The 62374-nt window shown below is 44.5% G+C and overlaps 1 protein-coding gene across 1 annotated transcript; it reads left to right on the top strand.

Moving 5' to 3' along the window:
- The first annotated feature begins 25459 nt into the window (after positions 1-25459).
- Positions 25460-49713, top strand: LOC115119114 (leucine-rich repeats and immunoglobulin-like domains protein 3). Its single transcript, XM_029647857.2, has 19 exons — positions 25460-25919; positions 29546-29617; positions 29737-29811; positions 37497-37631; positions 37814-37957; positions 38309-38452; positions 38728-38871; positions 41824-41967; positions 43533-43613; positions 43782-43853; positions 44462-44533; positions 44752-44915; positions 45410-45748; positions 46644-46925; positions 47113-47571; positions 47867-48028; positions 48217-48357; positions 48503-48775; positions 48960-49713. Exons 1-19 carry the CDS (start codon positions 25717-25719, stop codon positions 49223-49225), a joined length of 3372 nt encoding a protein of 1123 aa, XP_029503717.2. The 5' UTR covers positions 25460-25716; the 3' UTR covers positions 49226-49713.
- Positions 49714-62374: the final 12661 nt, after the last annotated feature.

The raw sequence follows: 62374 nt of genomic DNA, 5'->3' as shown, positions 1-62374 counted from the left end.
AGGGTTGCCGAAGACGGCTGAGCCACCGCTTCCCAAGCCTATGCAACTAGGTAGAGCTGGGCTTTCACCAGCGGAATGGCAATACAGGATCTACACAAAGAATTGTCTGTATTGCGGGACGCTTGGTCATTTTGTGTCCTCTTGTCCTTTAAAGAGATCAGGCTCACTGGTAGGAGTGAGTCCTCTGATGGGCCATATGGAGAACTTTCCTGCTTCCCTTGCTCGCACCCTTTTAATGCCATTCTGCTCTGGGGAGGCCAGTCTAAATCTCTCCGGGTCCTCATTGACTCTGGGGCCCAATGAGAGTTTTTCTGACGCTTCCCTGGCTTCCGAGCTGAACAGCCCCACTCAGCCCCTCTCCACTCCTAAGGATTTTAGAGCGCTGGACGGGCGCTGTATAGGCCAGGTCACTCATATTACCACTCCCATCAACCTACTGGTGTCAGGGAATCACAGCGAGACTATTCAATTCCTGCTCATCAAGTCTACTCAGATTCCCGTGGTATTGAGATTCTCCTGGCTCCAGTGACACAATCCCCTCATCAACTGGTCTACTGGTTCCATCATGGGCTGGAGTCCGTACCGCCACACCCAGTGTCTGAAGCCAATGCAACCTGCCCCGGATGTCTTCCTGGGTGCTTGGAAGGTGCCCAGGACCTCTCCGCCATTCCTGTGAAGTACCAGGACTTTCAAGATGTGTTCAACAAGGCCCAGGCCACTTCGCTTCTGCCACACCGACCTTATGAATGCAGGATTAACCTTCTCCCTAGCACCACTCCGCTCCGGGGATGACTGTGCTCGTTGTCGGGACCGGAGACCAAGGTTATGGACTCCCTAGCTGCAGGATTTAATACGTCCTTTGTCCTCTTTTTCCAGCGCAGGTGTTCTTCTTTGTGGAGAAGAAGGACAGCACCCTGCGCTTGTACATCGACTACCAGGGACTCAATTACATAACGGCGAAGCACCGCTACCCGCTACCACTCATCTCCTCTGCCTTTGAGCCGCCAAGCTGGATCTATGGAACGCCTACCATCTGGTGCAGATGCGGGAGGAGGATGAGTGCAAAACCACTACGATGCCATTTGGCCTGACCAACGCCCCTGCTGTGTTCCAGGCACTGGTAAATTATGTTCTCTGCGACATGTTGAACAGATTAGTCTTCGTCTACATTGATGACATCCTCGTCTTCTCCCGCTCTACCCAAGAACATGTGCTCCATGTCCGACAGGTTCTTCAACACCTACTGGAGAACCAGCTGTTTATTAAGGCAGAGAAGTGTGAGTTCCATCGCTCCACCATCCCCTTTCTGGGGTACATCATCTCGGCTGGGAGTGTCCAGATGGATCCTAGGAAGGTGAGAGCGGTGGTGGATTGGCCCCAGCCTTCATCCAGGATGCTGCTTCAATGTTTCCTGGTGTTCACCAACTCCTATCGCCACTTCATCTCGGGTTACAGCACCCTGGCTTCCCCCCTGTCAGCACTCACTTCATCCATGGTTCCGTTCACGTGGTCCCCTGCTGCTGACCGGGCGTTCCAGGACTTCAAACACCACTTCACCACTGCTCCCATCCTGGTTCATCCTGACCCTCCCCGTCAGTTCGTGGTGGAGGCCGATGTGTCGGATGTAGGATTGGAGGCGGTCCTGTCCCAGTGTTCTGCCCTAGACCTGAAGCTACATCCCTGCGCCTTCTTTGCATCAATGCCACGGAGAGAAACTACGATGTTGGAAATCGCGAGTTTCTCGCAATGAAGATGGAGATGGAGGAATGGAGGCATTGGCTGGAAGGGGCAGAACATCTGTTCTGTTCTGGAACGACCACAAAAATCTGGAGTATCTCCGCACCGCCAAACGCCTCAACTCCAGGCAAGCTAGATGGGCCCTGCTGTTCTTCTCCCTCTCATATCGGCCGGGATCCAAGAATGTCAAGCCGGATGCACTCTCACCCTTATAGTCCCACGGTTATTGCCCTGGAGCCCGACACCATCCTTCCCACCTCGTGCCTGGCAACTGCACTCAGATGGGGTCTAGGGAAACTAGTCAGGGAGGCACAGCGTTCCCAGCCAAACCCCGGGGGGGGGGGGTCCTGATAATCGGATGTTCGTGCCTGACGCGGTCCACTCTGCGGTCCTGGAGTTGGCCCACTCCTCCAGACTGGCCTGCTACCCGGGTTCCCACCGGACCCTGGCGTTAGTGCGACAAAGCTTTTGGTCGCCCACCATGGTTCCTGACGTCTCCGCATTCGTCTCCGCTTACACAGTGTATGCTCAGAACAAGAATCTTCGGCAAGCTCCGGCTATCCTTCTGCAACTTCTGCCTGTCCCTCACCGTCCCTGGTCCCACATATCCCTGGATTTCATCACGGGTCTCCCCATCTGAGGGCAACACTGCCATCTTGATGGTGGTCGGCCGGTTTTCCAAGGCCGCCCACTTCGTTCCTCTCCCCAAACTACCCTCGGCCAAGGAGAAATTCCAGCTCATGGTGCAGCACGTCTTCCGGATCCATGGACTGCCCGTGGACGTGGTCTCCGACCGGGGCCCTCAGTTCTCGTCCCGGGTTCTGGAAGGCGTTTTGCACCCTCATTGGGTCGTTGGCCAGGCTGTCCTCTGGGTTCCACCCCCAGTCCAATGGCCAGTCAGAGCGAGCCAACCAGGATCTTGAGACAACTCTGCGCTGCCTGGTCTCTGCCAACCCCACCACCTGGAGCCAGCAGCTTGTGTGGGTGGAATATGCTTGCAACACCCTTCCCTACTGCCATGGGCCTATCACCTTTTGAATGTTCTCTGGGGTATTAGCCCCCGCTCATCTCCGAGTAGGAGGAAGAGGTCAGCGTACCTTCTTTCCAGATGTTTGTCCGCCACTGTCGTCGTACCCGGTATCGTCTCTGGCAGAAGGTATGGCTATCCACCCGGGATCTGCCGCTCCGGGTGGAAACCCGCAAGCTCTCCCATCTCTAAAATGATTAGTCCCTCTGCTGTTCGTCGTCTGTTGCCCCTTACCCTTTGTATACACCACACCTTTCATGTGTCCTGAGTTAAACCCATGTCTCACAGCCCTTGGTTTCCTGTTTTGTCAAGTCAACCAGTGTTTTTTGTATCAGCTCCTGCTTTTCCCCAGTCTCTCTTTTCTCGTCCTCCTGGTTTTGATCCTTGCCTGTCCTGACCCCGAGCCCGCCCATCTGCCTGACCACTCTGCCTGCCCCTGACCCTGAACCTGCCTGCCGTCCTGTATCTTTACCCCACCTCTGGATTACCAACCTCTGCCTGACCTGACCTTGAGCCTGCCTGCCGTCCTGTACCTTTACCCCACCTCTGGATTACCAACCTCTGCCTGACCTGACCTTGAGCCTGCCTGCCGTCCTGTACCTTTACCCCACCTCTGGATTACCAACCTCTGCCTGACCTGACCTTGAGCCTGCCTGCCGTCCTGTACCTTTGCCCCTGTTGCTGTAATAAACATTGTTACTTCGACACGGTTGAAGTCTTACCTTGATTCCTGATGCAATCATTTGGGATTTTTTGGGCTTGGGTTTATTAAATGTTGTTAACGTAGGGCTCAGGAAATGTATTTAATATGGGGCTCATCAGGCTAAGGTAGCATCAGGTTTGAATTTAAATGCTGATCAAAGCACTCAAATCCAGACATTTATATGCATTATAATGCTTTTGAATGACTTGTGATTTATTCTCGGCATGGAACATTTGTAAAATACCGGGGAAATATTCAACCCTAGCCAATGGGGACTTTAGAACAGTTACAGAATTTAATGGCTGTATTAGGAGAAAACTGAGGATGGATCAGCAACATTGTAGTTACTTTTACAGAGCTTGAAGAATTTTGAAAATAATAAAGGTAATGTTGCACAATCCAGGTGTGGAAAGCTCTTAGAGACTCACAGCTGTAATCACTTCCAAAGGTGCTTCAATAAAATGTTGACTCAGGGGTGTGAATACTTATGTAAATTTGATATTTCTGTATTTCATTTTCAATAAACTTGCAAACTTTTCTGAAAACATGTTTTCAAATTATCATTACGGGGGGTTGTGTGTAGATGGGTGAAAAATAAATATTGAATCAATTTTGAATTCAGCCTGTAACTCTACATGTGGAATAAGTCAAAGGGGTATGAAGACGTTCTCATTACACTGTATACAGTATATACTGTATATAATACTATAGTAGTCTATTGATGCTAGGGAAAATGTCAGGGCTGCAGCTGTCCATAACTTTGGTTGGGAATTCCTGACCTCCCTCTACATTCTGACGCAGTTGCTGAATATACACCTTTAATTCAGCATCCTCAACAGAGGATATATAATAGTGATTACATGGAGCCAACAGTGATTATTTCAGTGCAAAAGTCCTAGACCCTGGCAGACAGGCAGTTGCTGCTCTCATTACTTCATATTTATCCTCCTGGAACCGGGTCTGCAGCTCAGTCAGACGATTTATAATTTTTTGATCATATTTAGATATACATTTTTTTTTCATTTAAAAAGTTGCTGCCCTTTTTAATTAAAGGCTTCTTCACCCTCCTTGTGTCCAGATAGTGCTATGTCCTGTTTACTTTGGCATGATCACAATTCCTTTCTACAAATGAATAGTCCATGGCCTCGCGGTTAAGTTGATTTAAAAGTTGATTTACTCCTGGTTTGATTGTGATGATTTGCACTGTAGCCTTCAAATTGATCCAGTACAAAAGAGTGGGGTTGGCTAGCCTGGTGCTTGAAGCATGCCTTGATAAGGTACTTCCAATCCTTTTATCTGTCTCAAACAAATTAGCCTTCCATAGTGGCCTCTGGGAAATGTCTACACATTTTACAGAAAACAGCATCCGTTTTCAAACTGCAAATAAAACTGTCCGTACCACTTCCACGAGAAACACTGCACTTTCCATCGATCACTGTAGTGGGGAACACTCGCATGTCATGGACTCGTGATGACATGCTCACCGTGACGAGGTTGGGCCAGGCGATGGTGAGCTTGCTTGGCTGTGGAAGTCGAAGTAGTAGCCATGCTAATCTCCTCATGGGCTGCCATTGCCATTAGCAAATAATTGCAGAGTCAAAACAATTTGCACACAGTTAGCTAGCTGTATACCCACTTCTCCAGGCACCACTACACCACTGTGCATGCCAGATAATGACAAAACACCTGATGCCACTAATCATACTAATTTGAATAACCTACTAAAAGCAACATAACCAAACAGATTATGTTTGCCTCACACAGTGTCTGTCTCAAACTGTAATTAGGCCTACATTAATCCAAACACAAATGTTACACTGTGCACATGGACATAAAAGTACATTTTATTCATCCATCCTGAGAAGCGATAGTCCGGCGTCCCCTTGTGACATAGTTAAGCGGCTCTGAGAGCACCATCCCCAGGGGACACAGACGGACGCCACCTCCCTACAATTCCCAACCAACATGTTTCTGGTACACATCCCAAATTCATTTGAATCTGTTGACAGTTGGAGAAATTGCTTGAGCTGCACTGAGAATTAGAAAAATATGAAATCCAATGGTCCAATATTCTAGAACACTACTATGTGTATGCCTACATGCTTGGTACTCTGATAGACCCTTTAGGCTTATCCAGAATCTATCAATGATCGTTCTTTCTGTCTCTGACTTGGGGAATCCCCTTAGGCCTCATAATCACTCTCAAATGTCCATCCAACCAAAATGTATTGTCTTTGTTCCCACTATTTATATTAGACATAGAAACATTCCACACACTATGCTTAGCCTGTAGGCTTATGCATGAGTTAATTCTCTCTGAGCAGGATACATTTCTGAAGGCAATGAACTCTAGTTTATTCTAGTAATAACCAGGCTGTTTTTTACAGAAGTATCACACAAACTGAGTAATGTATTCACTGGAATAGAGAGCTACTGGTGCATGACATGTCAGTGACACAGAGATGCTGCCTGCACAGGCCCAGGTGTCACTGCGTGTGGGGAGAGAGAGAGTTACAGTTGGTGGTGGTGGGTGATATAAATAGCCTGGCATCTTAAGGTGATTGATGTTTGCTCTCTGTAGCACCAGTGTCATGGCAGGATGGATTAAATTCATTGAGTGCATTGCTTCCATCATCACTGGAGCTATACGTTAGGCTACATAGACAGTGGTAAAATTGCGAGGAGTACGAACAGGCAGGAAACATTGCAGTCAGTGATACAAATCTATGTGAAATCATTCTTATTTGTCACAGATATATTTTCTTATTCTGTATCTTGAACTGAAACCAGTCTCTCCCATAAGCCAGCCAGCAATTATTAGTTTGGTTCCCAATTTCATGATAGATTGTAAATACCACAAAACATTGTTTCTTCACAGCAGTTTAAATGTGTTTTCAATGTATTATAAAAAAGTTTTGCACACCTTGTCTTGTATTAGACCCAATGTTTCTATAATCAATATTGTTACATAATTATTATTTTCAGTCATCCATATTGTCTTTCGCGACAGCCCATCACACATCACTTTTGGAGTTTGCTACTATAACAGCCTCCACTCTTCTGGGAAGGCTTTCCACTTGATGTTGGAACATTGTTGAGGAGACTTGCATCCATTTAGCCACAAGAGCGTTAGTGAGGTCGGGCACTGACGTTGGGCGATTAGGCCTGGCTTGCAGTCGGCGTACCAATTCATCCCAAAGGTGTTTGATGGGGTTGTGCAGGCCAGTCAAGTTTTTCCACACTGACCTCAACAAAACATTTCTGTATGGACTTCACTTTGTGCACAGGGGCATTGTCATGCTGAAACAGGAAAGGGCCCTCCCTAAACTGTTGCCATAAAGTTAGAAGAACAGAATTGTCTAGAAACTTTACAAACTTTACAGTTGACACTATGCATTGGGGAAGGTAGAGTTCTCCTGGCATCTGCCAAATCCAGATTGGTCCGTAGAACTGCCAGATGGTGAAACATGATTCATCACCCCAGACAACGCGTTTCTACTGCTCCAGAGTCCAATGGCGGCTAGCTTTACACCACTCCAGCCGGCGCTTGGCATTGGACATGGTGATCTTAGGCTTGTGTGCGGCTGCTCGGCCATGGAAACCCATTTCATGATGCTCCCGACGAACAGTTCTTGTGCTGACGTTGCTTCCAGAGGCAGTTTGCTTCCAGAGGCAGATGATTTTTATGCGATACGCGCTTCAGCACTCGGCGGTCCCGTTCTGTGAGCTTGTGTGGCCTACCACTTCAAGGCTGAGCTGTTGCTCATAGACGTTTCCACTTCACAATAATAGCACTTACAGTTGACCCGGGGCAGCTCTAACAGGGCAGAAATTTGACAAACTGACTTTTTGAAATGTGGCATCCTTGGACGGTGCCGCATTGAAAATAACAGAAACCTTCAGTAAGGCCATTCTACTGCCAATGTTTTGTCTATGGAGAGTGCAAGGCTCTCTGCTCAATTTGATATACCTGTCAGCAACGGGTGTGGCTGAAATAGCCGCTTGCATTCATTTGAAGGAGTGTCCACATACTTTTGTATATATGGTGTATTTATTAACAGCTGCAAGAAATAAGTCATGGATAATCAGGTAGTATATCACGTACTGTAGTTACTCAATAAATTCATCAACATTTTGTTGATTAACTGAAGCAGCCTAGTGTCAGGGATCCCTCTGGAACTTTCATTGTGCACACCTGGCCCCTATTCCCACTGATTAGTACTTGTATAAGTGTGCCCTTTGGTTTCCGTAGTCTGTCGATTATTGTTGCAATGTTCGTTGGTTCGTGTGAGTACCTGTGCTGTGTGTTTTGGGCATTCGTGTCCTTGTGGATTGTGCAGATGATTACAGGTCTCGTCCCGTGTGATAATCATTGTGTGCGTGTGTATTTATTTGAGTTACTCCTCGCTTTTATTTTTGGGTTTCAACCCTGTGTTTTGTGTATGTGTTTGTTTGGTCTTTGTCCCTGTGCCTTTACACGGCACGCCGTAATTTGGGGCTTAATAAGAAACCCTGTTACGCATTCCTGCGCCTGTCTCCCGATCCTTCATACCTAGTTAGTAACTGTTGCTCAATAGTTTATATGAAAGCATGTGATCCATATGTGATATACACTTCTTCAGAAGATGCCCCCTACCTGGTTCAAATAATGGACAAAACAATAAGCTATCATCTCCCTCCACATGAACATGCTTTGAAAACCTCAGTCCCCTTTTCCATGTTCGGAAAGAATTCCCCACCCAAACATGGGAGTAGAATTTAAGGAAGCTTGGCGCTCCCAAAAGCCAAACAAAAACATCCAACTAGTGTGTGTTTTCTATGAAGTATAGGTGAAGTTTCAAGTGAAAGCCAAGAAAAATAAATGAGCTTTTCACTGCTGTAGTATGTATAGTTACAACAAAGAGCTGTGTGTATTTTAAACTGGACCAAGAGAGAAAAATATCATAAAACGTTCAAGATAAGCACCTTCTTTGATGGGAAAACACCATCATAATATACAGTAAACTAGTCGCCATGGTGCATGTAATCAGAAAATAAACAGAAATTGAAATTCACTGAACAAACATGTAAACGCAACATGCAACAATTTCAAAGATATTACTGAGTTACAGTTCATATAAGAAAATTAAGTAAATGCATTAGGCCCTAACCTATGGATTTCACATGACTGGGAATACAGATATGACAGATACCTTAAAAAAAGTAGGGGTGTGGATCAGAAAACCAGTCAGTATCTGGTGTGACCACCATTTGCCTCATGCAGCACAACACATCTTCTTTGCATAGAGTTGATCAGGCTATTGTTGATTGTGGCCTGTGAAATGTTGCCCCACTCCTCTTCAATGGCTGTGCGAAGTTGCTGTATATTGTCTGGATCTGGAACACGCTGTCGTACACGGCAATCCAGAGCATCCCAAACATGCTCAGTGGGTGACATGTCTGGTGAGAACTCTGACATTTTCAGCTTCCAGTAATTGTGTACAGATCCTTGCAACATGGGGCCGTGCGTTATCATGCTGAAACATGAGGTGATGGTGGCGAATGAACGGCACGACAATGGGCCTGAAGATCTTGTCATGGTATCTCTGTGCATTTAAATTGCCATCGATAAAATGCAATTGTGTTTGTTGTCTGTAGCTTATGCCTGCCCATGCCATAACCCCTCTGTCAGCATGCCAGTTGCACGCTCCCTCAAAACTTGAGAGAAATAAACTTTTGTGCTTATGGAACATTTCTGGGATCTTTTATTTCACCTCAATAAATCATCAATATTTTTACATTACATTTTACATTTACATTTAAGTCATTTAGCAGACGCTCTTATCCAGAGCGACTTACAAATTGGTGCATTCACCTTATGACATCCAGTGGAACAGCCACTTTACAATAGTGCATCTAAATCTTTTAAGGGGGGGGGGGGGTGAGAAGGATTACTTTATCCTATCCTAGGTATTCCTCAAAAAGGTGGGGTTTCAGGTGTCTCCGGAAGGTGGTGATTGACTCCGCTGTCCTGGCGTCGTGAGGGAGTTTGTTCCACCATTGGGGGGCCAGAGCAGCGAACAGTTTTGACTGGGCTGAGCGGGAACTGTACTTCCTCAACATTTACATGTTGCGTTTATATTTTTGTTAAGTGTATATTCAAAGAGCGTGTGAAAATAGACTAAAGGCACACTGAATTGAATTATTTAAATAATCAATATTGACTAATCTATATAATAGTATGTATCGCCATGGGCACTGTTGCCATGGGCACTGTTCTTTGTATGACTGACGCCAACTGATCACCACCAGGTGGCAATATTGTCAATGAATATGTGTGTTGCCCAGCACATGAAGGGACAGCTTGATGTCTAGTAAATGCTCGAATACAATGTTGTTACTAGTAATAACCATATAATCACAAATTTACAAGAGTACATTATAGTAAGTTACCAACTTGGGTTCTGTGTTAACTGAAAACCTATTATTAAAGGGGCAGGATTTGTGAGAAGTCAACATGTAATATGTGACTTTTATTGCATTGGTTGTATTTATATTGGTTTTGGCCCGTAGAAATCATAATATATATCCATATTCATACTCTTGTAGTTTTTCTGTCTTGAGGTTTCCAAACCAATATGTTTTTGCAAGTTGGTCTGTGCTGCTTTTTAGAAAATTGTTTGCTGAACCACAGTACTTTCTGTGCTAAGCACATACGTCTGAAGAAAATTCTTAATGGCTGTGCTTCGTATTGACTGTAGGTAACTTCTCTTTTTACTTACCCAATCTATTCTATCTTTCAATCTACTAATCAGTTCATTCTTCAGTATTTCAGATTGCAGTGTTAGATGATATTGCTCTTGGTTGATTTCATGGTTGCGTATTACTGTCCCAATGCTTTCAAGTCTCTGTAATGTCAATTAATCTCTAACTTCTGCCCCTAGAGGTCACTAGTCACTAGAAACATCCCATTGGGGCTTCAACTAACCAGGAAGAAAATCAAGATCCCAATCAAATCAAATTGTATTGGTCGCATACACATATTTAGCAAATGTTATTGTGGGTGAAGCAAAATCCTTGTAAAAAATATAACACACACAACAACAACAAAAAATCCTAGGGAGCTAGATGCAGAGCTGCCATGTCTATCTGCGTCATCTTCTGTTCAATTGTTGCTGACAACTGTACTTGGTATTAAAGCAACTGTGCTACCCTACTCATGATAAATGTTCTCATCCTGTACCATCTACTTTATCAACTCAAAATATGCAAGCCTGCTAGAGTACTGCTTAAGTGCACTGTACTTCTAATTCAAGCTTTACTTAGACACCATTTGATCCAGTGACTGATAAGACCACCACAGGAAGTGGTTCTCTCAACACCTTAGTGTTTACTTCTGCTGTCATGTTGTTTCCACAAAGGTACCTGTGTAAAAGACCTTGGGTGTTTTGAGAAGCTGCAGCTGGGGGTAGTATAGTGTTGATATGTGGAATGGAGATATGGAGGGCTTCCCCCTTCCCCCATTCTTACCTCACCACCTCCCCCTGTAACATGGTGGGGGGAGAGAGGAGACAACCAGCAGCTGTATTCTACCAAGCCCTCTGACCAGGGCCATTCCATGCTTTCATAGTACACACACAGAAACTGGCAGGCACACATACATACAAAAACGGTGTATGTCCTTCTACGGACGAACTTCAATGTATTTCTCATTTGCTAAAGTTCCTTGTACCTCACACAAAGAGTAGTGCAGTTGCTACTGAGGTATCCCATGCTGCCCCTGAATATACAACACTAGCCTTGCACGGTCGACTTACACACAAAAGCACAGGATGGAGGGAGGGATAGGGGAGGTAGGAAGGTAGGAGGGGGAGGTAGGGTGCATAATCAGCACTCCACAGGGAACCCTATAGGTGTTGTCTCTGTGGAGTTCACCCCCTCTCCCCCTTGCTTTCCAGAGGTGGTAAGGCCTTTTGTCTTTTTCCCTGCCCCCAATTCACCAAACTCCCTGCACCTTCTTTGTATTCAACCTACACAGGGAACCGAAGCTGTGAAAAGAGTTATATGCATGGTTATTTTGTCCCTTTCCATTTAATGATGTATTGTAATTGTTAACACATTCCTGATGTGTCACCTTGTGATTCACAGGAAATGTATCAGCTAGGCCTATTGTAGGTCCTCTTGCAAATTAGAAATCAGTTACATGTTATTAACTCTACATTGTTTTCCTTGACATCCCTTAACACTGCTGATCACCCTTAACACTGCTGACCTGGGTGTTAGGGGGTTGCATGCCTGTTTTCATGTCTTTGAAATGCAAATTCAACTAAACAGCGAATATCTAACTCATTTTGTCTCGAAAACCTGGAGATAGTATCAAATTTAACAGGGTGATATATTTTTGAAAAAACCTTAGAGACCAATTATTTTGAAAAACGTTCTCCAATGGTCCACCGTGTAGGCAGAACTGGAATCAGTCTGGACTGAGACAGGGATGTACAATATGTCAGGATCAACCTCTGTCATGGACTAATATTGACCTTCTCAGCAGTGACAGCTAACTGGAGATTTGGTGGATCCATCATGGTTGTCAGGTTCCCTGAGGCACAGTACTTTACTTCACAATAAAGACTTTCTAGACCCATTGCCCTCTATAGCAGCACATAAAGAATCACATTTTCTACAGAGGCACACATCCTGTTTTGACCACAGGCATGTTTGCCACATGTTTGCGCCATTGGACATAAGTGCTCACAATGGAAAATTGGATATAATTCCTCCTAGACTTACGGTAATGGAACAATGCATGACTATACCGTTTGGTTAGAGCACTAAATGGATGATTTCATGTAAATCTTTGTTGTCATGTTAATATAATCTGACTCACATAGATGCAGTTACATTATTTTCTATACTAGGTAGTGGAACAATATTCCAGAATCCTGGCATGCATGGGTGAAATAGTGACCCGGATGGATGGGTTATGGCAAATCACCAGATTAGAAAGGTTTCTCAAATATCCTGTTTATTTCAATCCACCATAGCTTGTAGTTTGCGACAGAAAGTCTTCTCCTGTTTCAGTCACGTTCACGTGGGTCAACAAAAACACCCGAATGATACAACTCTGCCTCCCACAATGCATGGGATGGCTGCAGGGACTTGCTGTGACTATCAAAAAGTGTGTGGCCTTCCATCGGTTCTTGTAAAGTTCATGCAGTTGACTTGCGGCTTTTATAACTATAATGCAACACACTTTGAAAATGCACTGATCACTGGGTCATTCCACCAAATGAGTATTCTTTGGGTAGTGTAACTTCGCAAGAAAAGAAAAAAACACTTTCCATTAAGTTTGCCCTATTACTATGTAACTACACAGTAATTACTGTAATGACGACATACTAATTACATAGGTGTTACTATGTAATTACATGGTAATAAGGTTGTAGGGCTATGGGTTGTTAGACAATTGAAACAAGCACTGTGTAATTGCACATCCACTTGGTGAAAGTTATTCCGCATGTGTAATTACTGATGTTATTGCACATGTTCTGTGTAATTCATGTTTTGTAATTACACGTTTGAAAGTCACCTGTAAAATGATCATGTTAATAGCTCAAACCAAAATCTGACCTTCGTTACAAGTGCAACTACCTGGCAACAACAATTTTAACAAGGCACACCATGTCATTAACTTCCAGTCATTTTCAATTAGTTTATGTCTATGTTATGACCTGGCTCAAAGGCTATACCGAGTCAAGGAGTAAAGTAAGAACAATGTAGTTGTGTAAGATATAATTGTAATTATAGACTGGGTGGTTCGAGCCCTGAATGCCGATTGGCTGACAGCCATGGTATATTTACATTTACATCTGTATACCAAGGATATGACAATACATGTATATTTACTGCTCTAATTACATTGGTAACCAGTTTATAATAGCAATAAGGCATCTCGGGAGTTTGTGGTATATGGCCAATATACCACGGCTAAAGTTTGTATCCAAGCACTCCCATAAGAACAGCCCTGAGCCGTGGAATATTGGCCATATACAACACCCCCGAGGGCTTTCTTGCTTAATTATCATGTAACTTCATGTAAAGTGAAACCCATAGGGTATAATCTTTATTATTACTATGTGGTTACAATGTAACAACCTTTGCAGACAATAGGCTAACACGGAGAAATAAGGAGAAAGGAGAACATTTTGGGGTTAAGTGGGTTAAAATAAGAACATTTTAAAAAGTCACAGAGGGTGTACAGAGGAACAAGTCAAAACACTGAATTCTGGCTCTTTAGCAAGTCTAGTCAAATAAAATATTTGTTGAATTCTCCATGTGGTCTATATTAAAGGGCACTTAATTTAATGCAACAGGCTTTAACATTAATTTAACATATCAAAGGGACGCAACAAGTACTAATTTGGTGGAACGACCCCACTGCTGATCACTGCTGATGATGACACTGGGAAGTTTGGTAAAGTTTCCACAACCAAGCAAGGACTGACCTATTTTCCAATCAATAACAATTCCCATTTGTTCCTATTATAGCTTCCTCCGTTCACATCCCTATATAAGAGAGAGATAAACATAATGGACTGCACAGAATCCTTGAAGACATTAAAGGGTTATTAAGTGCCTGGCTCAAGGGCAGATCATTCTCTGTTTCACAGAAACAGGGCTTGCTCGGGATATGTTTTCAGAGTCCGTACAGCCACCTGGTTTCTTCACACATCGCGCCGACAGAAAGAAACATCTCTCTGGTAAGAAGAAGGGCGGGGGTGTATGCCTTATGATTAACGAGTCGTGGTGTGATCATAACAACATACAGTCCTTTTGTTCACCTGACCTAGAATTCCTTACAATCAAATGCCGACAGCATTATCTACAAAGAGAATTCACTTTGATTATAACCACAGTCGTGTATATCCAGACACCTCGACAGCCCTGAAAGAACTTCACTGGAACTGGACTCTATGTAAACTGGAAACCACATATCATGAAGCTGCATTTATTGTAGCTGGGGATTTTAACAAGGCTAATCTGAAAACAAGGCTCTCTAACTTGTATCTAACGGCTGTTGGTGGAAGGAAGTGAGGACCAAGGTGCAGTGTGGTACGTGTTCATATTATTTATTTGAAACTGAACACTAAATACAAAAATAACAAAAGGAATAACCGAAACAGTTCTGAAAGGTGAAACAAACACTAAACAGAAATGAACTACCCACAAAACCCATGTGGGGAAAAAGCTACCTAAGTATGGTTCTCAATTAGAGACAACAATAGACAGCTGCCTCTGATTGAGAACCACACCCGGCCAAACAACAAAGAAATACAAAACATAGAAAAATGAACATAGAATGCCCACCCTAGTCACACCCTGGCCTAACCAAAATAGAGAATAAAAGCCTCTCTATGGCCAGGGCGTGGCAGTATCAGATCAGCATATCGAATGCGCGACCCGGGCTGGCAAAATTCTGGATCATTGTTACTCTAACTTCCGCGACGCATACAAGTCAAATCAAATTTTATTTGTCACATGGTTAGCAGATGTTAATGCGAGTGTAGCGAAATGCTTGTGCTTCTAGTTCCGACAATGCAGTAATAACCAACGAGTAATCTAACCTAACAATTCCACAACTACTACCTTATACACACAAGTGTAAAGGGATAAAGAATATGTACATAAAGATATATGAATGAGTGATGGTACAGAACGGCATAGGCAAGATTCAGTAGATGGTATAGAGTACAGTATATACATATGAGATGAGTAATGTAGGGTATATAAACATAAAGTGGCATAGTTTAAAGTGGCTAGTGATACATGTATTACATAAAGATGGCAAGATGCAGTAGATGCAACAAGATGCAGCAGTTTAAATGAGTACAGTATATACATATACATATGAGATGAGTAATGTAGGGTATGTAAACATTATATTAAGTGGCATTGTTTAAAGTGGCTAGTGATACATTTTTACACCTCGCCCTCCTTTCGGCAAATCTGACCACGACTCCATTTTGTTGCTCCCAGCCTATAGACAGAAACTAAAACAGGAAATGCCCGTGCTCAGGTCTGTTCAATGCTGGTCCGACCAATCTGATTCCACGCTTCAAGATTGCTTCGATCACATGGACTGGGATATGTTCCGGATGGCGTCGAACAACAACATTGATGAATACGCTGATTCGGTGAGCGAGTTTATTAGCAAGTGCATTGGTGATGTTGTACCCACGGTGACTATTAAAACCTTCCCCAACCAGAAACCGTGGATTGATGGCAGCATTTGCGCAAAACTGAAAGCGCGAACCACTGCTTTTAATCAGTGCAAGGCGACAGGAAACATGACCGAATACAAACCGTGTAGCTATTCCCTCCGCAAGGCAATCAAATAAGCTAAGCGTCAGTATGGAGACAAAGTAAGGTCGCAATTCAATGGCTCAGACATGAGAGGTATGTGGCAGGGTCTACAGTCAATCACGGACTACAAAAAGAAACCCAGCCCCGTCGCGGACCCCTATGTCTTGCTACCAGAATAACTAAACAACTTCTTTGCTCGCTTTGAGGATAACACAGTGCCACCGACACGGCCCGCTACCAAAACCTGCATGCTCTCCTTCACCGCAACCAATGTGAGTAAAACATTTAAATGTGTTAACCCTCGCAAGGCTTCCCGGCCCAGACGGCATCCCTAGCCGAGTCCTCAGGTTTACGCACATATTCAATCAATCCCTATCCCAGTCTGCTGTTCCCACATGCTTCAAGAGGGCCACCATTGTTCCTGTTTCCAAGAAAGCAAAGGTAACTGAGCTAAATGACTATCACCCCGTAGCACTCACTTTCGCCATCATGAAGTGCTTTGAGAGACTAGTCAAGGATCATATCACCTCCACCCTACCTGACACCCGAGACCCACTCCAATTTGCTTACCACCCCAATAGGTCCACAGACGATGAAATCGCAATCATACTGCACACTTCCTTAAATCATCTGGACAAGAGGAATACCTATGTAAGAATGCTATTCATCGACTACAGTTCAGCATTTAACACCAGTTTGGAGGGTACCTCGAGACACTGGGTCTCGACCCTGCCCTGTGCAACTGGGTCCTGGACATTCTATCGGGACACCCCCAGGTGGTGACGATACGCCCCCAGGCCCCTCAACCTTGGGGCCCCACAAGGGTGTGTTTTCAGCCCTCTCCTGTACTCACCGTTCACCCATGACTGCGTGGCCATGCACGCCTCCAACTCAATCATCAAGTTTGCAGACCACACTACAGTGGTAGGCTTGATTACCAACAACAACGAGACGGCCTACAGGGAGGAGGTGAGGGCCCTCGGAGTGTGGTGTCAGGAAAATAACCTCACACTCAACGTCAACAAAACAAAGGAGATGATCGTGGACTTCAGGAAACAGCAGAGGGAGCACCCACCAATCCACATCGACGGGACAGTAGTGGAGAAGGTGGAAAGTTTTAAGTTCCTCGGCGTACACATCACGGACAAACTGAAATTGTCCACCCACACAGACAAGGTGGTGAAGTAGGCGCAACAGCGCCGCCTCAACCTCAGGAGGCTGAAGAAATGTGGCTTCTCACCAAAAACACTCACAAACTTTTACAGATGCACAATCGAGAACATCCTGTCGGGCTGTATCACCGCCTGGTGCAGCAACTGCTCCGCCCACAACCATAAGGCTCTCCGGAGCGCTGTGAGGTCTGGACAAAACATCACCGCGGGCAAACTACCTGCCCTCCAGGACACCTACACCACCCGATGTCACAGGAAGGCCAAAAAGATCATCAAGGACAAGAACCACCCGAGCCACAGCCTGTTCACCCCGCTATCATCCAGGAGGCAAGGTCAGTACAGGTGCATCAAAGCTGGGACCGAGAGACTGAAAAACAGTCTCAACATACTGACTCAAATCTCTAGCCACCTTAATAATTAAAAATTGAATGTAATAAATGTATCACTAGTCACTTTAAACAATGCCACTTTATATAATGTTTACATACCCTACATTACTCATCTCATATGTATATACTGTACTCTATACTATCTACTGCATCTTGCCTATGCCATTCGGCCATCACTCATCCATATATTTATGTGTACATATTCTTATTAATTCCTTTACACTTGTGTGTAAAAGGTAGTTCTTGTGAAATTGTTAGATTACTTGTTAGATATTACTGCATGGTCGGAACTAGAAGCACAAGCATTTCGCTACACTCGCATTAACATCTGCTAACCATGTGTATGTGACCAATAAAATTTGATTTGGATTTGATTTGATCGACACTGGCCCACACGCTAACCGCTAGGCTACCTGCCACCCATTGTAAGATTGAAGGAAGTTTTGGTCCTACTAATGCTTTCCCTTTGCCTCACCAGAGGCCTGGAACCAGTTTGCCTGTCTGCCAGCCTGACCCCTGCTCTTTGATCAGAGAGCTGGCTGTGCTGAAGGAGAAACTGGGAACCACGGACCAGAAACTCAGAGCTGTGGAGGAGATGAGGAGTGTGAACAAAGCTCAAGAGGAAGAACTGAAGACTTTGAAGGAGGGTTTAAAGTGTCTGGTTCTGGGCCTTTGGACCGATCTCCACCGACATCCATTTACAGTAGAAGTGAGTATTCTCCAACGTTGGCAGTGGCTACAACTCTGCTAAAGGCGTCTTCACAGCCATGGTGAAAGGGGTATATTTTTTCCGTTACACCAGCGTTTCCCAAACTCCGTCCTGGGGACCGCAAGGGGTGTACGTTTTGTTTTTTCCCCTAGCACTACACAGTTGATTCAAATAATTAACTCATCATCAAGCTTTGATTCTTTGAATCAGCTGTGTAGAGCTAGGGCAAAAATCTAAACGTGCACCCCTTCGTGTCCCCAGGACCAAGTTTGGGAAACGCAGCGTTACACCATGTACAACCAAGGAAGTTAACCATCTGTCGTGTCTATGTTGAAGAGAGGCTACCTGTGTCTACCTGGTACAGCACCGGTAACCACAGCAGTAGTGAAGCTGGAGGTGGGAGACAGTGTTTACTTATAGCTATGGGCTACCAGGGTTGTCTTCGGTGATACTGGAATCTACAATAGTAATGCAGGTTTTAATCAAATACCTATTAAATGGTCTAACTATCAAAGTTTATTTGTTTGTTGCTCTGTTGCATTTAGTTATGGATGTCAGGATCTTACTACCCTTCACCAAATTATTTATTTTCGGTTAATTTTAGATCGTTTTTTAGCGTCATACTGTTAATGTTAAAAGCATTCACTTAAATACATGACCAATAAAATAGATAATTAAAGGTGTTTTGCTTAAACATAAAAAGTAACATGAATGGGGGCTGGTGTGTAGTTTCTTGAGTCTGTCCTGAGCTGTTGAGGCTGCATTTTTATTTATTTTATTTATTTGTAAACACAAAAATACTAGCTGTCTATTTGCAATTCAAATCAACCCCCTTTTTTCTTCCCTGTGTGGCTCAGATCTCCTGTTGGGGTTAATCTGTGCTGTTGGAACAGCTAGTGTTTCTTTATCATTGAGTTTGACTCCACTACTGATTTCTCCTGGTAGGGGAGGGTTCCTCATGTGCGAAGGGCCCAGCAGGAGAGAGATCTTGTCTGACTTGACTGACGCCTCATTGTTTGGCCAAGTGCAGCCGCGACCAACAAACCACCACCATTTTCTGGTTAATGGGTAAGCCCCTATATATTGTAAAATGCTCATAATTGCGTTAGCCGTTGTTCTATCTTTATTTGACCAACAAACAAAAAAAGGGTTGGACCTTTTCACTTCATATCTGTCAGGTTGTCATGGTGATGGATACATGTCTACACACTCAAAGCATTAGTCTGAAACATGATACATGTATAGTCTCCAGCCACTGAGTGTCCCAGAAGCTATTTGTCAGAAAAACAGGCTCATTTCCTGGGACTGAAAATAATGCCTTACCCATCATTATAAGATGGATGACCTGTCAGGGACCTGAGTCTGTATTAAAATCATTGTGATTCTATGACCCACTGCATTGTACTGGTGAGTGGGAGAGTGAAACAATTATTAACTTGGAGACAAACAACACCAAGGGAATGTAATTTAAGATAATCTGCAAACAAAAGCAGACACTCCTAGGGGGTCTTCATCCATCTAGGCTATCAATGTTCTTGTTTGAGTTGTCAACATGGAAGTTTGCTGCCTCTGGTCTGGATTTATAAGAAATAAAAGTCATGACCGTCAAAAATGTTATATCATTTGGTATGTTTTATTGGAGTAATTATAGGTTATTTGAGACCATCCCTATTACTGGGTTCAGTGGTTATAAGAGGTAGGGCTGCCAGAGCATGGAGAGGTCTACAACCTTAGTCTACATGGTACTACGAAAAACAGTACTCTCATATGTGGCAGTAAACAGGACAGATGACCTCTGTGAGACATTTCACACGGACTTGTGGGGACAGACACGCCTTATGGGGACATTCAAATGAGATACGAGACACAGCCACATCCTGCCTGACAACCGTCACACAGCTCTGTCTGTCATAGTGAGGGACTCACACACAGATGGTTTTGTGATGAATGGTGCAGATGCCGAGCTCCACTGTAAAGCTAGCTCTGCTCTTCCCATCTATCTGAGAAGGCATCGGCGATGTGTCATCGTTTTCCGTCAGATGATGTCACTAGTCATCTTTTAATAATGCTGGATTCCATTCAGACGTTCAGTGTTAACATCGTTGGCAGAGGTTCAGTCAGGGTCCTTTGGCTCTTTTTTCAGCTCAGCAGTTTTTCAAGAGGGAAAACTCAGCATCTGGGGAACTCATGTCTCCACCGTTCTTCTCGTTACCTTTTTGAGCAATTAATATGAACCCCAGAACCCCATATCTGTACATTATAGGAACACCTGTAGTTACAAAAGTACAATGATTCATGTTTCGCTTTATCTTGAGATTAAGAATCAGTGGTAGAGACTTTGTAAGTGCATGAAGAGGTCAACTGTACAAAAGTCAGATGTCTGTGTGTTGAAACTATACTTTCAGTTTCTGCTGATACTATGTTCCAGTCTTACTTCTGCGAGCACTTGATAGCAATAGGAGGAAGAAGGATTGGGAAACTAACTGCAAATAACAATAAGCTGAACTCTGCCTAGCAGAGACATCTGTGTATTAGCAACTATTAATTATGAGCTTATTTGGTATTAAAGTTAAAGGACATCACCCTGGGCGGGGTGATCCTCAGTAGGGATACAAAGGGAAAACACCATCTTTTGTACTGAGTGTGTTACTTGCAAATTACTGTAAGTGTATACTCCGGGTTGCAATCATTATTAAACAAACTAACCTCTGATCAAAGTTTCCTGGGGTCACTTGTGTGCACAAAGGGCGGAATTCCCTTACACAACTCTCACACGTGCACACACACACACACACACACACAGACACACACACACACACACGCACACACACACACACACACACACACAAGTAAGAGTGATTACAATGGGTTAGTTTGGACATTGCCACAGGCATTGAGTGTCATGACCATCATATTGTGAGCTGTTGAAATGTCATTAGATTTTGTCTCCCACAGTGTGAGGTATTGATTGAGGCAGGAATTAGGACAGTCTTTCACCAGCAATACTGTAGTCATAATGTGTACTCGCACACAGTGTCTGTGATTGCCTTATACCCTGAAATCCCAGTGTAGTAGTGACTACATTTGGACAATATCTACTTTTAGTACAGCTGTCCCCCATTTCAAACAACATGACTTGTGTTTACTCACTGCTGTAATATCACCTGTTTTAGTTGTTATAAATGACTGAAATACTGCTTTAGAGGACAACTAGATAATTACATATCTATAATCAATAGTGACATGAGGCTGTAGACTTTTAGCAATGAACCATAAACCACGAATACAATGTTCCACTAGCATTCTTTCAATGTACAGACATTAGCCTACTAGGACCCACAATTGAACAGTAGTACACTTCTTTTTAGAGTCCCAAATCGGACAGGGAGAAGGTTGTGGGAATTCTGTCCTCTAAAAACGTGGATCCCCTCTATGCATGCAGAGAAAGTGGTACTATGGCTTTATGTGTTATAGGGTGAGTGAGGGCTTGTTGACAAATTGCTGGGTGATCGACTGGCGACCACACTCAATGCCCACGGCTGTCATCTCATTAATTATAAACGGCATGTATCCCTGACCATGAAATATGCATCTGCACACTGCCCTCTTTATGCCACGTCCCAGTCAGCACAACGTTTATTTTGTTTAGGGGTCTCCGACCTGTAATTGGCGAAGACCACACAACTCAGACCCGAACACAGACCACTTTTGCACCCACTCAGCCACCCATCAACAGAAACCTCACACAGTCATGGGGATAGGAGGCTTGTGTGTGTAACCTTGACAGCGGCCACTCTGTTCTGACACTTTCCTGTGGTAGCGAGTCGATGAGCCGAGGAGTCTGGGAAAAGTGATGTTGTTTGTGTGTTTTGGTAGTCAAGACTTTTGAGGTGAGACGAGGTCTCATAAACCTGGTATGTGTCAAGATGTGTGTCTAGATGCTCCACATTCCAATGGCTGGTTTCACTCTCAGAAGCATGATGCATCAGTTTTCAGTTAGAATCTCATTTTCAATGTGACACAAACATATGCAGTCACATTTTAGTCACTCAGTCACATTATGAGGTGAAACTGTTACTAAAATGTTTTATTTTCCCATAACTGTTTTAACTGTGTTTATTATTCTTCAATTGGATGGTATCAACTATTTTCCATGTCCTCCCCCAATCCAAATGCACATTTTATCAAGTGCAACTGTGTCTGACATTTTAGATGGAGTAGACTGCAGGTTTATACAGACACAGTACCTCATTCTGACTCTGGGTAAAGAAACGTGAATAAACAGTGTCTGCCTTCTGTTGCCTGTAGAGAGACCCCTCCCTCCCATGCACACACACACAAACACACACACCCGTCAACCCTCCTCAATGTTTTTACTGGCCAACATTGATACCTGGAGCTAGGCATGCTGGGTAGACATGTTTTAATTCTGTTACTATTCTGAGTATAATGACTGGCACCTAGCCACTTGGAGAGAGTTATCGGGTGAAAGCCGTCCACTGCCAACCTCTGTACGTGCTTCTGAGGACTTCACCAGGTCTTCAACGCCTTTATTTTCTTACATTCCAGACACTTGTCTTATTAAACCACACTTGATGGACCTGTAGTTCTCATGTAAGAGAAAAGTACCTAAAGCTATCCTCTGTGTGGGGTGCGGTGGATGTTTCGTGGCCAGCGAAGCATCCATCATCTAGGCGCCAAACAACTCGGCAGCCAAGAAGAGAAAATATGATTTCACCAAGTAGGGAATGCTTTAGATGGCATATGTTTTAGCTGAACGAGGGTCTGCTTCAGTGCTTCTCCAGACAGCAGAAAAATGTGTCTTTGTTGAATGTGTTGCGAATGTTTGCTTGTGAATATGACACAATAAATGTCACTCGCATTACACACAGTCAGATTACAAACAAAGTTCTGTCTTTGTAATGTGCTTTCTCTCTATCACTGGCAGGTGATTTTCATAAAGGTTTGTGGAGACATGCAAAAACATGTATTGGCTTGTGTTCACCCAGTAGTTTATATGTTAAAGAGTGTGGTTTGGTTGGTTAAACAACTGCTGTTGTTGCTCTCTTCTCCCTGCTCTCAGTCTGAGAGTGAGACCACGGCAGACTGGTGAAGCATGAGGAAGCAATCAACTGATCAGGGATTGGACTTCCTAGGGCCTTTAGGGCATTTCACCCACCATCCAGGCCTGGCTGGCCTACACGCTCCCTCCCCCCTCTTTCCCCTAATCCAGCAGGGGTCCCCAGGGACCTAATCAATCACGGCGGTCATGCAGATGCATAGGCATGCCTTTCCACCCCCAAACTCCCCATGCATTCCCACACTGTGATTGTTCCAGGGTGCTATTACTAAGTCAGATGTTCTAGAAAATGTGCGGTTGTCTGTGGATTTAGTCCAATTTAATGTATTGGAATGAAGTGTTAAAGACTGGTTTTGCTGCTGGTAAAATAACAGATAACACATAGACACAGTACTTTTGCTGTCCTTATTTGAGCATTGGCTATAACAGATTGATGAAAAACAACTAATGGTTCTAGGCTACGAAAGACAAAGGACCGTTTTTTTCAGGTTATTTCATAATTGTTCAATACTGATCTCAAATAAACTTTTACAGATGATTGAAACCTAGTTGAGTCTCTAATTATATGTTAAAGGGGACAATAATTCTACCTAGTTCTAGTACAATACAATAATTATCATTGATCAATCGTTTTTAATGGAAAATTTGACTATGCATTGGATTGACTGGTATGATTGGTATACCAATACTGTCTTATCTGTGCTTCTCACATTCTAAATTGCCAACACACCATTTTGGTGTTTTAGATGTATATCCTACCTTATTTAAGGTGCATACCTTAATACCTTACAAAAAGATACTCACTTAAATTGCAGCATTTATTTTGTGCAATTTGACTGCAAACCATTCAGAATATAAGCACCTTACATAATAGCAAACCCACACCTCTAATGTGCCTCAGACATAATTATGAATTTGTAGCACAGAGAGCTATACTTATAAAGATAATTAACAGGACAGTCCAATAAGATAGCTCCTAATTTGTTGATGAAGTTTTAGCACAGAATAAAATAATGAAGTTGCTCTCTGGCTGTACTGGCGTCAATGAGAATTGATTCTCATGTGCCCCAGTTTGCTTGTATTCTGATTCTAGAGGCCCAATCTCATTTTCAATTGACCAGGTGACCCATTTTGAATACAAATGACAAAGATAATTGGGGCAACTGGGCCGAAGGACAAGTCTCACACCTTGCTGTTTCAATTATTGATGCAATAAAGCAGTCAAGAGACTGCTTAAAGACAACAATACACATGCCTCAACTAAATGACCTTCATTGTGAGTTGGAGTGGAAAAACTAATACAATGTCTGTCCAAACAAGAGGTACTTTGGGGGAAAAGGACAGATTGAGCCCGTTTGGGATAGCCAGAGGACGTGCAATTTTCAGACGAAATTGAGGAGAGTTTTTTGTTGTTGTAATTGGACAAAATGGGGGAGGAAATAGAGTCAGTTATGCTGCAAGCAATCAGGACTTATTAGAATCATGCATTATTCAGGTTGTTTTGCCTGAAGGATCTCACGGAGTGAACTGCAATTTATGGAAATGTAACCAACTGGTATCAGACTCTGGCCAAAGTACACTTACACTATGTCCACAGTCACACCTAATAACATGGGAGATTGAATGATAAGACGAGGAGAAACAACAGAAAAGTGCATTTACAGGAAACTGCTCTTTCACACTGCCTATGGGAAGGATCGATACATTGCAATGGGCCATGAAGTGTCATGATGTGTATTTCACATGGTAATAAACAACGAGACGGGAGTTTCTTCAATTCTGATAGTAGTTCTTGTTTGGTTTTTATTCTTACTTACATTTTTGATTCTATTTTCTGTTATCTATGTTATTGTCATTGTATTGTTGGAAAGAATTTCACTGTACTGTTTTACACCTGTTGTATTTCACATGGTAATAAGCAACGAGAGGGGAAAGTAGCCTTCATCTTGCTAATCATTTATCAGAGACTACACATTGTTAAGCTTTCGAGAATTTACAACCAGTAATAAGTCATAAAACAAATGACCCTTGGCCAGGCGTTCTCAAAAACCTTGGTTTTATCTGTGTTAAGACTGTCTTTGACACACATTAGCAAATATTTATGTGAAATGTCTACATTAGACAAGAATAAGCCGTCTGTTTGTGTCATCAACATTATGGTGTAAACAAAGTTGTGTAAAATTGGAATAAAATGAATCTGGAACAGTTGTAAAATAGGCCTACTATTTACCCCCACCCCCGCCGGTGCGTATCACTACAACAACCAATAGAGAGGCACGCTGTTGAGAGCCTTGAAAGTAGTAGCTGCTGCGAGTGCAAGGCAAAAAGTATGCTATTACAGGCTAAAACTTTTACGAAGGTAATGGAGAAGTTTGGGTCCCGTAAAAATATTTTACATGTTCGTAGTTTCAAAGGAATACGGTCGAGGAATTGGATTTAAGGACTAACCAAACCTCTGACTAAACCGTACAACATTGTCCTTGGGTTGGAACTTTTACTATATCGGATTTTCTCGCGCTTTTCTCTAAAACTTGGGGGGAACTTCAGTGTGGCTAAAATGTCCGCATCTATGCAGCCTTTCAATGCTGCGATGTATGTGGTCGTTTTCGTACTGTTTTCCCGAATAGAACTTATACTTGGATATGATGAAAACACAAGGACGTGTCCGTCTCCGTGCACATGTGTTGGAGACCTTTTGGACTGCAGTCGGTTGAAAAGGCGTGGAATTCCTGAAAATCTTCCCGAATGGACCGTACAATTGTAAGTCAATTTAGAGAGCGTTTGTTGATTTGCCATTTAATCTTCACTGCCCATAGATACGAACAGCTATCTTAATTACCTTTCACACCTATGTTTGAAATGAGTAGTTTGATAGATATAGGTTTTAACACAGTTACAACAAGTGTATAAATGGAATGAATACTCGAATAGATACATTTATGCAGAGAATTAACGTTATGTGATTTGTTACATTGTTGCCAACTTTGTTAGGTTGTTGCTTACTGACGATTCGAAGAGAATGAAACCGTTTGGAAACAAAAGGTTATTTCACTTCACATCAACAAGAAAGGGAAATTAGTCCTAAATCCTTACTTTTTGATTCCCCGGGACTGATTTGCTGTTTGTTTAGAAAGTATTTCGCAATACGATAGGCCTCTCCATTTTACAAGGTGCGAAGGCCAGAACAGATTTTTTTTGTTGTAATTTAGAAGACGCTCTCATCCAGTGCAACTTGATACATTATTGTACTTTTTTCCGTACTGGTCCCCCGTGGGAATCGAACACACAACCCTGGCGTTTCAAGCGCCATATTCTGCCAACTGAGTATAGAGATATTTACTGAATAAAAGTTGTGTTTGTCACATTTAGAATTATATTATTGGATTTTTTTTTAAATTCGATTGTTTATCATTCCTTAGCAACATTTGGTGTTATTTAAGATAAAGGAAATTACTCTAAACATCAAGGAAATTTAGATTTTGCACTCGAACAACACTGTAATTGAAATCAAATGTATTTCTTGCAATGTCACACAGCCTACAATTCTTCCATGGGAATACCTATAGGACATGTGTGCCATACTCCTTAGGAACAAGAGGGAAGCTCAGTCTTGTGAGTAATAAAGCCAGCCGTTTTAGAAGAAAATATAACAGGGATGACCTTTACACATCAGTGTCCCATTGTCAGTCATTCTACACTAGTGAATCATTAGTTGGCCTTTTATATTAGGATTATTCCAATCACCCAGTAGGCCCAACAAGACATGCCAACATCAGTAGGCTAGTGAGTTGGTAGTACTGTTTGCTTCTGAGTTTGTTGTCAGTGCAGTGAGGTACAATCATTTCCCAACGTTATATAGTTTGGGGGCGGCAGGGTAGCCTAGTGGTTAGAGCTAGTTGGACTAGCAACCGAAAGGTTGCATAGTTCAAATCCTCGAGCTGACAAGGTATTAGTCTGTCGTTCTGCCCCTGAACAAGGCAGTTAACTCATTGTTCCTAGGCCATCAATGAAAATAAGAATTTGTTCTTAACTGACTTGCCTAGTTAAATAAAGTTTAAAATGTAAAAAATAGTTCATGGACTTTTCAACAGACTTTGGGGATTTTGGTGCTATCAGAATTTCCATGAACGAAGAGCCTAAAATGCCATCATAAACAACTCATTACAATTCATTTTGACAACTTGTTGAACCTTTTTCAGCATGTAAATATCAGGTGACATCATGATAAGGAGCTAATGCAGAATACAGATGTCCATTACACTAGGCCCTAGATGAGACCAACTGCTGAATGACAATTGTTTTCCTTTTGTTTATGGGGTGATACCATCATTGGCCTTTCCATATTATGTGAGCTCAGAAGTTCTTCAGGCCCCAGGACTATTAAGACAATAAGTACATAATGTCAAATGAAGTCATAGTCACTCCAGGCCAATCTCCCATGGTAACGACTCAAAAGGTTGTTTAACATGTATTAATAAGCAGATGTTCATAGGTCTGCCTGCCTGGCTTCCAGTCAGACTGCACCATGTTGATGTATCCTCACTACTAGCTTGTGTTTTTTCTAGTTCATATTTCACAACACAGCTAGGCTAGTTAGTCCCCTGTTAGAATGTTTGTTTGGCATTTACAAAATGTGTGCTGCCCGCTCTGGAAATTTCACATTGCCAGAAAACACAGGCACGGCCTCATAACCAAGGCAAGCCAGCCAAAAAGGGAGAAAAAAAGATCCACACGGGGAAAATTCTTTGCACTCCGGCATGCTAATTTACGAGTGTCTCTCCAGCACATCTTAAACTGCCCGGCCCTTTGTTTTCCAGCACCCGGTTATTTCTGCTGAATTAGCATCTCCAGAGCCACCGATGGTACTGATTAAGGAGCCACTGTTGGATTAGTTCGTACAAACTCTCTGAAAGAGAGAGAAAGCAAGGGAGGGAGGGAGGGAGGGGGTGAATGTGGGAGGGAAGGAGGGAGAGGCATTTAGTTTGAGCTTCAAATTTCTCGGTGAGTGAGTGAGGGGTAAAGATTTTACGATTCAAATCTAGAGGAGTTTTTGTTTTTTCCGAGTTTTTTCGGGTTTATAGCCTGGAATGTAGCGTAATATGCATTTGAGGAGGTAAGCTCTCTCAGGAGACTCACTCAACATTGCTGTATTACCAGACTATCCCATCCACAGCCAGTTCTCACCTATAAAATAACTTTACGTTTCACAGATTTACATGAGCGAGACGTGTGAGATCAAGCCATTATGTTATGGCACTTCAAAGATAAGGAGAGAAAGCGCTCTGGATTATAACGTAAGAGCTTTAGCTGGTGGGTAAGGGAATGCCTTTGTCAGCTTGGAAGTCAATGACCTATTTTCCCTTGTGATCTATATTAGTCCAAGTGCTTTAAGAACCACATCAAAGAACCAGCAGGTCTATCTTATCTCATTACTAAGAGGATGGATAGCTTGGTTTCATTCACTCTTCAGACACGGATCAATGTGTGGCGCACAGTCTAATATATACAGGCCAAAGCATATCTAGCTGTACTGATTTAATCGGGTCCACTTCTGGACCTGTAATTCTGAAGGAAGTGTAAGTGTCAGAAACCCTCAGGGCTTATCTGGACATTTTTGATACTACACCTCTCCACCTCTCCCATATGGCCCGATTAGTGGGGAAAAAAACATACAGCTGCATGTTGGGAAGGGAAAAAAGTTTCAGAGAGAGAAGTAAAACTCTTGTTGAAGAGTTGAAAAAACGATTTGCTGAAGAATAAAACCAGGGCCAGATCTAGAAAAGTGCAACAGGAGTGTTTCTGCTTGGAAACTCACTTCCCCGGCATTGTGAATAGATTACCAGTTGTTAGTTTTTTCTCCTCTCAGCTCCAGTTGATGGATTCCAGATGGGAGCAAGCCAAAAAAAGGGTCTGGCACCACAATGTTGATTGTGCGCAGCAGCGTCAATAACTCCACAGCTTTTTAACACTCTGGGCAAGGCAGGCTTCTCTAGGCCTGTTTTCCACCCCCTCTCAAAAAGGGAAAAAAATTGAATCTCTCCCTTCCATAACTTATCTGGTTGTCTGTTTTGGCTCGGTGATTCAAGAGCGGATTGGATGCGTGAGCTTGTCTGGCTGGATTTTCTCTCAATGTTTTAAAAAAGGCTGCTATGCCAAAACTAGGCCTATAGCTGGCTAGCTTTACTTTTTTTTTGCATACAGTGGTTTGTTTTGAAAATGACTCAGTTGCTATCCCACATGACTTCAGTTGGAGCTGTATAAGCTAGGCTCACTCAGACAACTTATGTCTCCTGTTTAAAAACAGAAAGGCCAGTATATGATTGGTTGTGAAGTGAACGGCCCTCCATGTTGTGTAACTTTCCTCTAACAAACGTCTTTCTTCACAGGGACCTGAGCCATAATAAATTGCAGTCGCTCGACAGCACTGTGTTTAGGAAACTGCGGCACTTAAGTGAGATGTAAGTATACTCTGTGTTCTGTACTTCCTAGAGTAAAAAACATCAGTCACAAACACTCTCCCTCCACCGCCCCTTCACACCACATGTGACAAACAACCTTTATGCCTGTATGTTTACAGAAAGCTAAACAACAATGAATTTGAGACGGTACCTGATTTGGGCCCTCATGCGGCAAACATCACCACCCTCATTCTGTAAGTATTACTTTTGAAACAACCCTCCCCCCACCAACCCACCCATCAGAGTTGTCAGTACTAGTTAACCGTGTAGAGCTGCTAATCTCCTCCCTCCTTGGTGGAAGCCCTTTTGGCTGAGTTGGTTCCCAGACTGGGTTGTCCCAGGCATGGCAGCCAGTTTGAGACAAGTCACTCACATGTCTGAAAATAAATGTCATTGTTAAAAATGGAATCGCCAGAGGTGGTTCCAGCGTTTCCATAAATGTTGATCTGGGATCTGTAAGATTAGACTTCTCTGTCCGTCCATCTCATTTCCGTTATAGATAGTCTGTATCTACTTAGGTGCTTCTACACCTGCATTGCTTGCTGTTTATGGTTTTAGGCTGGGTTTCTGTACAGCCCTCTGTGACATCAGCTGATGTAAGAAGGGCTTTATAAATCATTTTGATTGATTGATTGATTGATTGTATGAGTAGTGTGGCATTTCATCCATCTGGAGGTTGAGTGTTTGTATACACTCCTAGTAGGATGGCCCCAGAACATGATGGAGCAATGTGGGGCTTTCATGTGTTTTCAAAGACAAATAGACCCTTTCCCCCGGCACAATGTTTCACAAAATCAATGGATATGACGTTTTTTCCCCAACAAGAATGCATCCATTTCAAAAACTAGAATAGGCATATTCCTCATCAAGCTTGAACTTGACAAGCAGTAACACCAGAGAAAGAAGCCTAAGGGGTTTCAGACGTCGGCTATTAGTCAATTTGTCTTCAGACTTTAAGGTGTATAGCCTATAGGCCACAGATGTGGCTGGCAGTATTACCTGGAACTAAAGCAAAATACAGTGCCCCAGGGTATGTTTGATTTGGTTTGATTTGATATGGTTGGATTTCCAATAGGGCTGATTCATTTATGAACTTATGAACATTATTGTTTTGAGAACATTCAGAGGTTTTAGGAGTTGTACAATAGTATTCCCCTCTACTCTCAAATCTCCACTCAAGGTGCATATTTAGTTGATGCTTCTTATTAAAACATATAATGTATGAATAGGAGAACAATTCCAATAGATTTCACCATTGAAAGCAATGTTCCAAAGTATGTCAGAATGATCAATTCATACTTTCTTACCACAACGTGTGTTCATTTGTGTCTGTGGGTGCTTGCGTAGTATTCCCAGTTGCATTGCTTAGTGTCTACTCGGCAACTAAAATCTCTGGGGGGGGGGGGGGTTTAAATACAAAATTCCTCTTCCCCCCCGCTCTCTTACTTTTTGTTGCTGGTATTGGCATCATTGATGGAGAATATGTGTGTGGTATTTCCTATTGGAGAAAGAACAGAGTTTTGAGAAGCCATCAGATGACTTATTTTTCAGACTGGCGCCTGTAATGAGAAGCAGGGCTGCTGCGTTAGCTGGGGCGGCTCAGGCACACATCAGACACTATATTAAACACTACACCAGCATCTGACCCAAATTGCTAATAGCACAGTTAACACATCATCACAACATTGTTCCTGTACATTGTCAGGTTGCAGTAGGACCGCATCAACTACAGTGCTATAACTGTCTGAAGGGAAACATGGTTGAACGATGAGAGAAAGAGTTATAATGTTCGTTTCATACAGGGTTTTCAAACCCTGATCCTCGAGTACCCCCCAACAGTACACATTTCTGTTGTAGCCCTGTACAAAAACACCTGATTCTTGCTAATTGAGGGCTTGATGATTAGTTGACCAGTTGAATCAGGTGTGTTTGTCCAGGGTTACAATACAAATGTGTACTGTTGGGTGTACTTGAGAACCAGGGTTGGGAAACACTGTTTTAGTAGATATTAGGTTATTACAGTATTGAGTTACAAAGTCACAATGTTTGTTGCCAAGAGCTTTGTAAGCAAGACATCCAAGTATATCTGTCAGCTTAGTTAGCCACAGAAGAAAGGATGAATTGGTAGATAAGCAGAATATGAAACTCTTTCCAGTTCCAACTCAGTTACCTTTTCCATACACAGAGATTCCATCAAACCGTCTTCTCCAAATACCTAATCAGCCCTGGAATCACCAGATAATTTGTAGAGCCCACCAAACTCAACGAGAGGTGGTTTTACAGCAATCTGGTTAAAGCACCCACCCCCTACCATAAATTCCTGGGAAATTGTTCAATTAATTAAGATGATCACAACTCAATTACTACCAGCTGCAGGGTTATTGACGTTTGTTTTTATTCTGGGCTGTGGGGTCAAGGAAGTTGACGAGAGCTGCCGCTATGTCTGCCTGGCTGTTTGAATAAGTGGCATTCGATACCCCGGGGCTTTTTTTTCATTACTCCCCTCCCAGGCCAGAGAAATGGAGGAAGGGGAAGAACATCTCCAGTATGTGCGAATGGAAGGAAAAATCAGACTGTACTAAATGGAGAGAAAAAGGGGGTTTCAGGATTATCGGGCCTCCGTTGTTGATTCCATCTTATTGCGTTATTAAAAAGTGTTGCTGCCTTTGGGGTAACTTGTTTGCGTATGTGTGTATCTGACTGACAGCGGCCTCTGCGGTTTAGCTATAATTTATGTGGATTTTTAAAATTCTTTAAGGAATATTTCTGTTGCAGCGTCAGCTGTCTATAATAGTCTGACACTGTCGTCTTGTTTATGTAGGTCATATTTCTTCAGATAAACACATTCGGCATGTGAAGGCAACACAGCCCAAAAATATGGAGTAGATTTGCTCGAAAACTGACAAATTATACAGAGGTGTAATTCAAATTTAGATGTGCTGCTGTGTCGTCTTATTTTTTTCATTTTAGCTTTTTTTGACTGATATCAATCAAATTCCCTAGAGTACACTTTAATGAGTCCGGCAGCACATTTCAGCTGATCTAAGATCAGCTCAGCAATAATGTAGGGTACACCGCCTTCTATTCACATAGTTATTAAGTTGCCTACTATACCCAAAGGCTTGGAGTTTCCTCAAATTGGGGCACATGCATGTGCTACCTGATTCATTTAATGAATAAACAAAGCACCGTTTTATAGATGCTTTAAATTTCCCTGGTCATACGTTTCAATGTGTGTTCAAATGAGAAGCTAAAACCTGAAGAGGCCCAAACGAGAATGACAGGCAGATCTTGAAACTATTAACCCAACGGTGCATAGTAACCTTATTTGCGAGAAAATTGGTTAAACAAATTTGAAGTGTGTGCCGTCCGAATGGACAATGCCCCTGCTTATTTGTCCGTGGAGTTGGCCCGACGGGTAGAGATCAACAGATAAGCACTTGGAACTCTCCTGTACACAGCATTTAGGTTGGCCTTTCAAAAGCTCTCATTAGATCTCTGGGCAGATGTTAGGGAGTAGAGAGAGATGGAGAGAAACTGTTTTGTTGAATGGACCGTAGCCAAGTTCTCCTCCACGTCTATCTCTGCAGGCCTCAAATGCACAGTCTCAGTTGATATCACAGTCCTCATCTGCCACAATGTTTAAGGTTAGAGTTGGCTGGGTGTTGAGATTCTGTTGTATGTTGTACTTACAGGTTAATACAACTGGGTTCAATTAATTGCTCAGTGGTCTCTGAGATTCAAGCAAGTGTAGCCATAACAGCTCCTGTAGGTCCCCATGTAGCCTATCTTTCTGTCTATCTGGAGAGGGCTGGCCTCTGCTGTGTGTAGTTCATGTTTTGCCAGATGGTCTTGACCACTTCCTTCAAAATAGGGGTCCTCATGAGGGTTATAAAAGGCATTGACTTGTGTGGTCTTTGTACTTCCCAAGACATGACTCTTGTATGGATTCTTATGCTCCTCATGGGTCATGTCAAGTTTTTAAAGCCACGGAGAGGCTCATTTGTAGCAGCACTGTTTTGGTTGAAGTGGGAAGTGTGTCAGAGAGTAAGCATTAACAACATCAGCTTGGGACACCATGTTGTATTTGGGGCTTCTCCGATGGAGGGGCTGCTAATTCTCCACAACTTAGCTGAGGGTTAGCATCACAAGCAGCTGAATGGAATCTTGGATGTATCTGGCCCATTTGCACTCAAACAAACAAGGTTTGTTCGTATATGAGTTGTCTGGTCTCCACAGCTGGCCAGATGTTTACTGTGGGGGGAAGGGAGAGCGTGTTGGGGTACAAAGACCAGGGACTCATCATCATCACCACCACATCACACCTCCCTCCAGCTGACAGGCCCCAGGGTCAGTCTGTCTTTTGTAGAGGAACATGGACTGAGCAGCCAGCGTTGACAGTTGCTTTTCAACTGCCCCCTCCCCTCAAAATATCCAGGGCTCCACAAAACTGGAAATACAGGTTCTTTCTATTTTTCTCGCCAACCTTTCTTCTCCTCTTCTCTCAGCGACCAGTCAGGGGAACATGAAAACCCAGGCCCAGGTGGTGTGTGCCCCTTTTGTTTGGGACCACAGAGGCCGTGGTGCGTGGAAAGCTCTTTGCAAATCTGCACACAAAAGGCTGGCTTGTACCCTTTTTACTGCGGGTGGTGTGGTGTGCTGCACTGCACCTAGCTCAGCCTGTGGCTGTTGCCTAAACTGTGTTAAAAAAATGAAATAAAACCATTTTTAGGCAGTGACTGAGTGTTTAAGAAGAAAAAAGGGGGATTTAGTTTCAGCCTCCCAGAACCTACCCTCTACCCCCACCCTCAGCCCCACACTCTACCCCCACGCCCAGCCCCACACTCTACCCCCACCCTCAGCCCCACACTCTGCCCCCACACTCTACCCCCACCCTCAGCCCCACACTCTACCCCCACCCTCAGCCCCACACTCTGCCTCCACACTCTACCCCCACCCTCAGCCCCACACTCTGCCTCCACACTCTACCCCCACCCTCAGCCCCACACTCTGCCCCCACACTCTACCCCCACGCCCAGCCCCACACTCTACCCCCACCCTCAGCCCCACACTCTGCCCCCACCCTCAGCCCCACACTCTGCCCCCACACTCTACCCCCACGCCCAGCCCCACACTCTACCCCACCCTCAGCCCCACACTCTACCCCCACCCTCAGCCCCACACTCTACCCCCACCCTCAGCCCCACACTCTGCCCCCATACTCTACCCCCATGCCCAGCCCCACACTCTACCCCACCCTCAGCCCCACACTCTGCCCCCCACACTCTACCCCCACGCCCAGCCCCACACTCTACCCCCACCCTCAGCCCCACACTCTGCCCCCACATTCTACCCCCACGCCCAGCCCCACACTCTACCCCCACCCTCAGCCCCACACTCTACCCCCCACACTCTACCCCCACGCCCAGCCCCACACTCTACCCCCACCCTCAGCCCCACACTCTGCCCCCACCCTCAGCCCCACACTCTGCCCCCACACTCTACCCCACGCCCAGCCCCACACTCTACCCCCACCCTCAGCCCCCACCCTCAGCCCCACACTCTACCCCCACCCTCAGCCCCACACTCTGCCTCCACACTCTACCCCCCACCCTCAGCCCCACACTCTACCCCCCACCCTCAGCCCCACACTCTGCCTCCACACTCTACCCCCACGCCCAGCCCCACACTCTACCCCCACCCTCAGCCCCACACTCTGCCCCCACGCCCAGCCCCACACTCTACCCCCACCCTCAGCCCCACACTCTGCCCCCACATTCTACCCCCACGCCCAGCCCCACACTCTACCCCCACCCTCAGCCCCACACTCTGCCCCCACACTCTACCCCACGCCCAGCCCCACACTCTACCCCACCCTCAGCCCCACACTCTGCCCCCACCCTCAGCCCCACACTCCTCCCCACACCCTCAGCCCCACCCTCAGCCCCCACCCCCCACCCTCAGCCCCACACTCCTCCACCCCCCCACCCTCAGCCCCACACTCTGCCTCCACACTCTACCCCCACCCCCTCAGCCCCACACTCTGCCTCCACACTCTACCCAGCCCCACGCCCTGCCCCACACTCTACCCCCACCCTCAGCCCCACACTCTGCCCACCGCACTCTACCCCCACGCCCAGCCCCACACTCTACCCCCACCCTCAGCCCCACACTCTGCCCCCACACTCTACCCCCCACGCCCAGCTCCACACTCTACCCCCACCCTCAGTCCCACACTCAGCCCCACACTCTACCCCCACCCTCAGCCCCACACTCTGCCCCCACACTCTACCCCCACGCCCAGCCCCACACTCTACCCCCGCCCTCAGCCCCACACTCTGCCCCCACACTCTACCCCCACGCCCAGCCCCACACTCTACCCCCACCCTCAGCCCCACACTCTACCCTCACCCTCAGCTCCACACTCTTACAGTCGGTTGGCATAGAACCAAGCGTTGAGTCTTGGCCTTGCCGGAGGCTAGGCAGAGGGACGTGCTGTGGCAGGTTCTACCCCTAAGTGCCCCAGACACCCCATTAGCCTCTCCTTCCTGGGCCTCTATCCATATATCCTCCTGGTACTGCCTTTGTTCCAGGTTGGACTGACTGTCAGACACACTCGTCTGTTTTCCTCTGTATGTTTTGGTGGTAAGGCTGCCAAGGGGTGTCACTGTCTCAACGTGGGGAGCCTAGTCATAAGAGAGGTATGGATGGCAGATTTAGGGAAATGTGTGGAAAATGACTGCTCTGTCCAAGTCAAAGATCCCACTTTCTGAGGCTTTATGATGGACTGAGAAGCTACGTTGCCACTGTGCTCAATTTCTCGCTTGATTGTATCTTCAGTGCTGTTTTAGTCTCGCTTTGGCCAGGCGTACAGAGGAGCTGAGTCAGTTTGAGACTTTGTGTCTGGCTCTCGACTTGTGCTGGTTCCGTGTGTCCGTTTCATTGTTGTTTTCTTATTGGCAGCTTCTTGATGGGTGCTAGTGTTCACATAAAGCAGTACTTCTCAGCCATGTCAATGTCCATCCATTTCTCCAAAGGGCTGTATGTTGACATGTGCATTGCATGCATGCACAGTATAGGGAAAACGCGAACACTTTGGTCAGTATCAGGAAAATGCACAAAAAAGATGTATCATAAAGAAGATCACATTAAGAACTGATGCATTAATACAAGTTATATATATATATATTTTTTTTTTTGGGGGGGGGGTTGTTGTTATGTTAGCCTTGCAATTAATCCTGAAACGGGGCCTGCAGTTTGTGTATTAGAGGGAATTCCTACTCCTTTCCCTCACTCTCCCTTTCTCTACCCGTCGAGGCCCATACACAAAGACGGCTCTGTACAGACACTGTTTATAACTAAGCAGTCCCTGCACTGCAATTTAGGAGGCGTGCAGCTCAGGAAATTGCCAGCCTCTGCTGAGGCATGCTTTAACTGAGGGAATGGTATTCATCAGCCAAGTAATTGGCAGGTTATTTTTTTAAATACCTTGTTAGTAATTACCTTATAAACAAAATAACACAGCACTAAACCAAACGGCTGTTTTGACCTGTTGAGATGAGTAGTGACATTGGTTAGCCTTAGTATTGCCCCATCCTCCCCCCTTTCCTAGACAACAAGGGAACTGTGGTCTTTTTCATGGTTCAGGGAGAGACTCAATGTTCTAGGAAAAATGTCTAATAACATAATAATAATGGAAAAACGGGTAGTGAGGGTCGAAGGGAAATGCTCGGGTGAGGTTGGTCATTTATTTAATACCGCCCGCTAATTGACTGCTCTGAGTGTTTGTATGTCTGGAAACGTTAGACTGGTGACCCGCGTTGTTAAAATACACCATATTTTCTATCGTTCATTGGAGCCGTTCAATCTGTGTTTTCAGAGCAAACAACAGGATCACGCAGATCTCTCTGGAGCAGCTGAGGCCCCTGCAAGGCCTGGAGACCCTGGACCTCAGCAATAACAGCATAGTGGATATCAAGGCTGACTCCTTCCCTGCGCTGCCTCTCAAGAACCTGTGAGTCTGTCCATTTGGACTTTTTAACTAAAATGCACGGTTAAATTCCGTCCAAGAATACGATATAAGTGTTTGGATCAAATAGTAACATTTTGGTGGAACTACAACATTCTTTGGTCATTTTTCCTCTTTGGAATTAATTATATGATCAATATCACATTATGTATTTTCTTCTCCTCTAGTATCATGAACAACAACCGCATTTCCACCCTGGAGACGGGCTGTTTTGTCAACCTGTCCAGCACTCTGCAGGTCCTCAGGCTCAACCGCAACCGCCTCTCAACCATCCCTGCCAAGATCTTCCAGCTCCCCAACCTCCAGCACCTGTAAGTGACAATTGCTCTTTGAGCGCTGTTGGGGTTGACCACAAACTATACTATGACCGCTCTTTGAACGGATGTGTAACGGTCCACGACTTTTCGCTACTCTTTGATGTTTCTCTGACTGCTCTGTGAACTTCCTGAAAACACATTGTGACGGCACTTATTGACAGTGCGTTGACGTCTCTAACCACTCTTTGACCACTCTTCCAACAGTCATTGACATCTTCTTGGCTTCTCTTGGATGAATTAGATTCCTTTTCAACCTCACTTCTTGAGTTGAGTGAACTCTTATTCCTACCCTGCATATATGATGCTGCGGTTCTCTTACGGTCTGGTTGTGGTCCAACCTTGCAGGGAGCTGAACAGGAATCGGGTGCGCAGGGTGGAGGGCCTGACGTTCCACGGTCTGCACTCCCTGCGCTCGCTGAAGATCCAGAGGAACGGTATCAGCCGCCTGATGGACGGAGCCTTCTGGGGCCTCAGTAACATGGAGGTCCTGTAAGTAACTGTCCTCTGTGACAAGAAAATGCGTCTTCCTTTACTAGTGTACATTGGTGGATTTAACAGCATATATCTGGTTGAAAGTGTCTGCATACCATCTTTGGATACGTATTTGCAGCTATATGTCCAGACAACGATAGTTGACTATAGCCTATACAGTGTGGGATCAGTCCAGGCCAGCATACGTCTTCATCTCTGTCTGTCTGTGTGTGTCTATATGTCTATATGTTGATGACTGACCTCTTTTTGTATGTCTCTGTGTGTCCCTGCAGGCAGCTGGACTACAACAACCTGACGGAGGTGAGTAAGGGCTGGCTGTACGGCCTGCTGACTCTGCAGCAGCTCCACCTGGGCCACAACGCCATCAGCCGGATCCAGCCCGACGCCTGGGAGTTCTGCCAGAAACTCAGCGAGCTGTGAGTGATCCTTTTTTTTTTCTTTTCTTCTTCTCCCTCCCTCTCTTTTTCCCTCTTACTTTCTCTCCTATTCACACTGTGAACTCCCAACACCTCTCTCTTTCTCTCTCTCCTTTGCTCTCCCCACCTTCCTCGCAGTTTCCAACTCTCCACCCCCCCACACACACATCCTCTCTTCCTCCACCCCTAGTGCCCAGTGCCAACACCAATGCAGGGCTCCTGACAAAATATTACTCCCCCACTTCACCCCCGCCACTATAGCCCCCTTCCTTTAATGCCTCGCCACGTCTATAGGGGAGAAAGGGGGGAGAAGGAGGGAGGGATTTCACAACCAGAGTGTCTGCTACCACAAGTGGCGGCAGCAACATATTGTTTCCTTTGTTGTTAACTTTGTTTATGGCACTGGCCAATTACTATGTCCGCCATGTTTTTTTTACTAGCGACTGTTGTTTCTGAGAGGGGAGAGGTTGTTTTTCCATTTCTCTTATCAAGTGAGCCTGAGCGTTAAACAAATTGCCAGTTGACTGATCTTTTTTCTCCCACTCTTTGGTAAATAGCCTTCTTCCTGGTTTGTTAGTTTTTTCGTCTGATGTTTGCATTTGAGGATTTCTAGTACAAAGTTAATACTTTTTATACTGTCTGCATTAGAGGTCGACCGATTATGATTTTTCAATACCGATACCGACTTTGGAGGACAAAAAAGCCGATACCGATTAATCGGCCGATTTATATAATAAAAAAAAAATATATATACATTTTTGTAGTAATGACAATTGCAACAATACTAAATGAAAACTTTTATTTTAACTTAATATAATACATATTATGGGCTTTTGGATGGGTGTTTTTAGGTGATTCCACAGGTTGGTGGTATTTTTTGATTTAGCCGTTGCTGACCCCATGCTTACATCTTTATCACAAATAAGACACCTTGCCAATTCCATGTAATAGTCCCACACTGCTTTTCTCTGCCATCTGTAAAACACACACAGCTATGAAGTGACATTTTTTAAAATTTTACCTTTATTTAACTGGGCAAGTCAGTTAAGAACAAATTCTTATTTTCAATGACGGCCTAGGAACAGTGGGTTAACTGCCTGTTCAAGTGCAGAACGACAGATTTGTACCTTCGTCAGCTCGGGGGTTTGAACTTGCAACTTTCCGGTTACTAGTCCAATGCTCTTACCACTAGGCTACCCTGCCGCCCCAATGACACTGAAGAGTCTGCTTAGGAGACAAATACTCTCAACTGTTTGAATAAAAATAGAGTTTAAGTTACCTGTGATGAATGTTGAAAACAAAAACTGTAATTTCTATATGCAGGAAATCCTATTTTAATAATGGACATGGTAAGAATTGACTACCAAAGTGCGAGTCATAATTCCCATGACATCTTCTAGCAAAATCTGAAAAGCGGTTCCTTCATTCATTTATTCCATAGGATATTTTTAGATTCACTTAAAATAAGGTCTGCGTTTCGTGTAGGCTTACACCACTTTGCCAATTTTATAACTGTGTGGATATCCATAGGACAAGATAACTGTGATCAATATTGGCTAAATATAAACAAAGATCATTTTCTTTGTAGAGTGGATTTATGAAAATACTTTGACAAACGTTACCTTATTCTAGTGAGATTTACACGGGTATCAAAACGCAGAGGCGGTTTAAGCCTGCACGAAACACAGACCTTATTTGAAGTAGATCAAGACATTCTCTAAGGAAGACATGAACAGAGGCGGTTTAAGCACGAAACACAGACCTTATTTGAAGTAGATCAAGACATTCTCTATGGAAGACATGAACAGTAAAATAACGAAGGAACCGCTTTCAAGTTCAGCAGCAAGTTATTAAAGGAATTATAACGCGTCGACTATTTCTCTAAACCATATACCTTCAACTATTACGAGCCTGCTGCTGCCTACCACCCCTCAGTCAGACTGCTCTATCAAATATCAAATCATAGACTTAACTATAATAAACACACAGAAATACGAGCCTTAGGTCAAATCTGGAAACTATCACCTCGAAAACAAAACATTTATTCCGTTCCGTATTTTATCTAACGGGTGGCATCCATGAGTGTAAATATTCCTGTTACATTGCACAACCTTCAATGTTATGTCATAATTACGTAAAATCCTGGCAAATTAGATCGCAAAGAGCCAGGCGGCCCAACGGTTGCATATACCCTGACTCTGCGTGCAATGAACGAAAGAGAAGTGACACAATTTTACCTGGTTAATATTGCCTGCTAACCTGGATTTCTTTTAGCTAAATATGCAGGTTTGAAAATATATACTTGTGTATTGATTTTAAGAAAGGCATTGATGTTTATGGTTAAGTACACATTGGAGCAACGACAGTCGTTGATTGATTGTTTTTTATAAGATAAGTTTAATGCTAGCTAGCAACTTACCTTGGCTTACTGCATTCGCGTAACAGGCAGGCTCCTCGTGAGGCAGGTGGTTAGAGCGTTGGACTAGTTAACTGTAAGGTTGCAAGATTGGATCCCCCGAGCCGACAAGGTAAAAATCTGTCGTTCTGCCTCGTTCCTAGGCCGTCATTGAAAATAAGAATGTGTTCTTAACTGACTTGCCTAGTTAAATAAAGATTAAATAAAAGGTGTAAAAAAATGTATTTTTAAAAAAACTGATTGTTATGAAAACTTGAAATCGACCCTAATTAATCGGCCATTCCGATTAATCGGTCGACCTCTAGTCTGCATACGGTTAAACAAAGTAGACCAGCTGTGCAAGGTACAATCTAACAAGGTTTTTACCTTATTGGTAATTCATAGATTAATCTGGCTATAGTTGGTGCACGTTCCTAGTGATCTGAGGCCAGTTTATCCTCTACCTCAACTGTTTATTTCTACCCCCCCCCCCTTTCCATTTGCCCTGGGGGTATGAACTGTGTGATGCTGATGTTCCTTCTCTCTCCACCCGACAGGGACATCTCGTCCAACCACTTGACAAGACTGGAGGAGTCCAGCTTTGTGGGCCTCAGCCTGCTTGACGAACTCCACATCGGGAACAACCGTGTGAGCTTCATCGCAGACGGAGCCTTCCGAGGACTCTCCCACCTACAGATGCTGTAAGTTTGAATAAGGATGTCTAAACTCAATTTCAGTGAATTACTTGTCAGAGATGACAGCTCTATTGTATAATGTGCCGAAGCATTAAATTATTATTTTCAACGTCCCACTGGCAGTGAGTGCATTAGCCATGGTTAATATCTCTAATCCTGGCTAGAGTTTTCCCTGATGTTGTTTGAGAAGCCTCAAGGCTCATGGGAGTTTAGGGATGAACTCGATTTAAACTCCTCATCAGCCTACACTTAAAAATATATATATATTTTACCCTTTTTTCATGATATCCAATTGGTAGTTACAGTCTTGTCCCATTGATGCAACTCCTTACGGACTCAGCTGCACCAATGTGTTGGGAGGTAACACCATACAGCTGGCAACCGAACTCAGCGTGCATGCGCCATGCCTGCCACAGGGAGTCGCTAGAGCACAATGGCCAGCTGCAACACAGCCTGGGATCGAACCCAGGTCTGTAGTGATCTCTCTGGCGCTGCGATGCAGTGCTCCACTTGGGAGGCCCCATCAGCCTACACTTTATCATTGCTTTGTGTTCTATAAGAGAAGCCCTATTTCACTTCTATGAGAGTACATTAGCAGCTAGCTAACTTCTCAGATGCTGCCTGCTTGTTGCATTTCGCCCCCTGTCCCTCTCCACACTCATCGAGGCGTGAGTGTAAATATTCCCGCCTTGTTTGTTTTCGGGATGTGGAATAGATGAACGTACTGCCTGTGGTTTCTCCCCAGACATAACCTCAACAAGTCAGCAGAGTGAGACTGAGTCCACCGCTCCACCCCCCCCATCCCCGTCCCCCCGTCTCCAGACCGGCTCCATAACATTGCCCTGGTCCCTCTCTTAAATGGAACCAAATGTTAACTGTGCGTGAAAGGTCAGCAGAGGGCAGGTATGTAGGTTGGTGGACGGGGAGTTGGGGTGGCTTAGAGGGCTTTACCCCCCAGCCTCTCTCCCCAACCCGCTCCTCTACCCTCTCCACCCCTCTTCAACCCCAATAATTTGTAACCAGGCATGCAGAGGAGGAAACTAGCTGTTTGAAAGTATTTAGAGACTTGAGAGTGAAGGAGCGGGGGAAGGGCGACGACATCCAGCAAATCTCTTTAGCAGACATGATGTACTGCTGTGTGCACATGACATTCAGTTAGGTTAAAAGATATTTCGGATTTTTCAAAACCCTTTGATATATAGTTAAAATGTTATTTACCCCAGCCATAAAACCCATGACTAAAAACGTATAATTTTTCACTAAATTAAGAAGAACCAACGTGTGGGTTTGAGTTCCTCCCTGTTAAACACGCTGCATTGCATGTGAAGCAGTGTTATGCTGCGAGACACGGAGAAACCATCGCAAACATTTAAAAAGCCCCAAAGTTTGCGAGAAACATCCTCCAGTGATGGGACCAATTTGAATACAAATGTAAAGACTTTGACTTCTTTCTCATCCTTCAGACGAAATGCAAAGCCGCACCAAGGTTTGCTAAGACTATAATGAGTGCAGTTGTTTTCTGGGTGTGGATTTTTACAATGTGGTTTGTTTTTTGTTTTTTGTTGAAATAGAGATCTGCAGAACAACGAAATCTCCTGGACCATTGAAGATATGAACGGACCATTTTCTGCTCTGGACAAACTGAGGAAACTGTGAGTAGGCTTGACTTTACCATGGCGTTGTCTTCTAACCTGTTAGTTTCCAGAAGATAGATTAGAAACTATAAAATGGACCATGAGAACGGATTTTAACTGGAAGCATTTTCTTATCTTAATATAAATTGCTGTATTTGAATGAAAACTCAAATATCCTTTTCTCAGGTTCCTTCAAGGAAATCAAATCCGCTCGGTGACCAAGAAGTCATTCTCTGGCCTGGACACACTGGAGCACCTGTGAGTTGACCTCAAATCAATATCCTCATACGTCTGTCTCAACTGTCCTAAAGCTGTAAACTAAATATGGGAGAATCCATAACCATGAGAAACAAAGCCTGTTAGTGAGAACCACATGACCTTATTGTCTCTGCTTCTTGTCCTTGCTTCTTGTCCACACTTTGATGAAAAACAGAGCTGTCTGGTATTCACCATCTCCATATGTTGGGAGACTATTGATCACTAACTGCTTAGGCATTGCGAGAGGAGTGTTTGTGTGCGCCTGTGTGTTCGTGCTTGCATGTGTGCTGGTTTCTGTGTGTACAAGTGTGTGTGTGTGTACATCTGTGTGTGTGTATTTCTATCTGTGAAACAGCTGCATTTGATTGTAATTAACTTTTTTCCCCAGTCGTGTCTGAGCTCAAAGGAGCCGAAGTCGGGCCCCTCTTGATTAACAAAGCACGGTGCTGCCCATATTTCTATTGTTCTCAAGACCTTTTCTTCCCTCCCTCTCTCTGATGATTGAAGTGTTAGCAGTCTTCCTCCAGATAGGCCTAGATGGAGGGGAAAGTTTGCCATCTTTCTGTGTAAAGATACATCCGTTCTCCCCTCTTTCCCCCCCTTCTCAGAGATTTGAGTAACAACGCGATCATGTCGGTCCAAGGGAACGCCTTTGTGCAGATGAAGAAGCTTGAGGAACTGTAAGTATCCCTTGGTTCAGTCACACTGTATTCATATTATACAATGCCAATAGACCAGAGTCACTGTTCTGGACTAACTGAGGAAAGGAAGAATCCTCCATAGACAATTACTTCAAAAGCACCTATACTCATAAAAGTGATTATCTTAAAATGTAACAACTTTGTGCTGGGTCTTTCTTGTGATTCCTGGCTCTAATGCAGTACCTTCTCCCTCCCAGGCACCTGAACACATCCAGCCTGCTGTGTGACTGCCAGCTCAAGTGGTTTCCTCTGTGGGTGGCGGAGCAGGCCTTCCTGCCCTACGTGAACGCCAGCTGTGCCCATCCCCTGATGCTGAAGGGCAAGAGCGTGTTCACCGTCAGACAGGAGGACTTTGTGTGTGGTGAGTGTGACTGACACACACACACACACACACACACAGCCTCTTAATGTAGCTCTTGTTAAAAACAGCCATTTAGCCGTGACAGGTTTTCCATTTTATGAACTGACCCAGATTGTTCTATATTTTCCTTCAACTCATGGACACTCTGATGGAGCCAGCGTAGTAATGGAACCATGTGGAAACTCAGTGAGTTAACAGCTTGGCTGGGTGGAGTCAGAGAGAGCAGGGAGAAAATAAATCATTGTTGAGGAATTTCTGGGATCAGTTTCTTTAAGTAATGACTACTATTAGAGCTGAGGTGCTTTGCCTTCGGAGCTTTCAACATTTCTCATTTCTCTTGGCGCATAAAATAGTATAATTTCCATATTTAAGCTGTTTGTGGACCATCACGGTTTTAACAAAAACTGGTTAGCCCCAAAATGAATGTCAGTTTGAGTTAGCCCCATTCACATCAAATGGAAACTAATGTTTTTCCCCTCTTGTCTTCCAACCAGACGACTTCCCCAATCCTCAGATCACGGTGCAACCTGAGACCCAGTCGGCCATCAAAAGCACCAACGTCACCTTCGTGTGCTCGGCGGCCAGCTCCAGCGACTCACCCATGACCTTTGCCTGGAAGAAGGACAATGAGGTCCTGAATGACGCTGAAATCCACAACCAGGCACACCTCAGAGCCCAGGGAGGAGGCCAAGGCCGTGAAACAGAGGTTACAGAGTACACCACCACACTGCAGCTACGCAGTGTAGAGTTCACCAGCGAGGGGAAGTACCAGTGTGTCATCTCAAACCACTTTGGTTCCTCCTACTCCACCAAGGCCAAGCTCACTGTCAACAGTAAGTTAAATAACCTACTGGTATTGATTTGACTAGTGAAAGGAATTGTATAATATCTGTAGATTATAGGAACACCTGTAATTACAAAAGTACAATGATTCATGTTTTGCTTTAGCTTGAGATTGAGAATCAGTGGTAGACTTTGTAAGTGCATGAAGAGGTCAACTGTGCAAAAGTCGGACTCAGCCGCACCAATGTGTCGGAGGAAACGCCGTACAGCTGGCAACCGAACTCAGCGTGCATGTGCCAGGCCTGCCACAAGGAGTCGCTAGAGCGCAATAGAACCAAGGCCATCGCGGCCGGCCAAACCCTCACGACGCTGAGCCAATTGTGTGCTGCCTCATGTGTGTTGAAACTATACTTTCAGTTCCTGTTGATACTATGTTCCAGTCTTACTTCTGCTGGCACATGATAGCAATAGGAGGAAGAAGGATTGGGAAACTAACTCCAAATAACAATAAGCTGAACTCCTCCTAGCAGAGACATCTGTGTATTAGCAACTATTAATTATCAGCTTATATGGTATTAAAGTTAAGGGACATCACCCTGGGCGGGGTGATCCTCAGTAGGGGGGTGAATACTCCAGATTGCAATCATTATTAAACAAACTAACCTCTGATCAAAGTTTCCTGGGGTCACTTGTGTGCACATAGGGCAGAATTCCCTTACACTGGTTATTTCAAGAGTTTTGTCTTTCTTAGTATAACTCTCAGCATGATAAACTATGACGAACCAGTGCACAAGTACACTGCAAGTATCATCTTGGAGTGCCTTAAGAACATATAAGGAATCTCATTATGACTGACATTGCAAAACCTTGTAACTATCATGTTGCTCTTGAAGTGGTGGTGCAGTTAGATGTCAAATAAAATGTCCATCCCTTTTGTCCCTCCAGTGCTTCCGTCCTTCACCAAGATGCCCATGGACCTGAGTATCCGGGCCGGTGCCACAGCCAGACTGGAGTGTGCCGCCGTGGGTCACCCGTCTCCACAGATCGCCTGGCAGAAAGACGGGGGCACAGACTTCCCCGCCGCCCGGGAGCGTCGTATGCACGTGATGCCCGAGGACGATGTGTTCTTCATCGTGGATGTGAAGACAGAGGACATCGGGTTGTACAGCTGCACCGCCCAGAATACCGCCGGAGCCATATCAGCTAACGCTACGCTAACTGTGCTAGGTGAGAATTGTTCTTTCTATTTTCACCTGCTGTCAAAGAACTTTGCATTTGTCTGTGTGTGCCTCTTCATTTTGTCACAGATCAATTTAATTTCATGGTATTCCATAAGTTTTTAAAATGACGTATAAATCAGGCGTTTTGGGACTGTAAGACAACTGACATTCCCCCTTACCCCATTCTCCTCCAGAAACGCCCTCCTTCCTGCGCCCTCTCATGGACCGCACCGTGGCCAAAGGGGAGACTGCGGTCCTCCAGTGTATCGCCGGCGGCAGCCCTTCCCCCAGGCTCAACTGGACCAAAGACGACAACCCCCTTGTGGTCACAGAGCGCCACTTTTTCGCCGCCGGCAACCAGCTGCTCATAATCGTGGACGCAGCGGAGGACGACGCCGGGATGTACACGTGCGAGATGTCCAACACGCTGGGCACCCAGCGGGGCAACGTGCGCCTAGCCGTACTGCCCAACCCCAACTGTGACGTGGGGGTGGGCGCCTCGGGAGGCGTAGGCTCGGACGAGGACGGCTGGACCACGGTGGGCATCGTCATCATTGCGGTGGTGTGCTGCGTGGTGGGCACCTCGCTGGTCTGGGTGGTCATCATCTACCATACGCGTCGGCGCAACGAGGACTGCAGCGTCACCAACACAGGTGAGGAGAGGGTGCCATTCTATTTTGTCAGCACGGAACTGGTTTTGAAGAGTTCAGTACTTGCATGCCCATGTTGCCTCCTCCTTCAAACATAAAATTACATTTTTGGGGGAGCTTGAGTTTTGGGCTCCAGCTCCACATACTTTGGCTGGCATGTTGTTAAAACCACACCTTTTACGAATGCTTTGAAATGAATCAGTGACAGACCATTGCCTTGAACAGATTATTATTGGGCATTGTATTTCTCTATGGAAACATTTCTGACACTTTTCCCTCCCTGGTGTTTTCCCTGCAGACGAGACCAACCTGCCTGCAGACATCCCCAGCTACCTGTCCTCTCAGGGCACGCTGGCCGACAGACAAGATGGCTATGTCCCCTCAGAGAGTGGCAGTGGCAACCACCAGTTCATGGCTTCCTCCATGATTGGATTCTACATGCAGCCTAAAGACATGAATGGTAGGAGAGCAGCTATTTCATTGGAAATGCATGGGGACTTTTATGTCATGAATATGTGCATTAGATCAGTCAACTGTACTCTGAGCATTTTTCTATATGTATTGTTTCACCTGAATACATATTGGAATAGTGTCAGTAATTTGAGGCAAGTACCAATGCGTTACTAATATGTCATGTGACTCGTACAGGTCTGTGTCAGCTGGACACGGGAAGTGAAGCGGACATGGAGGCGGCCATAGATCCCCTGCTCTGCCATTACCAAGGACCCATCAGCTCTCTCCTCAGGAGAGGCAACATGTACACCGAAGAATCCTCAGAGGCTTTCACAGGTTGGTGCAACAGATAGATATATATATTTTTAAATTGTAGCATTATAAATATTTTTCCCTAAATTAAACAATAACAATAATGTGTTGCTGTCATACTGATCTGATTTACCATGGCTCACTGTAACTTCTTCCCCCCTCCGTACAGGCTGTGCTATGGACCAGCGGCCCATCTGCATAGATTCCTACAGTGGCAGCCTGACCAGCTCCAAGAGGAGGAACTACTATCCATGTGGCGGGGCCCTCCAGGACCCATTTGACCACGGGAGCCCCAGTGTGCTGATGCAGATGCCCAACGGCAGCAGCTTCCACGGGCCACACCACCTACAGGGCGAAGGCCCCCCCTCCATGGACGAGGGAGATGGAAGCGAGTACGGCCGACCTCGCGAGACGAGGCTCTCCTCCTCCAACACATTTATGGGTACGTCTGAGAAAATTTCTCTGTATGGATTTGGGTCAAGTCAAGCACATTTTAAGTCCACTCAGAAAATAAATTAACTCAATTACTAAGTGATTTATTGAATATTAATTTTCTTGACAACTAGCACAACATGTGAATGTCTCAGGCCTTACCCTGTATCTCCCTCCATCCTTCTCTCTCGCAGGAACGTTTGGGAAAGCCCCATGGAGGCCTCAACAGGAATTATACCCCGGATTTGGACCACCGCCACTGGCCCTGCACAACAGCATGATGCTCCACGAGAATCCCTACGCAGCCCTGGACACAGACTCGGAACGCGAGGAAGACAAGAACAGCGTCCAGTCAAAGAATTCTAAATCGGAATCGGAAAAGAGCGGCAATAATATCTATGAGAAACCATATGATCTCCACAGGACTGCTACTAGTCAGCAAGGTCGATTGAGCACATAACTGAATATGTGTGTTCAAACAAACTGACATTCCTTTGAGTTTTTCTTCACAATGAGGATGACCAAAAACAAAAATGCTACCTCAGTGAATGGACACTTTCTCAATGATGGACACTGCAAATGTGCAACGCTTGAATGTAAAAGGATAATGCATTGTGCCTGCAAAAGGCTGAAAAATTATATGAGGAGATATTAACAGCGAGGACTGTTCTTTTTTTAAGAAAAATGGGAAACATCTTCAATTGAAGATAGATATTGAATGTATATACTTTTTTATACAAAGTTTATTATATTTTGTAAATTAAGTGTAAAAATAGAATCCATTATTTTTGCTGTCCTTTTTCCTGTAAATGAGTATTTTGTGTTGTGCGACCGACCACGCCAGTTCAGTTATTCTAGCTTTTGTTTTGCTTTGAGTTAAGCACCCCTTTGCACATACCTATACATAATAAAACACCATAACATGTGCTGCTACGTACATTAAAAGTACTGTGACTCCTTCCTATCTTTAAATGGCTGTACCATGCACAGACACCACTGTTCTGTAATAGGGGACGAAGAGAATCGAGGTAGAAGAGAGTATTGCTGAAGCCGGGGATGAGAAGGGGGGGGTTTGACATAGAGCGTGGCTTTTCCGAGCAGAACCACAGACCGCCAAGGACGGCTTGCGCCTGCCATGAGGCCCCCCACCATGCTGCCCAAATAGAATCCAACAAGTGTATGCTGAGAAAGTGTGTGTGCGTGTGTATACGTTTGGCATTTGTCTGTGTGTGTGGGAAGTTCAGGGCTAGCTTCTTCAGTCTTTGGCTCAGTGTAGACTCAGTACCCTGGAGACATTCGATGGAAGGCTAAATTAGTGAAGACATGTCAAGGAAAGGAACAGTCACATGAGGTCTCTGCAACTGTTGGAGCTGGCCGTCTGGTCTGGTCCTGCTCTCTCCCAACCAGCCAGTCACAGGGCTCCCCTCTCCCCCTCTTTGGGCCTTCGTCTCTGGGAAGGAGGGTGGGGGTTGCTGCTCTTGCTGTATTCAGCACATGGAAGCTTTTCACCAGATGAGTCACTCCCCAAGCCTGTCCCCTTCTGGCTTTTTCACATCTTGGGTTTGTTTTTTCAGGCCTCTCCTTTTCAACATGGAGGAAAAAGGTGTGCTTGTCCGCTAGCTGTTGAAACTTGCCCTTGGAAATTGTCTTGCGGGCTCTCTCACTGCCACATTGGAGATGTGTGTATAAAATGGATGATTCACTGAGGGGATGGTGGTGCCAGTATTTTGAGGTGGGCTTATAGAAAGACGCCTTACTAAGGGGATTCAGTTCAGCCGTCCACTTCATCTGTCAATCTTCCAATGTGGAATATATTACAAGAGCTTATAAAGACCTCATTGAGTTATAACACATTTTCTAGATGTATTCAAATGTTTTGTTTAAACCTTTTGTTTGACGGAATCATATTCAGAGTGGTTTGTTTGAAAACCCATCCATGTCCTTGAGCCTCAGCGACACACCTTGTTATTCACTGAGTGCTTATTGGGGAGTAGACATTCACCCCAGTGTGAAGGAATGAAACAATCTGTTGGAAGTCTTGCCAGCTCTTTGAGGAACTTGGGCTAAGCACAAGATGGTGGAACCAGAACCACACACATTTAAACACCTGGAAGACAGCTGCTGAAGCTAGTCCTCAAACCCAAGGCCTCCCATTGGTTTAGAGAACCTTGTGGGGTCTAACAAACATGACCCGATACAGATGAGGTGGTGCAGAAAGATGTGATGTTTGATCAACTTGGAGAATTACCAAAGCCTGCAAGCATTCACTTCAAACCTTCCTGAATTTAAACAGTGTAATGAATTCATGGCTAGATAATTGATGTTTGATGAACACAAAGAATGCTGAAGTTCATGTTATTAGTCAGTAAAACCAAACTTCAACTCGTGTCTTTTTCATTGATCTAGGAAATATATATGTTGTTCCCATTACTGAGTTAGTTAGCTGCCCATGTACATAAAAAAATCATAGTTCATGAACTCTCGCCAAGGGTTTCTTTAGGTTAAGATTATACCTTGCTGATTTCCCCACAATGTTGTTCAGATGAGACTTCTCACTAGAAAACATAGTTTTTCACTTAACTATTACTATGTATTACTATAACTACACACCAAACTACTATGCATGTAGCAATTGTATATATATATATTTACAACTTTTTTCACATACATTTTATTTTTATTTTCCATCAACTCATCTTCAATACACTCTCCTGCAACCCGCCTCACCAATTTATATTTATAAATAAGTATTATTTACCTCAAATCTGCAATCCTCCAAGAAGCTAGCCAGAAGCTAGCCAGAAACTCCAAGAAGCTAGCCAGAAACTAGCCAGGAGCTAGCCAGAAGCTAATCAGAAGCTAGTTAGCTTCTTTACTGGCAACTCGTTAGTATTCAGCTAACCACGGTTTGTGGTCAACAGCTATCCTTTAGCTCGAAAATCTATCGCCAGTTTTGTACGGCGCAGCGCGGCTCGGAACGGAACATACCGGACCAATTTTTCTCTCCATGTCCCTGGATTTCAACTGCTCTCTGGACATTCACTCCCGGATCTCACAGCTAGCTGGCTGCTATCCGTGTGTCTATCTGCTTTCGTCGATTCCGGAGCAAACATCAATTACTCCGGAGCTAGCCAGCTCCGTCAATCACTCCTGAGCTCCGTCAATCACTCCTGGGCTGCAGTCACCTATCCGGACCCGTTTTACTGCCTACGCGGAGCCCCACCGGGCCTTCACAACTGGACTGCCGACGTTATCTACCCGAAGGAGATCCGGCTGGCTCCTCCGTCGCGACGTTACCTGAACGCCCATCTGCGGCCTGCTAACCGTTAGCTGTCTTACCGGCTGCTCTCAGAATAGACAATCGGACAATTTATTTATTTTTATTATTATTATATTTCTTCTTGGGCCTCTATAACTATATCTATTGTTTTTATTTTTTTGTTGTTGTGTGATTTGGACTAATCCCCTCTACCACACGGAACCCCACTAATCTACTGACGGAAGAGGTGGCTAACAACAGACCTCCATCCTATGCTTGCTGTCTAAATCGCCGTGACCCCCAAACCAACCTCTCCACTCCCTGGACCCTTTTGATCACTCGACTAAGGATGCCTCTCCTTAATGTCAATATGTCTTGTCCATTGCTGTTCTGGTTAGTGTTTATTGGCTTATTTCACTGTAGAGCCTCTAGTCCTGCTCACTATACCTTATCCAATTTATTAGTTCCACCACCCACACATGCAATGACATCTCCTGGTTTCAATGATGTTTCTAGAGACAATATCTCTCTCTTCATCACTCAATACCTAGGTTTACCTCCACTGTATTCACATCCTACCATACCTTTGTCTGTACATTATACCTTGATGCTATTTTATCGCCCCCAGAAACCTCCTTTTACTCTCTGTTCCAGACGTTCTAGACGACCAATTCTTATTGCTTTTAGCCGTACCTTTATTCTTCTCCTCCTATGTTCCTCTGGCGATGTAGAGGTGAATCCAGGCCCTGCAGTGCCTAGCTCCACTCCTATTCCCCAGGCGCTCTCTTTTGATGACTTCTGTAACCGTAATAGCCTTAGTTTCATGCATGTTAACATTAGAAGCCTCCTCCCTAAGTTTGTTCTTTTCACTGCTTTAGCACACTCTGCCAACCCGGATGTTCTAGCTGTGTCTGAATCCTGGCTTAGGAAGACCACCAAAAATTCAGAAATTTTAATTCCAAACTACAACATTTTCAGACAAGATAGAACTGCCAAAGGGGGGCGGTGTTGCAATCTACTGCAAAGATAGCCTGCAGAGTTCTGTCCTACTATCCAGGTCTGTACCCAAACAATTTGAACTTCTACTTTTAAAAATCCACCTCTCTAAAAACAAGTCTCTCACCGTTGCCGCCTGCTATAGACCACCCTCTGCCCCCAGCTGTGCTCTGGACACCATATGTGAACTGATTGTCCCCCATCTATCTTCAGAGCTCGTGCTGCTAGGCGACCTAAACTGGAACATGCTTAACACCCCAGCCATCCTACAATCTAAACTTGATGCCCTCATTCTCACACAAATTATCAATGAACCTACCAGGTACCCCCCCAAAGCCTTAAACACGGGCACCCTCATAGATATCATCCTAACCAACTTCCCCTCTAAATACACCTCTGCTGTCTTCAACCATGATCTCAGCGATCACTGCCTCATTGCCTGCATCCGTAATGGGTCAGCGGTCAAACGACCTCCACTCATCACTGTAAAACGCTCCCTGAAACACTTCAGCGAGCAGGCCTTTCTAATCGACCTGGCCGGGGTGTCCTGGAAGGATATTGATCTCATCCCGTCAGTAGAGGATGCCTGGATATTTTTAAAAAATGCCTTCCTAACAATCTTAAATAAACATGCCCCATTCAAGAAAATTAGAACCAGGAACAGATATAGCCCTTGGTTCTCCCCAGACCTGACTGCCCTTAACCAACACAAAAACATCCTATGGCGTTCTGCATTAGCATCGAACAGCCCCGTGATATGCAGCTGTTCAGGGAAGCTAGAAACCGTTATACACAGGCAGTTAGAAAAGCCAAGGCTAGCTTTTTCAAGCAGAAATTTGCTTCCTGCAACACTAACTCTAAAAAGTTCTGGGACACTGTAAAGTCCATGGAGAATAAGAACACCTCCTCCCAGCTGCCCACTGCACTGAAGATAGGAAACACTGTCACCAGTGATAAATCCACCATAATTGAGAATTTCAATAAGCATTTTTCTACGGCTGGCCATGCTTTCCACCTGGCAACTCCTACCCCGGTCAACAGCACTGCACCCCCAACAGCAACTCGCCCAAGCCTTCCCCATTTCTCCTTCTCCCAAATCCATTCAGCTGAAGTTCTGAAAGAGCTGAAAAATCTGGACCCCTACAAATCAGCCGGGCTAGACAATCTGGACCCTTTCTTTCTAAAATTATCTGCCGAAATTGTTGCCACCCCTATTACTAGCCTGTTCAACCTCTCTTTCGTGTCATCTGAGATTCCCAAAGATTGGAAAGCAGCTGCGGTCATCCCCCTCTTCAAAGGGGGACACTCTTGACCCAAACTGCTACAGACCTATATCTATCCTACCATGCCTTTCTAAGGTCTTCGAAAGCCAAGTCAACAAACAGATTACCGACCATTTCGAATCTCACCATACCTTCTCTGCTATGCAATCTGGTTTCAGAGCTGGTCATGGGTGCACCTCAGCCACGCTCAAGGTCCTAAACGATATCTTAACCGCCATTGATAAGAAACATTACTGTGCAGCCGTATTCATTGATCTGGCCAAGGCTTTCGACTCTGTCAACCACCACATCCTCATCGGCAGACTCGACAGCCTTGGTTTCTCAAATGATTGCCTCGCCTGGTTCACCAACTACTTCTCTGATAGAGTTCAGTGTGTCAAATCGGAGGGTCTGCTGTCCGGACCTCTGGCAGTCTCTATGGGGGTGCCACAGGGTTCAATTCTTGGACCGACTCTCTTCTCTGTATACATCAATGAGGTCGCTCTTGCTGCTGGTGAGTCTCTGATCCACCTCTACGCAGACGACACCATTCTGTATACTTCCCTTCCCTGTTAACAACCCTCCAGGCAAGCTTCAATGCCATACAACTCTCCTTCCGTGGCCTCCAATTGCTCTTAAATACAAGTAAAACTAAATGCATGCTCTTCAACCGATCGCTACCTGCACCTACCCGCCTGTCCAACATCACTACTCTGGACGGCTCTGACTTAGAATACGTGGACAACTACAAATACTTAGGTGTCTGGTTAGACTGTAAACTCTCCTTCCAGACCCATATCAAACATCTCCAATCCAAAGTTAAATCTAGAATTGGCTTCCTATTTCGCAACAAAGCATCCTTCACTCATGCTGCCAAACATACCCTTGTAAAATTGACCATCCTACCAATCCTCGACTTTGGCGATGTCATTTACAAAATAGCCTCCAATACCCTACTCAACAAATTGGATGCAGTCTATCACAGTGCAATCCGTTTTGTCACCAAAGCCCCATATACTACCCACCATTGCGACCTGTACGCTCTCGTTGGCTGGCCCTCGCTTCATACTCGTCGCCAAACCCACTGGCTCCATGTCATCTACAAGACCCTGCTAGGTAAAGTCCCCCTTATCTCAGCTCGCTGGTCACCATAGCATCTCCCACCTGTAGCACACGCTCCAGCAGGTATATCTCTCTAGTCACCCCCAAAACCAATTCTTTCTTTGGCCGCCTCTCCTTCCAGTTCTCTGCTGCCAATGACTGGAACGAACTACAAAAATCTCTTAAATTGGAAACACTTATCTCCCTCACTAGCTTTAAGCACCAACTGTCAGAGCATCTTACAGATTACTGCACCTGTACATAGCCCACCTATAATTTAGCCCAAACAACTACCTCTTTCCCAACTGTATTTAATTAGTTTATTTATTTTGCTCCTTTGCACCCCATTATTTTTATTTCTACTTTGCACATTCTTCCATTGCAAAACTACCATTCCAGTGTTTTACTTGCTATATTGTATGTACTTTGCCACCATGGCCTTTTTTGCCTTTACCTCCCTTCTCATCTAATTTGCTCACATTGTATATAGACTTGTTTTTTTACTGTATTATTGACTGTATGTTTGTTTTACTCCATGTGTAACTCTGTGTCGTTGTATGTGTCGAACTGCTTTGCTTTATCTTGGCCAGGTCGCAATTGTAAATGAGAACTTGTTCTCAACTTGCCTACCTGGTTAAATAAAGGTGAAATAAAAATAAATAAAAAAATTACCTGTGTGGATGTAATTTACCTCCACACATTTGGGTGAGGCCAAAATGGTTTATTCCTCTGGCAAAGTTTTTGAAAACAACTGCAATCGAGAAACAATTTGTGCCATAACAAGGGGCTGAGGGGGGTTTAAAAGGTTTACTTGAGAGAAGAAAATAAATGATTTAGAGCCAGTAAACTCCTGCAGAGACTTTCAGGCAGCGAGAACCTTCACGTTTCCAGCCGGGGGAAAAAAGAAAACACTGGCCAGATTGCAGAATAATTTCCCCTCTTTGATTTCGGCTCCAGAGAAACGAGACAGGAAGTCGACTATTCCTCAGACTACAAATGACTGACAGTAGGGGTTAGTGAGTCGTCGTCCCCCCCCCCAACCCATGGTCCTGGATCAGCTTCTGAGCACCACACATTGACCCACACCAGCATTAGGCCAGCATTGGACTCCCCAACCCTGTGAATAAGCCCAACCCTGTGAATTAGCATGCCAGAGCCTTATCTCATTGCCAGACACTCTGAAATTCGTATCTAATTTGTCTTCATTGTTGCCAGATGTGGCGACATGGATACAGATGTTTATGATATTAAATGGCCACGGGCGGCTCGCTGAAATTGTATTCTTTTGTTGTGAAGTTCAGAAAATCTGCTGGGGGAATGGAGTCTAACTCTTACTACCTACCTCCACATCCCTATATTCTGCTTTCAAACTCCGTCTGTGAGAAGTTTTCAGACCATGCATAGAGAAAATCATGTTTATTCACTGACATGAATAATTAGAATTATTCATAATGATTCTCTTAAAAAACATGTTTTCTTTTATCTGCTTCTGAACATGGTGAGACTTACATTCACTGGTCAGTGGAGATTCTTTCTTGTGGATATTCTTTCAAGCCCTTCCAGACTAGTTCACAACTTTTTGGTTGATGCAACTTCTGGGGGGAAACAAAATGGTGAGCGCTTGCTTCTTCCACGCATCATGTCATTTCTAAACAACAGTACCACCCCCAAACCAATGCAAATTTGACTTTGTTTGCAAGTTTGTTCATGCTGTCACAGTTTACCCTTCTCAAGTAACTCAAACCCACTGCTGGTTTTGCCTAAAGGACGTTCTTGGTTTTGGCTGATTGTCATTAACAGCATGATAAAATGTTTGGATCTTCCACAAGCGGGGAGCTAGCTGTAGCGTCTTGAGAGTTGACTGGTAACACTGGAGTAGTGGCCAGTGAGAGATACCTCCTGACCAAAGACTTTGACTGTTCTCTTTGCTACCGCACGGCAAGCGGTACCGGGGCACCAAGACTAGGTCCAAAACCCCCCCTTTGTTTTTACACTGCTGCTACTCGCTGTTTATTATCTATGCATAGTCACTTTACTCCTACCTACATGTAGAAATGATCTCGACTAACCTGAAAGCCGCACATTAACTCGGTTCTCCCGAGTTATTGTTATGTTATTGTGTAACTGTTTTTATTGCATTTTTTTAACTTTAGTTTATTTAGTAAATATGTTCTTAACTATATTTTCCTAAAACTGCATTGTTGGTTAAGCATTTCACGGTAAGTAAGCATTTCACGGTAAGGTACACCTGTTGTATTCGGCACATATGACAAATACAATTTGATTTGATCAATTATGCAGCAGCATACAAGACATTTTTGCACTCACCTTGTTTCGCTGTGCTCACTTGAACAGGAAGGTGGCACGACGTTCCTTCTTGTGGGCTCTAGAAAGAGGCCTGAAATCCCGACTTGGAATTCAGAGTTGGATGACCGTTCAACATTATTTTCCCTATTTTGAACTCACTGATATCTGAGATTTCCTAGATCTGAGTTTACAGTTGTTTTGAACATGGCAGAAGTCATGCTTGATTGACAGCCAATGTATTCAAACTTGTATGGCTCATGGCGTAACCCCCTTTTTCGTGATATTCAATTGGTAGTTACGATTTCGTCTCATCACTGCAACTCCCTTATGGACTTGGAGAAGGCCGAGAGCCAAGCCGTACTGCTTCTTGACACACTGCTCGCTTAACCCGTGCCAGCCGCACAAATGTGTAGGAGGAAACACTGTCGAACTGACGACCAAAGTCGACCGACCGACCGGCCTGCCACAAGGAGTCGCTAGAGCATGATGAGACAAGGACATCCCGGCCGGCCAAACCTTCCCCTAACCCGGACGACGCTGGGCCAATTGTGCGCCGTCCCATGGGTCTGCCGGTCACGGCCGGCTGTGACACAAGCTGGGATCGAACCCGGGGCTGCAGTGGCACTCATTGTTGAATTTGCGATTTCCAACTTGTTGTGTAATGTTTATGTCCAATGGCCGATGAGAACCGATATGTTTTATCTATAATTTATCTTGGATTGAAAAGGATTTGCCAGTAGATTGCTGACTTGATGCATGATGATGACTGCTTGCTAGCTAAGATTTTGAAAGTATGATGTTGACATGCTCAGTCCAATCAAAGCTAAGGTAGATATAACTTGATTTGACGTCATTTTATCTGTGGCCAATGACCTTGAGGCTTCTTGGATGGGCACTTCTAATGTAAGTTTCTGGCATCACCCAAAGGGCTTGAATTTCAAGCTCTACCCGTAGATTTTGCGGTGATGTAGTGTCCCCATGAGTGACAGAACACTGAGCCAATCACAGTGCAACTAAAGAATATTACCAACCCCTATGCTTGGTATTTTCCGCTGGCACAGAAAGTTGCTGAGACCATGTTTGTATGCGGCTTTATTAACTCAATTATTATTTTTTGTTTTTTGCCCCACCTGCCCTGAAGGACGCGCCACTGTAAGACAGTAATAATGCTCATAGATTATGCATGTATGAACTAAAAATAGACAAATCAAGCCCAAATTGGGAGGTTTAAAAATGACTTACATAGTCGCCAAAGTTCCGGAACGTTTCTTTAAGTTAACCATCAGTGAATCCCACCCTCTCCTCCACTAAAAAGCTCTCATTTGGCTCTCCCATCGAACCATAGGGGCTCATATGATTAAAAGCAGATAGAAGCATTTTTCATCTTGCAGATGTTGTAATAAATCACTAGTTGGCCTTGCCTAGGCAACTGGATGTCTGACAAATGTTCCACAATAACTAAGCCCCCCACCCCACCCTTCCCGTAAAAACTATTTGAAGAAAGAAGTCTGGAATTTCTGCCAGGTTGCTTGTAAATCTTTCGGGACAATTGTAAACTCCCAGCCATGTCAGCACAGGTGAAAACCTGAAGGAACCATAAAGGAAGGAAACAACGCCCACAGCCGGCTTTCTCTTTCTCTCACACTAGTTTATTTTCACCATGGAGTCTACGATCTTAAACTCCCTTGTCTCCAATGCAGTCTATACTGTGACTAATTCCACACAAAATGATGGCGGCTAAACCAGCCAGACTGCCTAAGCCTCCACGGATGGTGTTAGCTAATATCCCCACCCCATAAAAAAAGCATTAATGGCTGAGGCGACGGCCAAGGCCATGAATCAGTCCCTTGACAGCTTCGAAAAAGATGCTCTCTCACCATAGCCTCAAAGCCACACTACTGACTACTCCCATCCCATTGCATTTCACACTGATAATGGTGGATTAGGACAGGGTCCCAGAGGATTTTATGTTTATAACCCAGGGGAGGAGATATCTTGCTATGCTGACACAAATACAAGAATAGTGACTACCACTGGTCTGTCTAGCCAACTAATCTACTGTTAATTAGACTAAGATACAGGAAAAAAATATTGTCTTCAGACCTTCAAACTCTGTATGGATTTACATTCCAGTTCTCCCCATCAATTAAAGCAAGATGTGTCTTATTCATCATTGTTTAACCTTTCTGTGCTTTAGTGTACAGTTACATGCCCCCATTATAGTTGACACAAACCCTGCAGGTGAAATATAGTCTAACTAACTCATAGTGGTGTGCCCCCTTTCATTCTACATTTCCTGACCTTGTAATAGGGGTTTGTGACATTTTGCTCTGAGTGTAGTAGACTGGGGGAGTAGTGTAGTGAGGGATAGGGGTGAGAGAAGAATGGGGGAGTACAGCGACGAGAGGCTAAGTGTCAGGATTTATGGAGGTGATGGTGACAGCAACCCACTAGAGACCATCTGTCTCTCCTGAAACAGGGTTACCTCAGACCCTATTAAGGTTTTTGTTTTGGTTTACAGCTGCTTTGAAAACTGACTGCAAGGAGTCCTTTCTTGTTTCAGAAGTAGTACGTTTCAGTCAATTTGTTTGTGGTGTCAGAGTGAACAGTTATATTAATTCCATGGCATGTTCCCCTTGATTAACAAAAGAAGGATTCGTTACTTTGTTTTGCTGGAAAGGGATAGTCATTATCATAGTAAAAACAAGAATAGAACAGTTAGTGTATCAATTAAATAACAGTAGCTAATGGATCTAAACATAGTGTTACAATATTGGTGGTGTCAAACACTCCAGAAATAATCCCTTAACAAATGGCCAATAAAGAGCTAAATGTTGTCTGTGTTAAGCCTGACTGAAATTATAGCCCTGGATAAACCCAGACTGGTTAAGTGTATGTCTTCGGGGCATCTTTTGTGAGCGGAGATATATATATATATATATATTTTTTTTAAAGAAAGGTGACCTTGCCTGTTTAATTTAACTCCAGGTGGTTTCCGCTCGTTCTGTCAACACGATCGACGTTCCAGCCTCTTTGCATTCTTTCACTGTACTGTATGCAAAGAGCCACTGCAGGGAGCAAACAATGCTCTTTGTGCCCAGTGGGCACTGTAATTGGCAGGCTATCATTATCATATTCATTTGTTTGGGCTCGTCTGATCCCTCTTGAAACTCTGTTTCAAAAGCCATAAAATAAACTGTGTGAAAAATTGAAATTCTGTGTTAAAATTCTTCTTAAAAGTAATTTTGTTGTGAAGAAACTCATATTGTAAGATGGAGAGGGGGACAGGTGTTTGTAGATTTAAAGGAAGAATAAGTCAAACTTACAAACTACAGGTGTAGACCTTACAATGAAATGCTTACTTACAGGGTTTAACCAACAGTGCAAAAAAGGTATTAGGTGAACAATAGGTAAGTAGAGAAATAAAACAACAGTAAAAGGACAGCGAAAAAAACAGTAGCGAGGCTAAATACAGTAGGGAGGCTACATACAGGCACCGGTTAGTCGGGCTGATTGAGGTAGTATGTACATGTAGATATGGTTAAAGTGACTATGCATGAACAGAGAGTAGCAGTAGCGTAAAAGAGGGATTGGCGGGTGGTGGGTGGCGGGACACAATGCAGATAGCTCGGTTAGCCAATGTGCGGTTGCACTGGTTGGTCGGGCCAATTGAGGTAGTATGTACATGAATGTATAGTTAAAGTGACTATGCATATATGATAAATAGAGAATAACAGCAGCGTAAAGGAGGGATTGGGGTGGGGACATACAATGCAAATAGTCTGGGTAGCAATTTGATTACCTGTTCAGGAATCTTATGGCTTGCGGGTAAAATCTGTTGAGAAGCCTTTTTGTCCTAGACTCCGGTACCGCTTGCCATGCGGTAGTAGAGAGAACAGTCTATGACTGGGGTGGCTGGAGTCTGACAATTTTTAGGGCCTTCCTCTGACACCGCTTGGTGTAGAGGTCCTGGATGGCAGGAAGATTGGCCCCAGTGATGTAATGGGCCGTACGCACTACCCTCTGTAGTGCCTTGCGGTTGGAGGCCAAGCATTTGCCGTACCATGCAGTGATGCAACCAGTCAGGATGCTCTCGATGTTGCAGCTGTAAAACCTTTTGAGGATCTGAGGACCCATGCCAAATCTTTTAGTTTCCTGAGGGGGAATAGGCTTTGTCGTGCTCTCTTCACGACTGTCTTTGTGTGTTTGGACCATTCTAGTTTGTTCGTGATATGGACACCAAGGAACTTGAAGCTCTCAACCTGCTCCACTACAGCCCCGTTGAGGAGAATGGGGGCGTGCTCGGTCCTCCTTTTCCTGTAGTCCACAATCATCTCCTTAGTCATGGTTACTTTGAGGGATAGGTTGTTATTCTGGCACCACCCGGCCAGGTCTCTGACCTCCTCCCTGTAGGCTGTCTCGTTGTTGTCGGTGATCAGGCCTGCCACTGTTGTGTCGTCTGCAAACTTAATGATGGTGTTGGAGTTGTGCCTGGCCATGAAGTTGTGGTTGAACAGGGAGTACAGGAGGGGACTGCGCACGCAGCCCTGGGGGGCTTCAGTGTTGAGGATCAGAGTGGAAGATGTGTTGCTACCTACCCTCACCACCTGGTGGTGGCCCGTCAGGAAGTCCAGGATCCAGTTGCAGAGGGAGCTGAAAAGGGAATCTGGTTGATAGCCCATTC

Source organism: Oncorhynchus nerka, linkage group LG23 (genome assembly GCF_034236695.1).
Source record: "Oncorhynchus nerka isolate Pitt River linkage group LG23, Oner_Uvic_2.0, whole genome shotgun sequence".
Lineage (NCBI taxonomy): Eukaryota > Metazoa > Chordata > Actinopteri > Salmoniformes > Salmonidae > Oncorhynchus > Oncorhynchus nerka.
This window is presented reverse-complemented; position numbering and strand designations above follow the sequence as displayed.

What these genes read in the sequence shown, in the direction of transcription:
- LOC115119114 (XM_029647857.2), top strand. Translation starts at nt 25,717, where the DNA reads ATGTCCGCATCTATGCAGCCTTTCAATGCTGCGATGTATGTGGTCGTT. An exon ending in GCGCTGCCTCTCAAGAACCT is followed by an intron (nt 37,632 to 37,813) that starts GTGAGTCTGTCC and finishes CTTCTCCTCTAG; the next exon opens with TATCATGAACAACAACCGCA. An exon ending in ATCCTCAGAGGCTTTCACAG is followed by an intron (nt 48,358 to 48,502) that starts GTTGGTGCAACA and finishes CCCTCCGTACAG; the next exon opens with GCTGTGCTATGGACCAGCGG.